This window comes from Phocoena phocoena, chromosome 7, assembly GCF_963924675.1.
Source record: "Phocoena phocoena chromosome 7, mPhoPho1.1, whole genome shotgun sequence".
NCBI classification, from domain to species: Eukaryota; Metazoa; Chordata; class Mammalia; order Artiodactyla; family Phocoenidae; genus Phocoena; species Phocoena phocoena.
The window spans coordinates 97,311,313-97,383,401 of record NC_089225.1 but is presented as its reverse complement, the minus strand read 5'-3'; positions in this window follow the sequence as shown (position 1 = coordinate 97,383,401).

Here is a 72,089-nt window from a genome sequence, read left to right as displayed (position 1 = left end):
AATTTATGAATGTGTAAAGTATGTTTTAAGATATGGTCTCATTCTCTAATGGAACATGAGGGAAAGCCTTTTTCCCTCAATAAGATGACAAGTTTCTCCTTTTCTAACAAGGACCCAATCTTCATTCCACAGCACCTAACAGAAGTGTCATTTGTTATTGACATTTTTTATTAATTCAGCTTTACAGAGCTATAATTTACATAAAACAAAATTCACCAATTTTAAGAGTACAATTAGATGATTTTAACAAATATTTACAATCATTGTTACAATCAAGACACAGAAAACTGCCATCATCCAAAAAGTTTTTTCCTGTTCCTTTGCTGTCAACTTTATCTCCCTACTCCCTGGTCCCAGGAAACCATTGTCTATCACTATTATTTTACCTTTTCTAGAATTTCATATAAGCTGAATCATACAGTAGGTAGTCTTTTGTGTCAGGCATCTTTCCCTCATCATAATGTATCTGAGATATATTCATGTTGTTGTGTATGAGAACTAAAATATTGCCTCCCATATCAGTAAACAAAGGATGTTGCAGCCATCAAGCCATCACTTTACGGCAGCCTGGATGGTAAGCCCTGAGGGAACTCAGGATGAGAAAACACAGGATACTAGCCCCAGATAGCCGAGGTGCACATCAAAGGAGTTATTTCAGTGAGCCCAGACTCTCGCATCTTCCCATGCATAGAAAAGCGCTAAATTCCTTAACTTGAGATATCTGGTTTTCGTTTTTTAACAGTAATCTTCTGATGTTCCTAATACCTGGTCTTTTGTTGCAAAAAGTCCTATATATCCTGCGCCCCCCTTGCATCTTTGAAACAGTTTCTCAGAATTATCTGAGATGCTGTCTGTGTCCCAGGCATAAGTCCTCAGTTTTGTCCTCCAAATAAAACTCTCAACTTTTAGGTTGTTCCGTTTTTTTCAGTCGATGTGTTTATCAACCATTCATTTATTTTTTAGTAGTATTCCATTGTGTGGATGTACCACAATTGATGGGTATTTGGATTATTTTCAGTGTTGAACAGTATGAATAAAATAGCTACGGATACACAAGCACCAGTCTTTGCATGGACATATGTTTTCTGTTCTCTCGGGTAAATTCTTAGGAGTGGAGTTGCTAGGTCATATGGTATAAGTGTATATTTGACATTATAATAAGTTGCCAAGCTTTTTTCCAAAGAGGCTGCAATATTTTGCATTCCCACCAGCAGCATATGAGAATTCCAGGTGTTCTACATCCTCATCAATACACGGTAGGGTCAGTCGTTTTAATTTTAGATGCTCTGGTGGGTGCAGAGCGGGATCTCACTTTGCAGTTTTCATTTGTATTTCTCTAGTGACTCATGTCATTGAACACCTCTTCATGTGCTTGACAGATCAATTCTGATTATCTAGGTTTCGTGTGGTATATTCCTAATAATAGAATCAGAAGGATCAAACATTTTCTCCCTGGACATAGCCACTTGTAAATCCAGAGCTAGGCAGATTCTGGAATGATTGTCTCAAGGTAAGTCCACACCTAGAAAAGATACACACCTCAAAAAAGTCCACTCTTGATAGAAAAATCTTTCACACCTAGAAAAGATACACACCTCAAAAAAGTCCACCCTTGATAGAAAAATCTTTCAAAACCAAAGTTGAAGAGAACAGCCAGATTAATTATCTGCCTTTCCTTCCTTAGGAGGAGAGGGGGAAAAAAAAAAAAAAAAGAAAATCACTCATCTCACAAATGGAAAGATCTGGAAATGATACAGCAGCTCCTTCTCCATCAGCCACCCCCACATGGTATATCACTAGCTGTCAGATGGCCATCTGAGATCTGAAGGCTTCAGAACATTCAATTTGCTTCTCAAAAATAACCAAATGTTAGGCTACGCCACACATGTCGTTAGTCTCTTACAGCATTCAATTTTCTCTTCATCTTATTATTTTTAGGTAGGATTCAAAACACCCACCAGGGATATATTTTTTTATGAGCAAGAACGTTGTTTTGGTAGAAAATGTGTTCAACTCCTAATCATTTGTCAAGGTTTTTTGTTTTTTTTTTTTTTTTCAGATGAGATGTAGCTTTCCATCTACTTAAAGTACAGTAAATTACTCATATTCAGGACATCAAAAAATGTCACCCCTTTACTTAGGAAATGAATAAAATCAGTCTACACAATTATCCTCTCCATCACTAACAGTTCTGAAATAAAAAAAGTCTTAGAAAACTTATCTCTATAACACTTCCAAATCCTCTACTAGAAACTGGCATAAACCCTGAGAGTGTCTCCTCCCAATTTTCCATCTTTGTTCCAACTGTATACTCAGACATCTGCTCTCCAGCCTTTAAGTTGGAGAATCAAGCTCAATAAATTGGATCTTCTTTTCAAAAGCCGAAAGTCTTTTGAATAACTTTTACAATAATCTACTTTTTTCATCAGAAAAGAAGAGCAAAAGAAAAAAAAGACATGAGGCAAAAATCTATTTATAGCTGAGATCCATTCATTTGCATCATTATTCTGTAACCTTAATCTGTACACGTATCAGGTTGGACATTAGGAATTTAGTTGGCCAGACTATATTTTGACTCTGCGGGTATATACGTATGACCGTGGATGAAATGAAAGAGCCTTTCTTTCAGGGACACTGGATGGATCCATCCTCTTTTGTAAACCATGGGTGATGGCAATTACATCTGCAAAAAACTAGATTTTAGTTTCCATCTTTAAGATAAGGAGAATATTCCATTTCCACAGATATTTAATATTTGACTTACTTCTTTAACAAGCATATTTTCCAGTGTAAGATGTGCCACATTAAATCCAGATATAAATTTAAATGCCTGAGATTTGGCCAAGAAACAGACTGGGTATCAAATGAGAACATCATGGTATTTCACACACTTAGTTGTTAATTACTCCAACTAGGATTGATTCCCCAAAGCATTTTGTTTGACATCAATCAATTAGTCCTTTAGTGGAAATCTAAGTCATCTAATCAGTTGCAAAATTCAGAAAGATTTATAAACACAATTACGGCTGCTCTATTTTCTCATGGAAGTCCTTTGCCATAATCCATCTCTATATCCAGCCCCAAGATCTTTTATCCCAAATAGCTGCCCTCACTGCTACCCCCAATATATTCCAAGACCCCAGCCCTATGCCAACCTTTACTCCCTTAATCTCTGCAGTCAGAGGATGAAGAAAAACATAGGCCAATCCATTTCTGCAGGTGGATCCCGTTGTGACTCAAAGCCTTGGTCTGCTCATAGGCAAATTCACAACGTGATGAGCAGCAGAGGGAATGAGGAAATCTGCAAACAGCACCCCTGCATCTCATAGGACCATCTTAACAAGAAGTACTGATTTTGCCTTTTTTAAAAAAAATCTACTACACATGATAATTATTTAAACCATGTCATACTAGTAATGTTTTCCCAATATCATTTTTTAAATAGGTCCACAGCATGGTTATTCCCCTTAACAGTAAGTCCACCTGTGGGTATACAATGGGGGGAGGTGGGAAGAACTCCCCTCCACCCCATCTCCATGCACTGAGGGCCACAGTCTGGGGCACTCCAAGGGTGGGCCAGAGCCTTGGAATTCTTCAGCCCACATGCACCAACAGCTGCCCTCCCCCTCACCACCTCCCCCAAGCAATAGAGCAGGGCTGTGTCCAGGCCACTTTGGGACAGCTCTTACATCAAGGTGCTGCCAATAAGCACTTGTTGATGGGCCCATTGACTGTACAGCAAAGCCCTCCAAATCCTGGAGGCCCATGAAGCTCAGGCCTTCTCCTGCTTAGCTAGACTTTGCTTGTCACGGAGCCCAGGGATATAGAATTCTGGGATCTCCCACCTCCACTCTCCCTGACTGCCAAGTGCAAATAGCAGGTAGAAATAATTTAAAGGAGAGAAAGGAAAACAGCTCAGAACATGACACTTCCAGCTCAGAACATGACACTTCCAAGAAGACTGCTCCACCGCGGTTCCCCCCAGCACTCACTGTTGACCATACACGAGTCCTTCCCTCCACCTGGGCTCCTTCTTAGTACTCATGGTTCCCACAAGCTTAGAAATAAAGTGAGAAGGCAGAGGGAAGCCAGGGAATGTGCAACACCAAGTCTCAGACTCTAAGAGCCAGAGTGACCTAAAAGGTCCTCTAATCCAACCATTTTATTTTACAGATGAAAACACTATGGCCAAGAAAGAGTAGGTGTGGCTTACCCAAGTTGAGTCTGGTGGCCTAAAATTGATTTAGTGCAACTTCCTTCCTTTATCTTCCAAAATAAATAGCTATAAGTTACCAAACCAGTAATAATACTAATAATAATGTAATATTTGTTGTATGCTTACTGTTGCCAGGCACAGTGCTGACTGCCTTTCATCGATTATCTATTTAAACCTCACAACAATCCTATGAGATGCGTACTCATTATTCCCAGGACAGAGACAAAGAAACTGCAGCACGTCTAAGCCACCGGCTGGAGGTCACACAGCAAGTGGATGGAAGAGCCCATGCCTTTGGCCGTACATTCTACATTCTACAAACACTGCCATTTGATACTCCTGTCATGACCCGAGGCACATCCTGAATCATCACTATATAAATTACTTTTAGGATCTCTGCAGATCTTATGTGGTTATAGAGAACCAGAATAACCCATTTCCCCAAAGTGTCAAAAAACAGATTGCAGCTGCCTTCCCATGAGTAGGGTCTGATAGACTAAGTGTTTCAGTCCTCCAAGCTCCAAGCAAGCTGGATTGTCTACAGAAAAGCCAAGTCCACATGACATAACCTTGAGAAAACAAACCCCTTGTTTGGCATTTAACGGACTTCTCAATATTTTCTGAGTGTATTTACATTGCCTCCAAAATGCTCTTTACCCTACCACCTACAGCAGGCATGAGCAACCAACGTTGCCTTTGAAAGCCTAACACCAACACAGTGACCCAGCTAACAGCATCCCCTAGCCGGTCCCCCACGCACCAGCAACCCCCGGGGTCCATGGGGGATCCAGAGTAGACCTTCCACTCACTTGCACATCAAGCCCACCCCGCACACCTAGAGAAAGAGGGCATACAGACTTTCTGTTGAAGGAGTCTGGTCTGGGATGCTCTGAAATGTATAATGTGGCAGCAGAGATGTCTGAGCCGAGTTCCCCATGCCAGCAATATTCCCCATCTGGGAGCACGGAAGTGGCTGGCCAGAAAGACATTCTTACAGAGGCAGTCTAGGGCAGTGGTTAAAGAGAATGGGCTCTACAGTCAGACCTCAGCTTAAATCTTTTCCAAGCTTAGAGATCTTGGGCAAGTTGTTAACCTCAGTGAGCTTCAGTTTCCCCATCTGTAAAAGGGAAAGTATTGGATATGTCAATAATAATCTCACAGCCTTGTTTTCCAAAGTTCATTTTATTTTGATCAGTTCAGTATATTGCACTAATTGTTTTAGGCATTTTCATTATATGAAATCTACCATGAGTCAGAGATGATTTAATCGATGAAATGTTGAACTGCTAGCAGAACTTGTACATTTACAGTAATTCAGAATTAGTAAGGAAAACAATTCACCACTGCTCAGTTTTATACTGAGGTGCTCAGGTTGGAATAACGTGGTACAAAAAGCAAAAAAATAAATAAATAAATAGAGAATAAGTAGCTGCCTCAGAGAACCAGCGTGACAATTAAAGGAGATAATACATTGTGTCTAACACAGCGCCTGGCACATAGCAATACAATTATCATTCTTTATGTTTTTGTTGAATTCACTCCACCTCTGTTCAGTGGAGAGAGAATTTCTCCTCACCTCATTCCAGAAAAGGAAAGAAGGGTAAGATGGGGGGAGGAGGATAAAAATCTAGGCAGAAAATTCTGATGTCAGTGGATCCCAAAACCAGGAAAGCCTAAGGGATGACTCTAAGTCTGGGCACAAAAAGAGAATCCAGACAATTATACCTACTTTCCAGTACTTCTCAAGTACATATTTATAGCATATGTTTAGGTGTTTATGCTGTATATATAATTAGCCATTTATCTTCAGTGTATCCAGTAATTACTTTATCAAATGAACATCTGTTTTAATTAGGCATGTACACACTCTAATATACTGTAAAATGTCAAACACACTGTAAAATATCTCAGAGTACATGAACACATAAAAACAAAAATTCATTTGACATATCACAAACAGCTGCAAGAAGCTCATAGACCCAACCAGCTGCTACTCGACAACTCCCAGCCAACTGCTGTTCCATCAGGTCCTTCGGAGATTGCTCCCAGGCTGGAGCTGCACTTTCTGCTCTCAGCTCTCGAACCCAGACAGGGCTTCACTGCCAACTAGTAGACTCCCTCATTAGGAAGATGGGGACACAGACCCAGAGAGAGAAGCTGAGTTAGTGAATGGACTGGGGTCATCACTGGGTCATTCAATGCCCAATCCAGTGCTCCTTCTACTACAGTAGTTCCTAAACCTGACTGTGTGTCAAAATCATCAGGAGCGCTGGCATAAAATACCAACTCCCAGGGCCCACCCTGACCAAGAATCTTTACAGGAGGCCTGAGGTTTGGCTCAGGAATATACATTTTAACGAATATTGCTGGTAATCCCAAAGCTACTTAGTATGAAGAGTATGTAAAGAACTCGTACAGGTGGGAATGTAAACTGATAGAGCCACTATGGAGCACAGTACGGAAGTTCCTTAAAAAAATAAAAATAGAGCTACCATATGATCCAGCAATCCCACTACTGGGCATATACCCTGAGAAAACCATAATTCAAAAAGAGACGTACCACAATGTTCATTGCAGCTCTATCTGCAATAGCGAGGACATGGAAGCAACCTAAGTGTCCACTGACAGGTGAATGGATAAAGAAGATGTAGCACATATATACAATGGAATATTACTCAGCCATAAAAAGAAACAAAATTGAGTTATTTGTAGTGAGGTGGATGGACCTCGAGTCTGTCATATAGAATGAAGTCAGAAAGAGAAAGACAAACACCGTATGCTAACACATATATATGGAATCTAAAATTTAAAAATGGTTCTGAAGAACCTAGGGGCAGGACAGGAATAAAGACACAGATGTAGAGAATGGACTTGAGGACACAGGGAGGGAGAAGGGTAAGCTGGGACAAAGTGAGAGAGTGGCATGGACATATATACACTACCAAATGTAAAACAGATGGCTAGTGGGAAGCAGCCGCATAGCACAGGGAGATCAGCTCGGTGCTTTGTGACCACCTAGAGGGTTGGGATGCGGAGGGTGGGAGGAAGACGCAAGATGGAGGGGACATGGGGATATATGTATACGTATAGCTGATTCACTTTGTTATACAGCAGAAACTAACACAACAATGTGAAGCAATTAGACTCCAATAAAGATGTTAAAAAAAAAATAGAACTCCTACAACTTAATAATAAAAAGGTATATAACCCGAGTCTCGAATAAACATTCTATAAAGAAACATAGAAAGATGGCCAATTAGCATATGAAGTGCTCAATTTCATTAATCCTCAGAGAAATGCAAATGAAAAACCACAGTGAGATATCATTTCACATCCACTCAAACAGCTGGAATTAAAAACACTAACACCACCGAATGTTGGCAAGGATATGGAGCAACTGGAACTTTCACCCGTTGCTGGTAGGAGTGGAACACAGAACAGCCATTCTGAAAAGCCATTTGGTAGTTTCTTATAAGGTGAAACATACATCTGCCCTGTGTCCCAGCAATGCCATCCCTAGCTATTTCCAAGGCAAATAAAGACACATGTCCAAGAATGTTCACAGCAGCTTTATTCCTATTCTCCAGTAACCAACTCAAACGGCCATCCATGGAATAACGGATAAGCAAATTGTAGTATATGCATACAAAAGAACGCTACCCTGCAATCAAAAGGAACTACTGATACATGTAAAATAATGGATGAATCTCACTGGCACGCTGAGTGAAAGGAGCTGGACACAAAAGAGTACATCCTTTATACTTTTCCATGTATATATGATTTCATTTATATGAAGCTGTAGAATGGGTGAGGCTAATCAATGGGTATAGTAGTCAGAACAATGACTGCCTATGGACAAGGACAGGTTTGATTGGGAAGGGATTTTCTGGGGTGATGGAAATGTTTTATGCTTTAATTGGGATGCAAGTTACACGGATGTATACATTTATAAAAATTTGTCAAACTGTGTATGTAAGATCTGTGGTTTTCGTTATGCATAATACCTCAGTTTAAAAGAGAGGAAGTAAGTAGGTAGATAGATGATAGAGAGCAAGTGCTACAGGAACCTATTTTTACTAAATTATTTCTGTCTTCCCTGCTCTGATTCATTTCTTTACTCCCTTACCAGTATTTCTGACACCTCCCAAATAGTCTACTTATATTCAAATCCTTGTCTCAGGCTCTGTTTCTGGAAAACTCAATCTAAGACAGTTACATTGCCAGTGAGTTATGGATCTGAGATTTGAAAACAGGTCTTTCTGACTCCAAATTCTTAATACATCATGCTGCCTTTGACACATACTTACAGTGTAAGACTTTATCACACCATTATCAATCTATGACAGATCAAGTAATCAAAAAACAAAAGAATTTTTTTTGAATTTACGAGGTTAAATTGGCATATATTGGAATATTTATATATATTCCTTACAGAGAACATGCCTTCTTTTTAATAAGCATTTTACTGAAAAATCCTTAATACATTCTAGAAACTAAAAATTATTTAGGCCACATTCTCTTAATACAGTACAATAAAAATAGAAGTTAATAACAAATGTTTAAATAAATACAACCGAAAAGAAACATTTCTAAACCCTTGGGAACTAAAAAGAAAACTGTCTTTCCTCAATAATGATAAGGTCAAGGTAGAAATAAAAAGTACAACAACAGATAATTATGTACATATACATCTACATTTACAGGATATGGCTAAAGCTGTACTCTTTTATAATATGCAGCCTCAAATACTTGGTACTACTTCAAAAGAAAGTAAGATAATAAAAGTTTTTTCAACTCAAGAAACTAAGGGAAAAAATGACAAAATGTAACTCAAGTAAGGAAAGACAATAATGAAGATAAATAAATATACAAATGAATTTAAAAATAGAAAAGCAAAATTGACAGATGATACCAAGAACTGGTTCTTTGAACAATCAATAAAACAAACAAATCTCTGGATAAGCTAATCAATAAAAACAGAAAGTAAAATCAAAACTAAATACATTTAGTAATGAAAGATGATAGAGGGATAGATACGGAAAAGATTTTAAAATTATAAGTGAAAAATTTACCAGATATGTAAATAGATTAGCAAATCTCAATGAAATGTACAGCTCTGGCTGGGGCAGGAATGGGTGAGGGATAACAAATTGACTCAAGAAGAAGTAAGTTAATTTTTAATTATCCCCCATAAAGATTCTGGAGCCATGTAATTTTATAGTAAGCTCTTATAAATCTTCAAAGAGCGGAAAATTCCATACCGTATAAGCCATTCCATTATACAAAACAAGAAAAAAAGGAATTGCCCAGTTTATTTCATAAAGTTATCCTAACTGTGATACCAAACTGACAAAACAGTACACGCACACACATACATATACCCACAAATATAGGTGTGTAGAGAAACATGAACACAGCAGGTCCAAGGCTGCTTTTAGAAAGGTCTACTTACAAAACTGGTCCTTCGTTGACCTCCGGAAACTTGGAATTCTGGAGGTTCCCACCCCGCTGATTGATAAAAGTGGCTGACCGTGCCTAAACTATTTATGCAAATAATAACGTTTGACGTTGAACACCAGCTTTCCCTCTGGCAGTCCGGAATTTTGGTACGTGCCTAGCAGAGGCTGCCTTCATGATCAGCCTCCAGTGAAAACCCTAGACACTGAATCTAATGAGTTTCCTTGTTGGACCTCATTTCACATGCACTGTGACACTCACTGCTGGAGTAATTAAGTGCATCCCACGTGACTCCATTGGGAGCTGACTCTTGAAAGCTTGTGCCTGGTTTTTCCCGGACTTCGCCCCATATGCTTTTCCCTTTGCTGATTTTACTCTGTATTCTTTCACTGTAATAAATCATAGCATGAGTGTGACTATACACATGCAGAGTCTTATGAGTCCTCCTCACCAATCAACAAACCTGAGGATGGTCAACGCAATAGGCAATAGCCCTTCTGTGCAGACGTTAACAATTCTAAGGTACCACTGAACGTTAAAATAATAATTTTCCAAAGCCAAGTTTTGATTTAGTAAAATGAGTATTAAAAACCTAGTAGTAGAAAGAAAAGAATCTAGTAATATAGTAGCTCATATCAATGCAGTTAAGTTTTCAAACATATGATGTTATCAGAAAAGACTTTCAATAAAATTTAACATTAAACCCAAAAAAATAGTTTAAACTAAAAATAAAAAGATATTTTATTGAGAGTTTCCTTTATCCTGAATATAATGAAGAATATCCTCAAACATTCATCATCAAAATAGAGAACAGTAAAATACAGTTCCTAAAGCCAACCGCATTTAAAAGTGAGACTGAAATAAGAATTCCCACCATAACCACTATAATTAACACTGTCTAGAAACTCTTCGTGATGCAATAAAATCTGAAATAAAAATAAGAAGTATTAGTATTTTTAAAAGGAGGAGAAACATACATACTTAGAAAATTCAGGAGTTTGGTAAATTATCTGAATTTCAGAAAAATATTTTAAGAAGTAACTAGCTTTGCTTTGCACCATCTGTCAGTAATTAAAAATACAGAACAATGAAATAGACCATGCACAAAAGCCACAAAAACTACACAATATCTAGAAATAACTTTTAAAAGCAACATGAGTGATCCATAAGAAGTAAATTCAAAATTCTCTTGAATATATGAAAAACTTGAGGCATTTCTTGGATGAGAATATTGAATAAGTATTAAGCTACCAATTCTTGAGTTAATTTATAGTTTTAATGTAACGAGAGACTGAATATACAAAATAGACAATGGCCAGACCCTGTGTAAAAGCAAACTCTGACTCAACCTACAGCAAACCTGCCTAGGAAACCCATATCCCTACCTACAAAAACAGCCCAGGAAGCCAGCCTGCTATAAGTCAGACTTGTAGGAAATCAGACTACTACCTCCAGTAATAATCCAAGTAGTTAAATAATAACTTCTGTAACAATCAGCCCAAAATGGCCAGGACTTGATTGATAACTGACAGCTTCCCTAATTGTTGTCCCCACTTACAACTTAGGACCAACCACAGAAAGCTAAATATGTACCCCTAACCAATCACACAGGATGCCCCACTTCTAGCTCATCCACCTCCAGCTTCTCCATGCCAACAGCCTCTAAACAGGGCACACCTGAAGCCTTTCTCTTTTTCCACTATGAAGCTTTCATACTCCTCTCCCTGTCTTTGGGTGTCTGCCAAAATGTAAGTGATGATGGCTGATTCACATGCTATAAAAAACTCTAAATAGATTTTGTTTGTTCTCATTTGGTTGATCTTTTTATTTCCACAATAATATCAAACAAATTCCAATAAAACATCTTTTTTTACCTTGGCAAAATAATTCTAAAGTTCATCTTTAAGGATGAACATCTGAGAATAATCAAGAACATTTTTTAAAAATGAAAGTCATGAAAGGATACTAGCTCTACCACGTTGTTGTTTTTTTTAACATCTTTATTGGAGTATAATTGCTTTACAATGGTGTGTTACTTTCTGCTTTATAACAAAGTGAATCAGTTATACATATACACATGTTCCCATATCTCTTCCCTCCTATGTCTCCCTCCCTCCCACCCTCCCTATCCCACCCCTCTAGGCAGTCACAAACCACCTAGCTGATCTCCCTGTGCCACGCGGCTGCTTCCCACTAGCTATCCACTTTATGCTTTCTACCATGTTTTAAAACAATTAATAAAACAACACACATATTTAGCTTTGAGCCAAACACTAATATATGTAAATTTTCAGTACCTATTAAAGAGTCATCACAAATCGGTAGAGAAATGAAGATCCATTAGGTCAATAAAGCTGTGAAAATCTCCCCATTTAGGGGAGAAAGTTCATTTAAAAACATTATCTCAGAAATATTTCATGGGACTTCCCTGGTGGTCCAGCGGCTAAGACGCTGCACTCCCAATGCAGTGGGCCGGGGTTCGATCCCTGGTCAGGGAACAAGATCCCACATGCCACAACTAAAAACAAAGATTCCCACATGCCGCAACTAAAGATTCTGCCTGCTGCAACGAAGATCCCACGTGCTGCAACTAAGACCCAGTGCAGCCCAATAAATAAGTATTTTTACAAAAAGAAATACTTCAAAGTAAATTCTAGATAAATTAAAAAGTTAAATATAAGTTAAATGATTAAAGCAAAACTATAAGAACATATAAGTGAACAGTATCTAATCTCTAAATGTCTAAAAGGAATGAAAAAAATAAAAGGAAACAATCAATAAATTTACAATTTATGAATTTAAAAATAAATAGGACAAAAGATAGGTACAGTAAATACCATGCAAAAATTATGAGACCGATATATAGATAGAGATATGCAGGGTACTGGTGAATAGATCAAGAGATAAATCGAAAAAGTACTTGGAAAAGTTACAAGCAAAAATAGAATGGCAAGCCAACAAGGAAAAATAGGCAACGATTCAAGTAATAAGCTGCAGCTTTTTAGCTCTAAAATTAGTCATTTTCTTAAAAATAGGATTACCCAGTGCTGATGAGGTAGAGTGAAAAGGAAACTGACTGCTGGGTGGATTGTAAGTGGTATAATCTTTTTGATAAGTGTTTTGGCAATGTGTATGAAGAGCTTGAAAAATATTCCTATCAGTCAAGCCATCCAGCCTAAAAACAAGAAAAAAAGAATCAGGCACAGAGATGCTGAATTCAGTACTATTTATAATAACAAAGAAGATGGAAACAACTGAAATGCTTCAGAATGGGAGACTGGATAAGTAAATTACAGTGCATTCAAAAGAAAATGTTGTTCACTTATTTTAAATGTTTATAAAGAGCTTTTGGTAATATGGGTAACTGCTTATGTCAAATACTAAGCAAAAAAGTATTCACATGTTCAGTTCCATATGACCTCAATTATGCAAACAATTTAACAAATATATATGTTATACATGCATATACACATATGTATGTATCATGTATGTATGTATGTATATATGCCAAAATGTAGCTTGATTGTCTCAGAATGGTAGAATTATGGGAGACTTTTTTATTCCTTCTACTCTTCATCACTTTTTTCAATTCTCTAATTGAAAAAAGGTCAGGAAGGAGACTTTGTTTAAAAAAATTGAAAAATAGTTTGCCCAGGTTTCTTGTACCAATATTAGAAGAGATTTTTTTCTTTTTTTTTTAAAGAAAAGGGACTTAGAAAATTATACAATATATGTTGACACCTGGGATAAAGTTTTAATCTGATTAAATACTGCTGAAGAGGAAGGTCTCCAGAGGTAGATGTAACCCTGCCCTCCGCACCCCATTCAGGCCAAGGTGACATAATTACCTTGGAAGAGTCCCCACAACCTTCCAGAAACTTCTAGTTCTTCCCATGTGCAGCCAAAGGTCAGCTATTAATCCTAGGAGCACTGAAATCTAAAACAGTTGTGAGAAGTTCTCAAGTTCTCTTTTTTTTCCGACTTTCTGAAACCAGTTGCATGGGGTTCCATCCCTGATTTGCAACTATAAAGACTTTTTAAACCCTCTGGTTTTGCCCACATGCTGTAGAAATCAGCATGAAAGTGATAGTCTGTAATATGACTTCATCAGGAAAAAACCGAAGCAATGCCACATAACTCAGAACAAGAGATGTTTCCAATCAATAACCTTGGCAACCTCCTAAATCTTTTTTATAGTTGTTCTTGTCTTGCCCTGGATGAATGTATTCGGTTCATCATCCATGGGAGGCATGCAACAAGTTTAATCATAATATAAATGATAGGAACTGCTCTACAAATATCAAGTGCAATTATCTGTTGTTTTTCTAATCAATCCCTCAATTCTCCACATTCCTTATTAGCAGGGGGTCTCTCTTTTGAGACTCCTCTCACCCTTTGATAATACAAACTGGCTGAGAACATTCCTCGAAGATGGCGACACCATGCCGATGAACACAGCTCTTCCCAGGAGCGTCACCCAGCTCCTCAGGGTTCAGCTCCTCTGAGGGAGCATCCGTGTTGGCATACAAGGTTTAGCTCTCGGTGCTTTGCTTCATTAACATGGCCACATCCTGCTAACACTTGGGCCCAGAAAGCAGAGTCCCAGGGCCCCTTTCCTCCCCTAGGATCCATGCCCGGAGGTCTGGGCTTGGCCTTCTGAACAGTAAAAATACAAAGAACCTAACTAGACCACATCTCCCCCAAGCAGAGAGGCTGCTCTTCTATCTCCTAAACTGGGCTCCCGAGACCTTCCTCCTAACTCTCTGAGACTTTCTAAGTGATTCCAGGTGCCCATGTACCACCTCTGCTTTCCTGAGGGCTCCCTTCATGGTTTTTTGGCAGAGGAGAAGATAAAATACATAAATGTACCTCTGCTCCAATAAAAGTTCTTCCATTTCCACAGGACTTTTCATATCTAGTCATAGCTGCCATCTTATTCCCATTCTGCAGGTTAGGAATTTGAAGCTCAAAGACTGGCCTGAGGTCACAGGGCTAAGCTTCCTTTTATAGTTTTCTCTCTTCCTGTCTAAGCCCTTGACCTCTTACTTCCTCTGTCTCTTCTCTCCCAGTCATCTTCCTCTTCTCTACCTTTTCATTCATCAGCAATATTCATTAAGAACAAATAATGATCCAGCATGGTACCGGGACGCAAATGGTAAAGGAATAAGACATTCATTCATGCTCTCAGAAAGTTTGTAATCTAGTTATAGAGAGAAAATTGGCAAAAGACATGAAACAATCAGATGCGAGTTTTATTTCTACTTCTCGTTTTTTCTCCACCCCAAGCCCAACACTTTTCCTTGTCTCTTCTGTTACAAAAAAAAAAAAATTACTTGACTCTTTTTTTTTATTTTTCATTATTACATACATCATAAAAAAAGGCTGAAAAATAACTTCAGTTTACAGAACAATAATAAAATAAACATCTACATACTTTCCATTCTACTTAAGCAATACAAACATTCCCAGTCAATGGTTGCCTCTTAGTAGGTGAGATAATTTATTTCTGTGCATGTTTCAGAATGGACAAACTTTGCAAAGCTGAGCATTCTTCCAATTAGAGAAGAGGTGAAAAAACTGAACAGTGCAGTCAAACATATGCTCTCTGTGGGCAGCCTTTCGGTTCAGAGATAAGAGTATGAGTGACAGCCGAGAGCTACAGGGCCTTGATTGTAACACACTGTAGAGGGTTTGAGCAATGAGGCCGATCAAGGAAAAAGATATAATCCTGAAAGGCAGTAACATGCAAGCTTCACTGGGAGGAACTTGGAAAAGGCTGCATGAGAAGGGACATCCCTCATAGCATGAGACTGTCCACAGGAGGCTGCTGCTCAGAAGGGGAAGGGGATAAGGGAATTTCTGGGAGACAGTGGACGGGAGAGGGGGCTTGTATGTCTCAGTGACATCTCGGTGTAGCAGGAGGTCAGGGAGTCTCTAAGTCAGAGAACTCCAGAAGGCCCTCACAGCTTGGGGTCCTATAACCCTAAGGCTCTATCAATGGCCGGGAGATGTGGTGGGACGTTTCTCATGGTACACAGAGCAGGCAGGCCCTAAGTGACTAAAATTATGCTCGTTTGGGCTATTATTTAAATAATTGGGTATACAGAAATTTGAGTTTGGCACAGGTAGGTTTGGAGCTAATTGGTCTCGGCCTGCAGTAAAGAAATAAACAACCTAGGGGCCAATACCCAGAGGTCATCTTTGGCCCATTTATATGACACATGCTTACCTACTCAGTACAGTGGTATCCATCATCTCCCTTGGAAGACACCCCCATCACCCACCCCGTGGTTGCTGCCTCCCTGCTAATGCCTTCCCCACTCCCCACTGCCAATCTGACTTTCAGCCACTAGGTGATGCTGGGGCAAGGGAGGAATGCCTACTGAAGAAGGCACTTGGGCAGCCCCTGAGCCTGAGAGCTGGCAACGGCAGCAGCTCTGCACATCAGCCCCAAGGACACCCCAGATATGCGAGGCAAAAGGGACAGGAATCTTTACCTCTCTCTGACCATCAGGGTTTGCTGAGCACAGGTATCTCTAAGAGTCAAATCTGGACTCATCCTCTCTATTTCTACACACACATGTGCACGCACGCGCGCACACACACACACACACACACCCATATCCGTAGGTAGACTCTCATCATAAAGTATAGACAAAAAAAGTAAGATAAGCATCTGAAAACTAACGTTTAACTGTGAGATGCTCCTCACCTTACTCAAGGTTGAAATATAGAAATGATGGTAAATTTTTCTGAAAATTTCTCTTGATATAGGACGTCTGATGTCATCTGATGCTAATCGGTTAAAAAAAATCATTCAGCCGTAAAATATTTAATGGAATGTTTAATAATCAACATATTTTTCAAAAGAATATTTCTTCTGGCAGAATCAGATGCAAGGATATTAAAAAAAAAAAAAAACTAACAAGTATCAAGTCAGCCAGTAGCCCCTAAGTTGCAAGATTATTCCTATAATGTATTTACAAGGACTTATTCATCAAATGGACTCTCCATGGCATACCTTGGAAGACAACTACATGGTTTTATAGGCAATATTCTCAAAAAGTATTCTGATGATAGCATGAAAAGAGCCAACCCCAAAGGAAGGCTGGACCTCTGGTGTTGAGACCATTCCCCTGCACAAATAAACTAGAGAATTGAGGCAATTATCTGAATAATTCCATCTCACCTTTCCCCCTTCATCTTATGTCAAGAAAAGCCTCAGAGAGTTCAGACAAAATGTTTTCTGTTTGTTTTTGCCTTTGTTTTTCACATTCGCCTAATTATCCAGATAAATACATTACCAACCCCTTTACTCTGGGAAAGGCAAAGGATCAAGTAACGTCTTCATATCTTTACCAGCTACTGAGGAAAAAATAATCCGCAGCCCTGCACCCAGGCAATGTGACACATTTTTGTCAGTTTTTTTCCCCAGTGGGTGAAATTTAACCAATACTTTGTTAGTGAACAGTCTAGTCGTTCCCCAGAGGAAACTACAGGAGAGAAGATATAACCCCTGCCATGCCACATGAGCTTAAAAGGATAGATTTGTAGGTCTAGCCACCGTTTTCAAATTAGGTTTTAAAAGGAATAGGTTTGTTGCTATGGATTTAAGGGGCATTAAGGGCCAACAATCACTTACGGTTCTCAAAAATAACAGCAAGCAAGAATATTTCCATCCTGTTACAGCTCTGAAGAAGGATTGAAAAAGAAACGCTCCCTGTTGGACAAAAGTGAAGTCAGGATGGCCACAAATACTAACAACATTAACTTTGCATTATTGAGATTCACACACTTCATTAGCAAAGCATCCTCCAGATTAAAACAGATGTAACTGGTAGCTTGAAACTAATAGTAAAGAGCTGCCTGGCCATCACTCTGTCAATTTCATCTCCCCACTATTTCCCCTGACAGCTTCTTCCGGTATATTTCAACCAGCTATAAAATCTGCCTTCTCCTTCTTTTCTCCCTTTAAAGGAAAAGTCTGCCAGAAGATTTTGGTGCATTAGGACAGACTTTATTAAACAACTTAATCCATCTCTGCCTGCCTAGTGGGGCCTGGGGAGTCCTAATTAATCAATAAGCATGTATTGAGTGTTCCAATGTGCATAATAGTCCTGAGTCAGGTGCTGTGGAGTCTTCAAGATCTAGTTAGGAAAATGGAGAACACTGCCTCCTAGAGGGTTTTCTGACAGTGTGAGTTAGTATGTAGGGAAAACGATGGAACATTTGTTGAAGGCCTCCTGGGTACAAATACTGTGTTAGATGCCCTATATACGTTATTACTTCATTTAATCAGTATTTATTTGCTAGGGCTGCCATAACTAAGTACCACGGACTAAGTGGCTTAAACAACAGAAATTTATTTCCTCACAGTTCTGGAGTCTAGAAATCCAAGATCAAGGTGTTAGCTGAGTTGGTTTTATTCTGAGGCCTCCCTCCTTGGCTTGTAGGTGGCCATCACCTCCCTCTGTTTTCACGTGGTCCTTCCTCTGTGCACACTCTTATCTGTGGTCAAATTTCCTCTTCTTATAAGGACACCAGTCCTATTGGATTAGGCCCCCTAAAGACCTCATTTTAACTTAATTACCTCTTTAAAGACTTTATCTCCAAGTATAGTCACATACTGGGGGGTTAGGGCTTCAACATGTGAATTGTGGGGCACAGGGCACAATATAGTCCATTTTATAACTCTACCATCGAGGTGAGAGAACATGTCAGATAATACTCTGTTTAAAAAAAAATGAACATGCAAAGAAAACAGGAAAATCTGACTCTGACTCAAACAATATGTTGGGATCAAGTTCAGTAGTGAATAACAAACAAACAAACAAAAACAGTGCCTTAAATATTAGAAACTTATTTCTCACTTTCAAAAAGATAAGAAATAGTCCAAAACTGCAGTGATGATCCATGGGGGCAGGAGCCCAGGCATCTTCTATAGTTTTCCTTCCCCAGGTCACCTCATGGTCCAAGATGGCTGCTGAAATTCCAACCATTAAGTCTGTATACCACTTTGTTGATTCTGTTCTCAGAAAGGCTCTCCCTTCACAGTTGTAAGATAGCTGCAGCACACTCAGGCCTTCCCTTCCCTATGCTTCAAATTCAATGGGAACGAGCAAGAGCCTCTTTTCTAGAAATACCAGTAAAGTTATACTTGTGACCCATTGACCTTGATTGGGTCACATGCATATTGTGGTGGCCAGGGGAATATGATGGACTGATCACCTTGGGTCTGAATACCTACCTATACCCCTGGGTTGAGAGTGTGGCTGGCATGAACTCCTGAGGGAAATTTCATTTGATGTTTCACTAGAAGGACAAATGGATTCTGCACAGGGCGAACCACAATGTCCAAAGAGTATTATCCACATTTTTCAGATAAGTACAGTGAGACTCCGAGAAGCTAAGTTAACTGTCCCAGTACCCACACGACTGGCAGAGCTAGGATTCAAACTCTCCTGTCTGACAGCAAAGTCCTTCCTCTTCTTACACTGTTGTCTTAATAGATTCAAAGCCAGGGACATCACTAGGGGATGAAGCAAGGTGGGAAGACTTCCTGAAAGAGGTGAGTTAATTAACAGTAGGAAAGACTATCATTGGATGCCAGGGAAACCAAAGTAAAAGCACCATAGGCAAGAAGACTTTCTTCATGTCAGTCGGTGCCTAAAGGCAACCTGCAGAACAGTTGTCCTGGCGCGACACCAGGACACACCCAGCCACCGCCACTGAGGGTCAGTTTGCAAACTCCTCAGATCATTAGCAAGTATTCTGTAGGGAAAATGGCTCTCGGAGCCAAAAGGTTTGGGAAAACCTGTTCCTATCCTATTGGTGAGTCACAGGAGACAAGAAATAAAAATGTTCTAAGAAGTCGTGAGTTTTCTCATTTGGCTTGACCAGAATTTCCCAGACAATGTTCATTTGTTCCTCAAAGTTTTTGTTTTTGTTGCTGGCTTGGTTTTGAACACCTATTAACATCTTTCATATTCAAGAAACCAAAGTTCTTTGAAATGTACTTCAGGAAACAGGAATTGCTGATTCAATCCAAAGCTTGATTTTTCCAGAAGAGGAAATCAAGGTTCAGGGAAGTTCAGAGATGTCACCAATGTTGTCTAACCGATGAGTGGCAGCTCCAAGACGAGGACCCAGCCATCCTTACTCCCAACTTCTTTGTACTAACTTGCATGTGGGTGGTAGTTTTCAAAGTACTTATATATGAAATTATCTTATGCCGAGCATGACGAAACTAAGCTTAACATTGTTCTCATTTAACATTTCAGTTTTCATCTAAGTAGATAATCAGTTTCCTCTTTCCAAGAACTGGTGTGAGTGTGTGTGTGTGTGTGTGTGAGTGTGTGTGTGTGTCCATCCACAGGATCCTGCATGTACCCCCACCAGAAGCTAAGGCACTCAAGAGTGAAATGACTTAACCTATGGTCATTTAGTCAGTATAGGGCTAGGAATTATTTCTGTGTCTTGCCTTTCCTCTGTAGGTTTTGAGTAGATACATTAATCAATCCATCAAGAAATGTTTATTAAGTGTTTACTATGCTCTCAGAACTGTTCTAGACCCTGTGGGGCACAAGAAACAACTATAAATCAATCCAGTGATTATATATTGAATATTTACTATGTGAGAAGCCCTGCACTAAATATTATGGGAGGTACAAAGTTAAACAAGCTGTTGACCCTTTCCCAAGAATTTTATTATCTAATGAAGGATATAAGATAAGGGCTCGAATAAATACAATGAAAGGCAATATAGGATCATAGAAGGAAATTTTGTTTGTTTGCTTCTTTATGGAGGGAGAGGCGTTTGAGCTGGAGTTAAAGCATCTGATCCAACTGCGTCGTCTCCTCTCTGCAGGTGAGAAAGGTGAAGTTATGAAAGCTGCTGGGCTCCTGAGTTTGCAGCTGAATGCAGGAAAGCCTCTAACAGAGATTCTTAACCCGGACTGCAAATTGGAATCACCCGGGGAGATTTTAAAACACAGATGTCTGAGGTTTCATCCCTGACTAACCAAATCAGAATCTTGGGGCTTAGGAAGTTAGGATTGTATTTTCGTTGTAAAGCTTCTCCAGGTGAGTCTGGTGTGGCCAGGGTCCAAAGCTGCTGACCTCCAGCTTTGCAGCAGGCCAGACTGGGGGTGGGGAAGGGGAAGGCAAGCTGGGGTCGACAGAAACAAGGAGGGATAGCCAGACCTGAGGACCACGGCGGAGGAAGAATTAGCAGTATTCTCCAGAAGATGTTCGGAGCTGACAAGTCATGAACAGGGAGCCCCAGAGGATTTGGAACAAGGAAACATGTACCATTTCGTTTTCACAAGTCTGAAGTTCAGAGAAGTTAAGAATCTTGCCCAAGCACCACTGGAAAAAGAGGTGAAGGTGGGATTTGAACCCAGGTTTATCTGAATCTGAAAATATGTGCTTTTACATCATAAGCCTATACTGCTCCCAATGTATCTAGGACTAATGTAGGACCCTGACCTGATGGGCAACTGTCGACGAACAGTCCCCCCTGATGTGCTTCTCTCCCCGCCCCCTCCACCGTCTCCCCTCCAGATGCATACTCCCAGCTCTGTCCTCTCCCACCTGCCGCATCCTATAGGGGGAACCCTGGCTCTGGCTCCAGCTGCAGAACACTCCCCTTTCTAAAAAGGCCAGTAAGTGGCTTCAGGTGGCAACTGGGACTAACAGCCTCTCCATGCCGGTGGAAAATGTGGTTGAGAACAAAAACCCAAGAGAATTCCTCAGCAGCACTGGCAGCCAGTCGGAGCACAGAAGGCATTTCATTTTTTTTTTTTTTTTTGTGGTACGCGGGCCTCTCACCATTGTGGCCTCACCTGTTGCGGAGCACAGGCTCCGGACGCACAAGCTCAGCAGCCATGGCTCACAGGCCTAGCCACTCTGCGGCATGTGGGATCCTCCCGGACCGGGGCACGAACTCGTGTCCCCTGCATCGGCAGGCGGACTCTCAACCACCGCGCCGCCTGGGAAGCCCAAGGCGTTTCATTTTGATGGAAAAGGATTACACTTGCGTTACATCCACACACCAAGGTGTAACTGACTAGTCTTGTTGTCCGGGGCAGAAAGCACGGAGGTCGGGCACCCTCCCGCCGCTCCATCATTCCCGGGTTCAGCTACACTCAGGCCAACTTGAGGCCAGCCAGGGATGTCCGGCCTGCCACCAGCTGCTCTGTCAAACCACCCGGCTGCCAGAAGAAGGGTTTGGCCAGAGCCCTCAAGAAGAGGAAAAATACCCATCTCATCTCACCAGTGCCCTAAAACAGATGCAGAGTTAGGCTATAAACAGAAACAAGTACAGGACCTCTCTGCCAAGACCTACAGTGGAGAGGGGTACCCAGGAAGTGACTGTCCCTGTATGCTAACAATGGCGTTTGCAAAACAGCTCACTGATCACACGACCATGGACTGTCAGCAAAACCATCTGGCCCCTTCTACTCAATGTGTGGGTCCCAGCGCAGCAGCTTCACCTGGGACCTAGTCAGAAATTCAGAATCTCAGCCCCCTCCCAGGACCTACTGAATCAGAATCTGCATTTTACCAAACTCCCCAGGTGAGTTTAATGTTATGCACATTAAACTTTAAGAAGTACTGATCTTGGGCTTCCCTGGTGGCGCAGTGGTTGAGGATCTGCCTACCAATGCAGGGGACGTGGGCTCGAGCCCTGGTTCTGGGAAGATCCCACATGCCGCAGAGCAACTAGGCCCATGAGCCACAACTACTGAGCCTGCGCGTCTGGAGCTTGTGCTCCGCAACAAGAGAAGCCGCGACAGTGAGGGGCCCGCGCACCGCAATGAAGAGCGGCCCCCGCTCGCCACAACTAGAGAAAGCCCTCGCACAGAAACGAAGACCCGACACAGCCAAAAATTAATTAATTAATTAAATTTAAAAAAAGAAGTACTGATCTAGAGCACCCCGCTTGTTTGACAGATGAGGAAACAGTTCAGAAGAGGTTGAGGAGCTTTCCTCAAGGTCCCACGGCTAAACAGTGGCAGACCTCAAATGGACAATAACTCACATGTGCGCTGCACTTTCCCTTATGTTCAATCACTTAATCCTCAAACAGCTGCATGAAGTGGGCAGGACAGAAGTATTATCCCCATTTTACTTATGGGAAACTGAGGAACAGAGACACTAGGTAACTCTCCCAAGGACACACAGGAATTGGCAGAGTCAGGATTCAAGCCAGGGATTCTACCTCATTTTGCTTAGTGTTCTGGGGGAGGGGTCCACAGACTTTTTCTATAAAGGGCCAGATAGCAAATGTTTTAAGCTTTGTGGACCATACAGTCTCCATTATGACTATTCAACTCTGCCACTGTAGCAGGAAAGCCATCATAGACAAGAAACAAATGGTTGTGACTGTGTTCTAATAAAACTTTATTTATAAAAAGAGGCAGTGGGCCAGATTTGGGCCCCCTGGGGCTGTAGTTTGGCAAACCTTGCATCATGTTTCCATGAGAAAATAATCTGTATGTCAGCCTTCCTATCCTATTCCAGAGTCACTGAAGAGAGGAAGGAGTGAATGGGCTTTGTCCCCCCCCCACCCCGGGAAAGCCCCTCCCAGCATCTCATATAGCACAGGGCACTTCTCTGGGCAGAGGGAGGCTTTTACCCTAGTCCAAAGGAGGGTTGATCAAAAGTAGGTAGACCTCACCTGGGATGCTGTGTATGGCTGTGCAGGATACACCCTGAGAGAGCTGCCTGAAGTCCCTCCTCTTCTCTGCTCACCAAGCTAAGACCCTGGCTTAGGGGGCACCAGCTGAAGAGAAGCGAGCCCTTTGCTAATTGCTCTGCCTCGAGGGAGCCATTTCTGCAAACTCCTTCCCAGAGCAGGTGCCTTCTCTCCTCCGCGTGAAGGAACTTCGGGCTCGCAGCAACCCTGGTACCTCCATGTCCCACCATAGGCTGAGCTCCACCCCCCAAAATATTCCCTCAGCGAAGGTCCACTGCAGTGCTGCAGAAAGGGCAGAGAGACAAAAGGAAGAAACCCCAGTGAGCAACGTCTGACTCAGCAAACAAAGCTGGGAACCATCCTTTAACGTGTGCATTCATTAATGTTCCCGTCCATTTTAAACACTGGGGTAAGAGTTTCCAGACTTTGCAGACCATTTAAAAGCTTAGAGGATTATCAAAGCAGTCATTTAAAATGACACTGTCACTGCGCAAATATTATTCCATCAAAGAGCACGCATGGCATAGGCTGAGATCAGCTTTGGGTACAGGGCCTTCCCCCACTGCAAATCCCACCGCTTCCTCATAAAGCTGTCAGGCCCCCGCTTCATGAAACGTATATAAACGCAATGATGTTAGCCATGTCACAGCAAACTAATTCATTTTGGCTTTTTCCCTGCTGCGCTGCCCTATTAAGGCTTTTATCAGTGTATCCTCTTAGGATCACCCCCAGCAGGTCTGCCATTGGCCCAAGGAGATGAAATCCAAGAAAGTGTTTAATTTCCAAACAGGCCAAACATCTTAAATAAATAAATAACCAACAGACCTGGTTTGAATGTAATGGTAACATGCACAAGGCCGACTGCTGGGGTTTTATCAGGAAAGAGATACTGTAAGATTAATAAACAAGCCTGTTCTCTTCCCAAGGTCCTTTGACCTGACATAGCTGCTGGCTTCAGCTCTTGAGGGCTGGGGAGGTTTTTCTTCTTTAATTACTAAATCACTAAAAGAAAACCTACTTGGCATGGGTAGGGCTTAGGAAAAACCTCCTTAAGCTCTGTTTCCAGTTGTTTTTCACCATGTGTATCCGTATGGCTTCTGCAGCTCTGCTGTTCCCAGCCTTGTTAGGGTTTGCCCAGGCAGTCTGAGGAATAGAGAAGTCTTTTGGTGTGGTTTCTTCTCCCAGTCCAGGGAGACAAAACTGATTTTGATGGAGAATGTGGAAGCCTTCACAGATCCCGAAACCTCCAGGGTTCAGACCCTTTTAGACAGCAATGCAAGAGGCCTGACAAAACGACCAACCCCCTGGGAATCCACAAAGCCAGGGAAGAATATTCACCCACTGTATCAGAGGTGCCTGGGCTGAAGCCATCCTGAAAGGTCCTGTGTCCTTTTTAAGGGTAAATAAGAGGACCTAACTTCTCAGGGAAACAACCACTTCCAGAGACATTCTTCTTGCCATACAACTACTCCCCTAAACACATGTCCCTGAGGAAAATTCACAAATTGGCCCAAATGCCTGAATGTCACTATCTTCAGCCACAGAAATCTGCTTACGTCAATAACAAGCTATAAATACCCAGCCACTGGGAGCAGCTTTTACAACAATTCCACTTAGGACTAGGCCTTGGCAGTTGAGGCCTAGGAAGAAAGAGTTCTTGAGGAAATCCGTAAGCCTGGGTGTTCCTATGGGGAGAGGACAGGTTCTCCTCAATTCTTTCACTTTCCTCTTTCTACTGTTCCCATTCCAACCACCAGCCCAGACACGCACACACGCGCGCACACACACACACACACACACACACACACACACACACACAATGCCACGTGCTGCATATGACACCTGACTCAGGCCTCCTCTCCAGGGACAGCCTGGCATCCTAGCAGGAATGCTGTGGACCACAGGGGAAATGCCAGCTCAACCTGTTTCTACTGGGGGCCACTCCTGCCCTTTAAGAGAAAGTAGTATTTCCCAGGATGCATCTGTGCAACAAAGGGTCAGATAATTTAGGGAGTAAAAACCCATCTCTTTTTAGGGGATTCAAGAAAAATTTGCATATTAAAGGCTCTGGAAAGTTCCATAGTAAAGATACTTGTTAAATTTTGTCTGACCTAGCACTTGGTAATCTTACTTGATGATGGTAAGTTTTTTTTTTTTTTTACTAGAGTATAATTGCTTTACAATGTTGTGTTAGTTTCTGCTGTACAACGAAGTGAATCAGCTATATGTATACCTATATCCCCTCCCTCTTGGACCTCCCTCCCACCTCCCCCCCATCCCACCCATCTAGGTCATCACAGAGCACCGAGCTGAGCTCCCTGTGCTATACCGCAGGTTAGCTATTTATTTTACATGTGATAGTGTATTTATATCAAACCTAATCTCCCAATTCATCCCACCCTCCCCTTCCCCCACTCCATGTCCATATGTCCGTTCTCTATGTCTACATCTCTATTCCTGACCTAGAACTAGGTTCATCTGTACCATTTTTCTAGATAACACACACATGCATTAATATACAATATTTGCTTTTCTCTTTCTGTAAGTTTTATTCAAGGAACATGCCTTATCAAGAAACACGGTCTTACAGCGAAAGAGAGATATCATATGATATTGCTTATATGCAGAATCTAAAAAAATGACACAAATGAACTTATTTACAAAACAGAAAAGACTCACAGACTTAGAGAACAAACTTATGGTTACCAGGGGGAAGGGTGGGAGGGAGGGATAGTTAGGGACTTTGGAATTGATATGTACACGCTGCTATATTTTAAATGGATAACCAACAAGGACCTACTGTATAGCACAGGGAACTCTGCTCAATATTATGTAACAAACTAAATGGGAAAAGAATTTGAAAAATAGATACATGTATATGTATAACTGAATCACTTTGCTGTACACCTGAAACTAACACAACATTGTTAACCAACTATACTCCAATATAAAATGAAAAGTTTAAAAAAAAAAAGAAACACAGTCTTAGAAACAATGATGAAACATTGATTAAACACAAACTACCACAAAGAAGCTCTGATGACATCAAGTCTGTAACCCTCAAATGGAATGTTTTCACGTCAGCATGAAAACTTCTAGCAAAGGAGGCAACATATTGTTTTCTAACAATTCTGATTTTTCAAAGCCCAACCACCTACCCTCCCTCACCGTACTATGAGCTAAAGCAAGTGCCACGTGGTATGTGCAGCTGTGGACAACTGACACAAGGCATTTGTGTCCAGACCTTCCAGGCCATCAAGGGGAGAGGGAAATTTGTTGCTGAGAAAGAACCTAAGTGCACAATGCCAAGACCAATCGTCTCCCTCCACAGCAGACTCGGTACCTGGGCCAAAAATCACTCTCGGTTCCCTTTTTAATTCTGCCCTCCTTTATCCACCAAGATGGGGGAAATTATTTTGATTGGAATTAGACAGCTACCTGCAGCTAGATCTTTAGCTGTTATCAGCTGTTAAAGCCCTTTCACAACAAGCTCACTGAAAAAGACAGTGGACTTTTATTTTGTTTGTTTGTTTTGCGGTACACGGGCCTCTCACCGTTGTGTCCTCTCCCGCTGCGGAGCACAAGATCCGGACGCGCAGGCTCAGTGGCCATGGCTCACGGGCCCAGCCGCTCTGCGGCATGTGGGATCCTCCCGGACCGGGGCATGAACCCGTGTCCCCTACATCGGCAGGCGGACTCTCAACCACTGCGCCACCAGGGAAGCCCGACAGTGGACTTTTGAAGTTGCCCAATACTATCTCTGGTGATTTTCTCAAGTTAACAACCTCAATACCCGCCAATTGTGCTGGCTGGGGAAGGTGATAATCTCCTCCCCACGGTCGCGGTCAGGAATGAAAGGGTCTGGGATAAATTACAGAAGGGATCTCTGCCATGAACTCTCTTCTCCTTGATCTCACCCCAGGCTTCCTCACTGTATTTTTATTTTAACACAATGTTCAGGTGCTTTTCTACCCTCCCCTTTCCTAAATTCCTCCAATAATTCAGGCCTTGATGTCTTTCCCAAGCATCACATCCACACAGAGTTGGTGTCATTGGTGCACAATTTGGAGCAATGGCTCTAAACATTGCTTACTTACAAATGATTTCTTACTAATATTTCTTTCTAATGGAGAACACAAACACTTCCCCTTCATTTTAAAATCCCTGACACTCCAACCTCCAACACCTACTACACTTGTAATAATAAGCCTTTATATTTGTTTATCCATTTACAGCTTCTAGGGAGGCTTCCTGTACAAATTCCCCATTTATGGTCACACAGTCCTGTGGCCATGACTTGGGAAGGAACCCTTCGGGTGTTTATTATCCAGCCACTGAACAGGGAGCGAACTTTGGTTCCATTTTTCTGGATCAGCAGCTGAAGGAATTTAACCAAGTGTGAGCTGGTCTCCATGATGAATGACAAAAAGAGAGAACTCAAATTTATCGCCAGTGGCCCAAGGCAGAGGCCACAGAGCCAAAGTCCTAAGACTCAGAAGAGCCCCTGAATTCCTTGTCATGCTTAGGATGAAACTCAGTGGGTGGCCACAAAGAACAGTCTTTGATCCCTCCAACTTTCTTCTCACTTTCTCTCCTGCCACAGCTGAGACAGCCATTCCACGAACATCCACGTTACGCTGCTTTTCTTAGGGGACACAGGAAGCGGTGGGTTTCTGTTTCTTTGGTTTTAATTTTTTTCTAATCAGTGGGTCCCCCCCGCAGTCCTCTACTGTTAACACTTTTCTTTCCACAGGTAAAACTGGAACTTAATATTAGAAGAATTAAATCAAAGGAAGAGCTCAAAGGAAAAACTCCTAATAAAAGAAGTAAATCCACCAGGATTCAAATCCTGGCTTCACCAATTATGAGCTGGGTTACCTTGGGCAAGTTTCTTAACTTCTCCAAGCCTTAATTTCTTTGTCTCTAAAATGGAAATAATAGTATCTCCTTCACAGAGTCCTCATGAGGACCAAAGCAGTGAATAGATGGTTTCTAGCACCTAATAAGCACTAGATGGTATTTTATTACTATTCTGTCTGAATTACTAGAAAAAAAATAAATAATAAATAAGCAATTTATTCTCCTTGTACAATGAGCACCCAGCAAGCTTCAGTAAGGGCTACTGACAAGCCCTCCTTTGTTATGAAAAGTCCCGTCCTTCTCCTACAGAAGCTCCAATTATTAGAAAGCCCCCAGAAAGTGAAGGCTACATTCTGAAAAATAGTAATGACACATTGGTAAGTTTAGGAGAGCTAAGAAGGAAATCTGGATTCACCTTGCTAAAACATTAAAGACAGGTGAACTCACATTTACTGCGTGTCTCTCAAGGGCGTCTCTGATCTTACCTACAACCACGTGAGGATGGCACTGCCACCCCCATCTTACAATGACACAGGCAGTTTCCGACCCAGATTCAATGGCCTACACGTGATGGAAAAGGGATGTGAACCCAAATCTCATTGACTCCAAAATCCATACCTTCCACCACACCCACACCAAACATATCAGAGAGAGGAAAACAGCCAATTAAAATTGATGCTCTTTTATCAACTGCTGAGAGAAAGCAACTATTTGGTAACCTCAGAGACAGATCTTTTGATATTGTTTTCATGCAAATTCACTGTTCCTAGCCCCAACATCATTAAATTGGAAATCCGGACAGCTAACAGGAATAAGGGAGGAGGGAAATCCAGCTGGAGTACAAGCTAGACAGACCGTGTCTGCTAAAACTGCACCCTATGATGTTAGAAGCTTCTAGAATACTGAAAGAGCCAGCCACTGGCTCTCAAAGAACCAGGACAGTGGCAGTAAATGAACCTGGAGCTGAGAAGCAGCCAGCATGGGGCCTGAGTTTAGTTTTGATTTTGGTTTTGTTTGTTGCTGTTGCTGTTAATTCTGCCACTTGCAGGGAAGCGAGGCTGCTTGCTCCACCTAGGAAGAGGCTTGGAAAACCTTCACTCGAATGATCGGCAGATGCCCCAAAGCACATGGTCATGGAATAGCGTGCTCCTCAGTGAAGGCTTCTGGAAACCTAACAGAGGCTCCTCGGGGGCCAGGACAAGGCCTGGGAGCTGGCCACTGAGAAGAAGTGAGCCAAGATCCCTCCGTCTGTCCTCACTCGTGCTGGCTTCTGTCCTGCCTCACACTGGCTGCTCACCAGTGAGCTGGAACAAAGACAGCCTGGACAAGCCAGCGGGAGGGTGGACCTGTAGCTGGTTTTCGGGGGTGTCACCTGCCAGCCTTACTCTGAGTCCCCACGGGGAGCAGACGCTGGAAGCTGCACACTCGGCCCCTCCTAGCTCAGGCCAGTGGGAGACCCCGGTCTCAGAACCAGCAGATCTGGCACTGGGTCTTGGCTCATGTGCATGTACTCCACTCCCCCTCAGTTTCTGCATCTGTGAAATGGGGTAGCAAGATCTACAACGGGGGCTGTCTTGAGAATTAGACGAGTTAAACTTCATTATGCCTGTCACAGTAGTGATAATGACAACTGACATTTATTGAGAACTTACAATAAGCCAGGCTACCACTACGAGCTTTATATGTATCATCTCATTTAATCCTTAGAACAGCCCCACGCGCTAGGTTCCATTATCTTCCCCATTTTTATGGATAAGGACATTGAGGAGAAAGGCAGCTAAGTAAGTGGCTCAAGGTCACAGAGATAGCAAGTGTCCAAGAGGGGGACAGAGCCAGGGAGTCTGTCCCCAGAGCCCGTGTTCTTAGTAACTAGGATACAGATATGGCTTCCGTTCTGCCCAGCTCTGCACCACTCTCACCACAGACATCCATCCTCCCCACTAACATTCCTCCACACCAAGTGTCTTCTCTATGCTAGGCACCATTTGTGGGACTCAGAGGGACACCAGGATGAATAAGACACGGTTTCTTCCCCAGCGGGAGTCGGAGCTTACCAAAGCAGAGTCAAGTAGGCAGGTGGGCTTGATGAAGCGTGACGTGTGCTCTACAGGAAAGCTAGCAAGAGATGCTGAAGACCCAGCCCAGGAGCCAAGCACCTTCCTGAAGAGAGATTAACATCTGTGTGCTTATGATGCATCAAGCACTGCTGGACACACCTCACTTCATTCCCACCACGACCCCCCGAGGAAGGCACCATAATTAAGTTTGTTTGACAGATCAGAAAACTGAGGCTCAGAGATTGCACTCACTTGCTGGAGTTACACGGTCAAGAGATGGTAGAACCGGGATTCCTGACTCCGTGGCCTGACCCGGTGCAGGTGAGGCGCTAGTCACCGTGCTATCTATCTCCTGTATGTGCAACACACCCTCCATTCCAAACACCTTCCTGTCTCCTGATCCTCATATCAACCATGAGAGGCTTGGAGGGTAGGAGCTATGACTTGACTTGGGCAGATAAGCCGCTGCGTCAAGCTCACTACCAGGCAGCAGGTTTGCCACGACTAGGGCTACAGCCTGCGTCTCCCCTGACAATGGTGCCTCGTGGCAGGAAGACAGGAGTGGAGCTGGCAGCCATGTCAGACACCCACTGACACACCTGGGCAACCACGGCTGACGCTCTCTCCAGGGAGCCCAGCCAGGCCCTTGTGAAGTCAGAGGCTTTGTGTTCCAGCCCTTCCACTCTCCTGCCAGAGGGCATGATGCACAGGAAGGATGCGCTTCCCCCTCTGTGCCTCGGCCCACTCTTCAGTGGTGGCCTCTCAGCCTTGAGAATGCACGGTCATTAGCCAAGGGCCAGGATAAGCAGCCGTGGAGGAAAGAGGTAGGGGACCCGTGATGTGGGCCTACTTCTCCTGCCTGGCTCTGCTTCAAGTCAGAGAGATGAGCAAGAACCTTCCTTCCAAGGGGCCCTCAGGGAATCTGCAGTCTCACCGAGGAAACCCTAAAACTCACAGGAAATAGCTGAAGACAGTTCAGCACTAAAAATAAGCATCGGGTGACCCCAAGAACATCAAAGTTCTGAGGCCAGAGGAAGCCCCACGGGTACGGCAGGGAAGAGACCATGAACTAGGTGCAGAGTGAACATCTTCTGACACTGCCCTGTGGGGGAGAAAAGCAGGCCAGGCCCATGAACCCAGACAACTCCCAGCATCGCTCCGCTTCCTGCCGCCCTAGGAACCAGTATCTGGTGGGAACTTACAGTCCAGGCACCCGCCATAATCAGACGGACTGGGCCTTGCCACTCAAGGGCCTGGCACTGTTTTAGTCCTGTTTCAAATTAACATAAGAATTTTTCAAGACACACCTTGTATGAAACTGAAAAATAAAATCAAAAGGTATCCACCTTATAGCCAATAAAATATGAGACTCTCTCTTCCAAATTCAGCCTTTTTCTGCACCCGATCTTATTGGGTAATGGACACGGCTTCGTAACAGGGCAGACAAAAGGGATGCTGCCGGCTTCCCCATGAAGTTCTGAGCATAACAAGGGCGAGAAGAAAGGCATATAACTGTTTCCCCCTTCAGAGCCAGGCAACCTCACTTAGAGCACTGCTGTTCTCTGGCGGCTGGAATGTGAGCTTGACTTCAAGCCGGGAAAACCCAAGCCCAACTCCTAACATCAGCTCAGCCCCCCGCAGCTCCTGTCCCTTTTTTCACCTGGCAAAGATGCTGGATGCAGAGCCCTGGGGTCCTGCTGCAAGTCTCATCTACAGTGGTTTGCAGGAGGAACAGAAAGTGAGTGCAGTCCCTGAAGAGCTGAAGGTCACGGTACAGGAGACGAGATTTATAGACTGTTTCCAACAGCTCCATTGGCTCCCATGCAGGAAAGAATGCCTGCGTCCCAGTGGCAAATTCTAGTCGTTTTTCCTTCTGAAAAGGATCGGGAAGAACATGTAATTCCTGCTTCTATTGCCTACAGTTTCTTAGACTTTAACTGTTCATCGTCCTGTTAAAAAAGAGACAACAGGCCCAAAAGAGGGTCACTTGCGCTAAGCCCAAGTCACCAAACCAAGACTTAATACCTAACTTAATTACAGTTTCAACCTCTCCCAGGAGTAGAATCTTCCAGCCAATCTGGAATTCCCTGGTCAGCACTAGCGAGGGAATCTGCCTGATTAGACCCTTGCTGTCCCCTAAAGGAAGGTGATCTTGACACAAACAATCCACTCTGCTAATAACTTCCTTGCCCCGCCCCCTTCTGCCTAGAAAAGTCTTTCAATTTGTATAGCTCCTCGGAGCCCCTTTCTATCTGCTGGATGGGATGCTGTCCAATTCATGGACAGTTGAAGACAGCCAACAAGATCTTAAAATTTACTCAGTTGTATTTTTTTAACAGGCTTACATTTTATTTTTTTTTAAATCAACTTGCTTTTGTTTTTGTTTGTTTGTTTGGGGAGGGGGTTTTTGTTTTTGTTTGCCACGCCATGCGGCTTGCGGGATCTTACTTCCCTGACCAAGGATCGAACCCGTGAACCCTATAATGGACGCTCGGAGTCCTAACCACTGGACCATCAGGGAATTCCCTTAAATTTTATATTTATGCTCATGACACTCCAACCCTAACAAGGTAATTTGGTGGAGAATCATATTTTAAGGAATCTATCTCAGTGCTCCCTGGGTTTCCACATATTTCTGAAACACTTTTATCACTGGTAGATGGGACCAGCATGAGAGCAAATCATCCTTATTCATTAGCAACCTGAAATTCAGACAAGTTGAACAGAACAAATTAAGTGGAAATAGTTGCTATAAAACAAAACCATGTGTTTCATTCCACAGCCCCAGGCTGATCTTTGAGAAGGGGAAGCACCTGAATCCAGGTACCCAACAATCTCCTTTCTCACACTCACCAAAGAGATCCCCACCTCTGGGGCCTGTATCTTGGAAAGCTGGCTTAATGGGAAGAGCTCTAGATTTGGAGTGACAAGATCCATGGCTGTGACCTTGGGCACATCATTGTATACATTCAGACATGAATTTGACCAAATTAAAAGCAACTAAAAATAGAAGAATCCATCAGAGGTCTGCCAAGTTACACATCACTAATTTGTCCACCTTCTTGGTTTCTATATGGAAGACTATGTGAAAATCTTAGAAGAGATGGGAGCCAGAAAACCATGTCTTCTTCTCTCAAAGGCCAGCATAAAGTCTAAAACACAGGCAAAGAAAAGTCTGCCAGCCAAGAAAAGCCTGGGCTACTTCTGTCAGGTCAGAAAGCTATTGACTGAGATGTGGGGAGAAGGCACTTGCATTTCCTAAGGGTCTCCTGAGCCCCAGGCACCTCATACACAGCTTGTCACCAGAAACCCTATAAAGTTGGTGTCGCTATCACCCCTCCTTCTTCTGCAAATGAGAAAACAGGTTTAGCTGTGCTGAGCAATTGTGTAGATCTCTCACCTAGAGGTGGAAGGGTCTAAGGCCTGCCTGATCCTCAAGTAGATGCTGCCTCAGATTGTAACACCAAGCAAAGTGCCAATCACACATTAAGGGGCTTTGTCAACTGAGAAATGCAAGGCAAATGTAAGGGATGTGGCCTGAGAGGGTTTTTTTGTGTGTTTTTGGTTTGTTTTTTTTTTTTAATAGTAGCTACTATTTCCGTCGTACAGCTGACTTAATGTCAGAGCTTCCCTTCTGATGACACTCTCTCTATTTAACGTCAAGTGTGGCTGAAAGTAGACACTGGCTAAACTACACAAGAAGTCAGGCTTGACTTCAGTAGCAGCTCCATGTTTACAAACTGAAAAAAAGTGGCCCAACAGCATTGCCCAGTAGACCCTTGATCTCATGGTGAGTTTGGTTTGGTGGAAGGAGGACACACAACCTGGATTCTAGTCTCAACCTCAAGTTGCACCAGCAGACTGTGAACTTCTTGAGGGCAGGGGCTCTACCTAAATATCCACATGTCTCCATGCCCAACAGAGTACCTGGCAGACAGTGGACCCTCAATGCATATGTGCTTGTTGAATGAATGAATGAACAAATGAACAGAGATTCTGATGATATGGGAGGCATTTATGTGGAATGGAAAACACTGGACTAGTGATCTGAAGACCTGTGATCAAGTTCTGGTTCTGACATGAACCAGCTGAGTAGCGTCTCCACAAGTCAATGAACTTTCTCTCAGTCTATGTCCTCATCTCTCCAAATGGGGTAAAAACATCTTTGTTGTACCCATCTTACGGGGATGCTATATCAAATGAAGCAATATTTACAGATGAACTTAGTTTAAATCTATTCAAATACAAGTTATACCACTGTATTATATAGAGCCAAGGAACTACAGTGTGTCACAGCCAAAGTCATTGCTTTACAGACGGGAAAACTGCAGCCCAAAGAGAAGGATAAGAACCCAGGCCTCTGGCTCACTGCTCCACCTTGCTGATGACGTTGGCTAAGTTCACGGTGGCCCTGCCAGAGCTGGCAGACCTTCTTCAGGCTAAATCCACAGCACCCACTTCACTGGGTGGACCATAAGCTTTTCTCAAATGGGATACACTCCAGAGGCAGATTTGGGTGTAAGATCGCTCCTATAGGCCTATCTGTGTCTTCTGAACCTATCTGGGGATGCTAAGCAAAGGATTCCTTAATATGGGAAATATGGTCCAAGCCCGGCCATCAGTTCTTCTGTAATCCTTGGGCAGTTCCACAACCTGGCCCCAGATTCTCTCTCCAGTCTCAACCTCCATCACTCCCCAGGGGACTCCTCTGTTCCTTCCAGGCTGGTCTCCTCATCATCCTCTGATACGCTTCACACATGCCAACCTCTGTGACTCCAGCCACGTCACTCTTCCCTATCTCTCCTCCACCCACCTTGGAGCCCAGCCCTCCACTTCTCCATCCAGATACCATGCATCCTTGAGAAAAAGCACAAGTCCCACCATTGCCAAGATGTCATCCCTGACTGTCCCAACCCACAGTCTTTCTCTCCTTCCTCCAGCCAACCCACACACTGTATCTGCTGTGGGATGAATCATGTCTCCTAGAAAGATATGCCGGAGTCCTAATCCCCGGTAGCAGTGATTGTGACCTTATTTGGGAATAAGGTCTCTGCAGATATAATCAAATTCAGATGAGGTCATGCTAGATTAGGATGGGCCTTAAATTCGATGACGGGTGTCCTCATATGCAGAGAGATTTGAAGACACAGAGGAGATGCAGAAAAGAAGGCCGTGTGAGGACAGAGGCAAAGATTGGAGTTGTGCTGTCACAAGCCAAGGAACACCAAGGACAGCCAGCGACTACCAGAGCTAGAAAAGGCGAGGAAGGACTCCTTATCTCTAGAGCCTTCAGCAGGAGCATGGCCCTGCAGACACCTTGACTTTGGACTTCTAGTCTCCAGAACTGTGAAAGAATAAATTTGTTGTTTTAAGCCACCCAGTTTGTGGTACTTTGAACCCTAGGAAACCAATGTAACATCTCGGGCCATTCCCTGGGCTTGTGCATACCTGCTCACCATGTACTACTGGTCACCTTCTCGTGAGCATGTCATAGGCCTGTGAACTGCCTGAGGATAGGAACTGCCTCTCCAATGCTTTTGTTGTCCCCCCAATGCCTCGTGCCTAGCGGCTTGACGGAGGTAACCTCAAGCACGGTGACTCTCAACATTCCATCAGGAACAGGGGCTGCATTAGGAAAGACACATGCTTTCTACTCAGATTCAACAAGTTCTAGCTACGTGGCAAAAGGGAATTTGGGTGACTGTTTGAATCAGAGAATACAGCCCTGCTTTCCAGCTGCAATTCCATAGCTCCAACTGTTACCCAAATCCTTTCCTTCCACCTACTCTCACCAAACCCGACACCAAATGCAGCCCAAACTCCTGCCCCCGGCTCTCTCTGTCCCTGCCAGCCTGGCCCAACCCTACCCTTACCTTCCATCACCGCAAGCACACACACACACACACACACACACACACACACACACACACTCACCTATGGTATAATTAAATTGGATTTGACGCTGTGTTTTGCTCCCTCTCAATCTTCAGAGTCAAATCCTATGTGGAGTTAACCTTTGAAATTCAATGGCCCAGTCCCAGCATAGCCAGACAGAGAGATTACCACAAGTTCAACAGCGCTGGCCACACTGCCAGCCATCCCACTGTGTGTACTTGGACGTGAGCTTGGAAAGGAGAACCTGCACTCCCCTCAGCAGGTCTTAACTTGAACGGGCCTCTGATGCTTCAAGCACCTCACCACACTGAACGTGCATCTAGTGTTTAAAGATCAGCATGTTTCAGGCTTCCCTGGTGGCGCAGTGGTTGAGAGTTCGCCTGCCGATGCAGGGGACACGGGTTCGTGCCCCGGTCCGGGAAGATCCCACATGCCGCCGAGCGGCTGGGCCCGTGAGCCACGGCCGCTGAGCCTGCGCGTCCGGAGCCTGTGCTCCACAACGGGAGAGGCCACAACAGTGAGAGGCCCACGTACCGCAAAAAAAAAAAAAAAAAAAAAAGATCAGCATGTTTCCTGCAATCTGGGCCTTCAGCAAGCCACCTCCCACCACTTGTGCTAGACTCAAGAAGCAATAGTAAGGAGGAAATTTGCTTATAAGTGACTTTTGCCTAACCCCTAAGTAGTGTGTGACTCAAAGACATCGTTTCCCTCTTCTCTCCCCTACTTGTCCTCATCCTCACCTGGATCCTCCCCTGGCCTACCTATCTATGAATCCAAATCTCCCCATCCCTCAATGTTCGATTCAAATTTCGTCTCCTCCAATAAACTTTCTTTCATTTCAAGTAATCACACAGGCTCCTAGCTCCCACTGAAACCTCTCTTTTGGCAGATGATTATAATTACCTTATTTCATGGGTATTTGGATATATTTTTTATCTCCTAGTTAACCCCAAACTTGAAGGTACTTGAGGGCAAAGATCACGTCTTGTAATTTCTCCCTTTCAGTTTTGGGAATTAAATGAGAAAATGTAATTAAAGGGCCTACATGATGCCTGGCACATTGTATGTGCTCAATAAATGCCATTTCCTTTCCTCCTTATACATCTTCGTATCCCTCAGAGCCAGAGCACCTTGCAACTCCCCTGAATCTTGCAGCTGCCTAATAAACGTTTGCTGAACACGTGAATCAATGCATATAAATGGTGGCCTTTCAACTAAGATCACTGAGTACAATTTGAATATCTTTGTTTTCCTCCCTCATCTCCTAAATTTGTGGGCCCACAGAGATTATTTCTGATATACATCTCGTGGGCTGAAAGCAATATTGAGATGCTGGAGGCACGTGGTGGAAGGCTGACGTCACCCAGTAGTCAGTCCAGAAGTAATTGTCTAAGATCTCCGCAATAACCTAAGACCCCAAGAGCAGGCTGGACAAAATCACGCAGCATCCCAACCAACCTTTAAATCAGTTCACTAATGCAGTCTTTGTAAAGAAATACTATGCAATCCATCCTTATTTTTGCACTCATCTCACACCTTTGATATTCTTTTGTTAATTTCTAATGTCTTCATGTTCATATAACAGATATCATACGTATTTGATATACAACACGTACCTATCACCACTTTCCTTAGCAAGTTTAAATCCTCAGAGGTTGAACCCAATGGGCATTATCAGGAAGTGTGCACAGAGCTGGCATCTCTCAGTGCTATAAGTTAGTAGAAGCTGAATGAATTCTAGATGGTTCTGAGAGGAAGTAGCAGAGGACAGATACAAGAAGACTCCTCCTTCATCCCTACTGCAGACACCAGGGGACCTACTTCCTTTCTCTTGAAAGGGAGTGTGAAGAGTCCCAAAACTCCACAGGCGGCAGTCATCCTTTCAGCTAAACCTTTGGATGGAGCAGGCTGGCCCTCAGCATTGGGTTACCCCTGTTTAAATTAACAGAAAGAAAAGCCAGCCCAGAGCTCAGGACCCCCCTGGCAGAGCCCTGATTTCACACACATTTTCCCCAGATTCCTATTGGCTTGGCTGGAAACCACATATTAAAACCCACCAATCTTTCCACTTGAGCCTGATGAAAGCTTCAACAGAAACAGCTGCACTTCACATGTGGTTTCAGTTAATATCTCATCCCGACAGTTTAACTCTAGCTGGCTGGGCTGCTTTTTTAATATTCACAATCCTCTTCTGTTTCCCATTAAGAATATGTCTTTCATGACTCGCCAGAGTAGAGGAACACAGTGAGGCTGGTAGCACTTCATTTCTGGAATGTCTGAAATAACTGTTTGTATTCTGTGTTACTTGAGGAACATTCCACGTTTGGTATCTCAGAAGCATGTGAAAGTGTTAAACAACTGTAACGCGAACACTGCTCGACCTGTGTGGAACGTTTTCCTATTAAAAAAGTAAAACCACAAACTAATGGCTCAGATTCAGTGTCTAAATCCCAGCACTCATGGAGTCAAGCAACATGGTAAGTTCATTGTTCAGTTTCCCCCAATGGCTCTCAACACCACCCCATCCCTTCAGCATATACTAAGGTTTAACCGGTATGTGGCTAACTTCACACACAGGCGCACCACACACGTGTGCATACACATGCTTCACGTCCATACTGGGTACAGTTAACTTTCAAGTTCATAGAAATCATGCAACTCTGGTTTCCCGGGCAAAACGCACAGCAAGCTCTGAGATTTTGCCATAGTGGCTTCTCCTTGCAGGATATGATGTAATCGAGAGGGCTTCTCTACTGCTTGATGTCACTCATGATGCAGCGGTGAGCTCGGGGTACTGGGAATATCCTGCAGGTTCCTCTTTGTCCTAGTGGTTGTCTAAAAATGGTCAAAACCGGAAAGATTTCAACAAGCCTTTTTTTGTACCCACTAGGCATTAAAGATATTGCTACATTTTTTGACAGCTCTTGAATTTTCCCCACGTTTTAGTTCTGTGCATCATCCCTGATTTTGAATAAGAAGAAGAATGAATAAGCAGAAGACGAGGAAGAAAAAGAATTGCTAGCCATTAACGGGCATTTTAATATGTGCCCGGCATTGTTCTACACGCAGTCTTACTTAAGCCTCACAACCACCCTAGGAGTGAGTTACTATTATTATTCCTGTTTTATAAGAACCTTCAACAAGCCAGATGGTTAGGAAGTTACTATGGCAGAGACCACTAGTTAACCCCAATATCTTTTTCTCATTCTTCTTCGGTCATAAAACTACAGAAATCAGAATTGCATTGATTATACCCACACTGCTATGGGAACGTGAAATAAACTTCCATCTTGCTTGTCAAAGGCTCTGTTATTTTGTGTCCGTGTTACAGAAACTGGAGCGATACCCTACCTAACAGTGGCAGAGCTTAAACTGAATCCAAGCCTCTGACCCCAGAACCCATTCTCTTAGCCCCCTGCACTACCCTGCCTCCCTGGCAATATATATGAGTAGAACTGGAATCGACACTGTTAGAGTTAGGTGGGATTGTACTGGTTTTACAACTAGCTGTTTTGAGGGTTTTGAACGTTTCGACCCATGAGTCAAAATGGTTAAGCAGACAGGGCAGAGGCACTCAAGTCACCTTGGGTGATGGGGATTTATTCCAAGGCTACACAGGAAAATGGGATGTCACAGGAAGATGTCTCATTGACTTTGCATCCCAGTTCTGAGACATACAGCAGCCTCCTGGGGGCTCAGGTCCAGCTCAACATCTTTGTTTTTTTTCTTCAGTTTACCATACTTTTATTTTTTAATTTAATTTTTATTTTATATCGCAGTATAGTTGACTTACAATGCTGTGTTAGTTTTAAGTGTACAGCTAAGTGATTCAGTTATATATATGCATATATCCATTCCTTTTCTGTTTCTTTTCCCATATAAGTTATTACAGAATATTGAGTAGAGTACCCTGTGCTATACAGTAGGTCCTTGTTGATTATCTATTTTATATATAGTGGTGAGTATATGTTAATCCCAAACTCCTAATTTATCCCTCCCCTAACATTTCCCCTTTGTTAACCATAAGTTTGTGTTCGAAGTCTGTGAGTCTGTTTCTGTTTTGTAAATTCATTCATATCATCTTTTTCTTTAGATTCCATACGTAAGTGATATCATATAATATTTGTCTTTCTCTGTCTGGCTGACTTCATTTAGTTTGATAATCTCTAGGTCCATCCATGTTGCTGCAAATGGCATTATTTCCTTCTTTTTTATGGCTGAGTAGGATTCCGTTGTATATGTACCACATCTTTAACCATTTATCTGTCGATGAACATTTAGGTTGCTTCCATGTCTTGGCTACTGTAAACAGTGCTGCAGTGAACACAGGGGTATATGTATCTTTTCGAATTATGGTTTTCTCCAGATATATGCCCAGGAGTGGGATTGCTGGATCATATGGTAGTTCTATTTTTAGTTTTTTAAGGAACCGCCATACTGTTTTCCACAGTGGCTGCACCAATTTACATTCCCACCAACAGTGTAGGAGGGTTCCCTGTTCTCCACACCCTCTCCAGCATTTATTGTCTGTAGACTTTTGATGATGGCCATTCTGCAACTCAACATCTTTGGGTGGTACGAAACTCGAGTGACCTGCAGGTTTCTTAGCATTCCCTCTGAAGAGAGACAACTTGATTTGGCCAGATTTCCACGAGGCAACTAAGCACTCTGATTAAGCAGACTCTCCACCAGGCACCTCAGAGTCCTTCAACATCCATTGTGTCAAATGAAGACATGGCGGCCTGCGGCTTCAGTAAATACATCTGTCCATCCAATCAGCTGTAGCCAGAATAAAAGTTGTTTCCCTCAGACCCATGACCTAAGCCATATGTGAGATGCAGGAAAGAAGTGGTCTGAGGGATGTTAATCTGATGGAGGTAATGTGTGCTCACATCAGCCACTCCAGTACTAAGACCTGACTGTTCTCCATTCCAGGGAGGAAGACCCCGGGAAAGGGAAGAGACTTGCCTAAATAAAGCAGCCAGTTACTTTCCCACTAACCAGGACTGAGGCTGGTCTGCATCCGCCCACCCAGGCAGTGCCTGTGGTCATGCTTTTCCACGTCTAGAAGCCATCCCTTAGGTTGCCTGAATTTCAACCTTATGGTATCTCCAGCACATAACCTTGTCTTCTGCTTATCCATGACAGCCATCTTCAGATTCTCGTCACTTCTGCAGAACATTTCAGAACTCAATGGACATACTCCATCGTACAAAATGAAGAACTGCAGCAATTATCTGGTTCTTAAAAGCCATTTCTGACTTGAATGGCTAAATAACTCACCAAGTCTCTGTTTAACATGTGTTCTTTTGATGTAAATTTGACCCTGGTATATTTACTTTCCAATGAAGTCTGACATTCAAAACAACCCAATAGAGAAACCCTTCCTGCTATTTCACAGCCTCAGTAATGAAGCTCCTCATAGGATCTAACAAATTCTCTCTGGGAGCCTCAGTCCTCTGTGCCATCCTCTAGAAATACAGAACAGCCAATGTGTGTGTCTGTGTGTGTGTGCTCACGCGTGCACTGTGAAGGGGGGGCGGGGCGCATAGGGTCGGGGGGAGTCTTACAGTGAACTAGGTACACAGATCTTGATATTAAGGTTTTCTGTTTCTCCAGACTATCCAGGTGCTTGCATTTCAATATCACACGTGGCTTACATCCTTATTCTTGTACTTTAAGAAAACAATTAAATAAAAACATAAAGGAAAACCAGCAGCATTTTAAGAGATTTCACTTCTTTTTGATGCCTGTATCCATTTGCTGGGGGCCAGGAGGAGGTCTTAGATTATACAGGGACTCTGGAAACACTTACAGTTCAGGAAGACCTGCCACCTCAATCCAAGCTTTTAGAGCAGTGAGGGTTTAGAAGCAAAATGCTGACCTGATTTTCTTCCACATCACATTGGGGTAAATGGTTTGTCTCCTCCAGGCCCAGCCTCCCTCAGCTTCTGTGCCTGGGAGGCCGACCCACCTGCCTGGCATCAAGAGGTTCCCACGCCCTCTGGTTTCTCACTGACACTGACCACTGGGCAGTGCAGTGGTTAATTTTATGCATCAACTTGGCTGGCCACGGTACCTAGATATTTGGTCAAATAGTATTCTAGATTTCTTTTTTAAAGGTGGTTTGCTTTTTGGTTTTGGTTTTGGTTTTGTTTTGGATGAGATTAACATTTAAATCAGTGGACTTTGAGTAAAGCAGCTTTCCCTACCTATTATGGGTGGGCCTCATCCAATCAGTTGAAGGCAGACTGCCTTTGGACTTGAACTGCAATTCTTCCCCGGGTCTCCAGCCTGCTGGCCTACCTCGTCAGATTTTAGACTTGCTAAGTCCCTACAATCATGTGAGCCATTTCCTTAAAATAATCAATGAATCAACTAAGTGTGTGTGTGTGTGTGTGTGTGTGTGTGTGTGTGTGTGTGTACATCCTGTTGGTTTCATTTCTCCGGAGAGTCCTAGCCAAAACAGGCAGCAATGGTAAGAAATCAGAGCGAGGAAGAGAAGCAAGTATTTATTGCCATCTCCTCCTGTGGGATCACCACAAAGGTCTTCACTCTGGACAGGCACTGTCAGGACACAGCCCTGGCCAGCTCTGGGTAAGGTGACCATACCTTCCCCTTGCAATGTCAGGCCCGCAGGTGACAACCAAGCCCTCTCTTACTAGGCCAGGGGGACTGCACTAAACCTTAATGGTTTCTCTACACTCTGCTCCCCACTTCACAAATAATCCTTTTATTAAACTCTCCTTAATTAATCCTCACATGAGCATGCTGGGACCCTGACTGACACAAACATCACCAGAACATGGGCACTGCTGCAAAGTTGGTATGGCACTCCGAGCCTTCCTATGTCTGACCCCAACCCCCTCTCCAGTGCCATTTTCCCCATCAATTCACTCCAAGACATGCAAGGCCCCATAACAAAACACCCAGCACTTGCACCACACCAGCCGTGGGCCGGGCCTTCACACCTTCACACCAACGCCTCTGTTACTCTCTCTGGATGCCAGCAACCCACACTGCCCCATGCACATGACTTCACAAGAAGGGAAGACCAACTTGAAAACTCATAAAGGCTGGGAGCCGTGGCCCATGATGGCTCTGCCTTATTTCATCATATTTCATCGTATCCCCAACTTCTATTCTAGAATCATCTATCTTCCATCTCCTCAACCAGTCAAGTGGTTTCAGTTTCTTTATTGTTGTTGTTTTCTAATCCAAGACTCCCAAGTCTCCTCCCTCCCAACAGTCCTATTTGTAGCCAGGCAGTTACAGTACCTAGGAAGGGGTGGAGATCCACTGGAGTGACTGCCTCACTTTGTTTTCCCACCCTCTGCTTGAGCATCTTTGGGCAGGTGTGGTGTTTTTGTTGTGTTTTGTTATGTTTTGTCTCTAGATCTGTTAAGACTCTCCAAAGGCTTTGTGTTTTTAAAAAACAAATAAGTACCACAGGGAAAGCAAAGAACCTGCATCAGTAAAAATGATGCTCACTCCTTCTCTTCCTCTGGATTTTCCTAGACTGTGTTAAAAACGGGAATACACGTCTTTTCAGCCTGCCACTGTGTCTGTCACAGAAATAATGAAAAGCAATGAAAAATGCAAATGAGCAACATGACAAAATCAGTCCTCCTGAGGGTTCAGCTGAAGAGAGCAAAATGGAACAAACAGAACCAAGGCTGGAGCAGTCCCTACAATTAGCAGAGTCAACAACAATGAGATGTCAGATTAGTAGAATTAATGAGTCCAGGTCAGTCACCCAGGCAGTGGCCACATAGTCCAAGTATATAGGAAGGGACTCGCAAAGGGGAGCCTGTGGTCAGATGATGGATTCTGAAATTCTGAAGACAGAGAGAAGGTAATGAGCAAACCCAAAAGGCAAAGGGCACGTGTATGTATTCAAATAGTTAATACCAGGTAACGGGGCTTTTGAAAACTAATACATGTTCCTAGTCTGGACCAGCCCAAAGAAAGCCAGTGACACTGACCACAGGTGACCAAAAAAAAGGAAGCAGGGGTTTCCCTGGTGGCGCAGTGGTTGAGAGTCTGCCTGCCGATGTAGGGGCACAGGATCGTGCCCCGGTCTAAGAAGATCCCACGTGCCGCGGAGCGGCTGGGCCCGTGAGCCATGGCCGCTGAGCCTGCGCGTCCGGAGCCTGTGCTCCGCAACAGGAGAGGCCACAGCAGTGAGAGGCCCGCGTACCACAAAAAAAAAAAAAAGGAGGCAGAATTATTGTCTCACCTCCTGCCACTCAGGCCACTCCCAGCCTGACGTCCCCACCACCACCACGGTCTGTGGAAGGTTCCACATAAAGCCCTGCTCTCAGCAGAGGACTAATTTAAAATGTAATCGCTCATAATGACATAAGCCTATTAATGTTTACCCCTCACAGAGGAGGCTGATTCCGGCCTACTGAGTTCTTCAAAGACGGATCTTAAGCACTCACACATACTTTGTGTGCCCTCGCATACTACCTGTGGGTGAATTTTCATATGAAAAGGATACTGTGCACTTCTTACCAGGTAAATGGCAATCTTTCCTGAGACAGGTTCTGTGCATTATGTGTATCCCCTGGACTTCTTCATCCTTGTTGATACCACCACACATGGCGATGGAGAGGCACAGATTTTAAATGTCAACCCTTTCAAAGGTAGTTGTATTTCAGTAGAAGTTTCTTGAAGCTGGAAAAACTGAGTCAAAGGAATGTATCTCTAATGGTAGAAAGACCATCAACTGGGATAATACTTTTGGAGAGATTTCCCCCATCCATTCCCCTCTACCTCCCACAATGATGTGGCCCCTGGGGCAACGCTGGTCCTAGACTATCTTCCTAAACCTGAGTATCTATTTCCTTCCTTCAAACTCAGGAGAGGTAAGCGTTGAGTTGCCCTTCTTCATGCATGAGAAGTGAGAAGCCCTCCACTAGACCCTCTTCCGACCTTCTCTGAGCCTCTCTGTGGCCTGGTACCAAGACAGAAGCTGGCACAGACTGCCCCAAGATCATCTCCTCACAACATGAACACCAGCAACCATCTCCTCTATTTTGGTTTGAGGCTGTCAGCCTCATGCCTCAAAATGACCAAAATGTTTGGAGTTGGCATGCTCACAGCCCCACAGTACCTGGCTGGCGGTAGGTGACCAGTAAACATCCCGGGATGCAACATCTCTCGGATGGCAATCAAGTCCTCATTCTTTCTGAGCTCAGGTACCAACTAGCAAGTTCTTTATTAACTCACTCTAACACTCTCAATCCTAAAAGATCATTCTTCTCCTTAGTGAAGAGCTGCTTTCACTCACCCCCATCCTCATCCCCTAATCAGTACATACCACTGACATTCTCCCACCTGCCCATGTGATGGTCTTCTCCACTGACTTTGCAAAGATATTATGGCAAAATGGCAATTTTTCAATTGTGCCAGAGGATGAAAAACATAAAAAGCTCACACAGCACAATATAACCCACACTTAAGTATTGAACACCTTCCAGATACAAGGTAAATTCAAAGACTATCCTTTATACCTAAAGAAGAGGAACTGCCTACAAATCCACAAATCGTTGTCAATTTACCAACTGTGACAGCTTGTCTTCAAAGATGGCCATCATCAATTTCTTCCCTCCTCCAATCAGGAAGTGAAGTCTAAACCTCTACTCCCCTCAGTCTGGGCAGCTCTGATCAACTGAATAAGGTAGACGTGACACCATATCGGTTCTGGGCATAGCTTTTAAAAGTTTCTGCTTCTCCCTCTTGGAACCCTGAGCCCCCGTGTGAGAAGACCAGCTCATGATGCTGGAGAGAGAGGCCATGTGGGAGCATCATTAATGTACCAGGTACATGAGTCAATAATAACGTCCCAGCTCCCATCCATTCAAGTCATCCCATCTGAGCCTCAAACATCCTGGAGCAGAGGTAAGCTGCTCCCCTGAGCCCTGTCCCAATTTCTGCCCCTCAGATTCACACATGAAAAATAATAAAACGACTGCTGTTGTAAGTCATAAGTTTGTTATGCAGCAAAAGTTAACCAGACACCAAGAAGGGATCCTTGTCTATGAAGGATTTCAATTTCTGAGTTAGGAACTGCATTAGTATGCAAATAACACAGACGAGGAAACACTGGTCTAAACACATTAGGGTTTTATTTTCTCTCATGTAACAAGAAGGTAAGGCCTCCCAGCAAGGCTCTGCAAATCTCTTGGTCTTTCCCTCACGCAACCAGGATGTCTGTTCCAGCCCCAGCTACCAGCATTCCATAGGCATCAGAAAGGAAGAAGAGACATGCCTTTATCAGAAAAGCAGAGCTTTACTAGCACTTCCCAGCAGGGATCTCTGTTTATATCTCATCACGTAGCACCAGGTTGCACGGCGAGCCCACACAAGGGAGACTGAGAAGGTTAGGTTTTTAACTAGCAACGGCCACCCTGAACAAAACCAGGCTTTGGTTAGTAAAGGAAAGGATGATATTGAAGAGGCAACTAGATGTTTCTGCCACAGAAACACGGAAATCAATCACACGAGCCAAAGTCCAGAAGCAGAGCAAGCTTCTGGGTCAATCCCGTGATGTCATCAAAGACCCAGAAATTTCCACTCTACTATTCATAGCACTGGCTTCAGCCTAAGGCCAGCTCTCCTCCACTTTGTGGGACGGCTGCCAATACAATCAGGCTACATGCCTCTTAGTTCCTATCCAGCAAGAGATTCTGGCTTCCTGTCTGTCTCTCATAGGAGCAAAGAAGCAAGGGGCCACTTTTAAGCATAGACACTAAACTACGCTGGATCCACACTGAATACCTTTCCCTATTCCAGAGCCAACAGGAATCTCATTGCCAACAAGGGCTTTCATATACAAGTTCTAGGCTAGGCTAAGAGTGGGGGCTTTGCAGTCAGTCTGCCTGGTTTTATATCCATCCTCCCACTTTTCCAGCTGTGTATCCTTGAGCAAGTTACTTAGCCTCTCTGAGCCTCAGTTTCCTTGTGTGTAGAAATGGGTAAACTACTGGCACCGGTACTGTTTAATGTAAGAAGTACATAAGAAAATACATGCAAAGGACTTAACATGGTGCCTAGATATTAGCAAGCATTAAATAGATGTTGGTAATGACGATTATGCAGAACAGTCTCACACAGGCCCTGTGTGAGTTTTGCAAACACAGAAATAAATGTGGTGCACAGACCCCTCCCTTCTCCTTTCTTTGCAGTTTTAATGATATCAACTTCCATGCCCCGGAAGACCCAAAATATTAGCTTTTACAAGTTCTTCTTCAGAAAAGACCTGTTCCAGCCCTCAGGCTGCTGCAGGTAAACTTGAAGTTCAAGCCATTCATCTAACATGTGAACTCATCTGAAAAGATATCTGCAAATCTACTACTAAACAAACTATTGAAGGACCCCGTAATTAATCCAATTCAGTCATTATCACATCTATACTAAACATATCATTAAACAGCTGAAACAGTGCTTTCAAGGTTTTTTTCACAATTTATTTCAAGAATAATCTAAACACCTAATAACCAAATCAGATTATCTAAGCAGTAATCCCATCAACTGTACCATAGTCAGAACTTAGTTATCCCACAAAGTAAATCTACAGTATCTTTGTTTGACTGAATATAGACAGAATATAAAACATATTCGATAATAAAAACCATCTGCTGAACATCAGTAACAATAACAGTTGGTGTTGCTTAATTTACTAGCTCCAGGCACCATGCTAAATGCTAACATTTTAGAGAGTTACTATTATTAGCCCCATTTTACAGATGAGGAAACTGAGGACCAAAGAAGTTAAGTGACTTAGTTATGATCAGAGTTCCTAAGTAGCAGAACCAGGATTCAAAAAGCCAGGTCTGTTCCGACTCCAGAGCACAAGCCCTCTGACAGCAAGCCCACTGGTACCTGATGCCACCTCTTCTGAGAAATTTTTGGCAGATCCTAAAATTTTATATCTGGCTAGAAAGCATAATAGTTGCAGAAATCATAGGTTTTGGAGTCAAACTTGAATCTGGATTGACTCTGCCATTTAGTCTTTGTTAGCTGCATGACCTTGATCGACTTAGGTAAACTTTCTGAGGCTCGGTTTCCCCCTCTCAAAGGCTAAGGTGAGGTCAGAGCAAGTGCAAAGGCGCCAGAATGCTCTGACACCCACCACAACAATATCAGTCCTCAAGAAGCCCTTTCCCCGTTCCCTTTTCTCTTCCTGTCTAATCCTTACACTCTCCTTCAAGGAAAATCAGTAATTAAAGCAAGAGTTACTATGGTTCAAGCCTTTGTCACCTTCTAAAAATACACAGTGCTCAAAACGTTGTTGAATTAATGAATGTTGATAAGTAGTACGTGTTTGTACAAATCAATGCATTTCTTCTTCAAAAAGTGCCTTATTAAGAACTCTCACTTTAATTATTCGATAATTAAATCCAGCATCAGACTTCAATCCTGTCCAGTATCTGTGGTGCCTCCCCTCAGGGCTACACTGGTCACAAAGCCAGGCTCAGTGCCCTCCTAGCCAGGCACCCATGAGAACGAAACCAGGAAGGAGCTCTCCTAGGAGGTCAACAGCCCCAGGAGTGCCTGGGAATAAGAATGGGAGATGTAATCACCCAACTCAGGAACAAGCCAATCAGAGTGAACATTCTGTCACTCTTTCAACCATCCAGCACCTCTGAACACCTCTTTCGTATCTGAGGAATTCCCCACCTTATGAATTCCCATCTCCCACTGTGGAAGTCAGATACTTCCTGAGTCAGATTGTTAGCAAAAGAACACAATAATCCTCTCATTCCTGGTTGCCCTGCCCTTTGTTTTGCAATGTGATTCTGCTGCTCTTCTCATCAGGAATTGGAATCTATTTCCTGACGCCCTGAGTCTGGGCAGAAGTGGTGTTTTGGTGCTTTGGAGCCTATGCCCCAAAAGGCACTGCAACTTTCACGATCACCCTCTTGGAACTCCTGCTGCCCAAAGAGGAACCCTAGGCTGGTCTCCTTGAGGATGAAAGATCAGGTAGAAGAAAGAGACGCCCAGCCAAGAAGACCAACCAACAGTCACATGCGTAAGGCCACAGCAGACTGTCCAGGCTGAGCAGCTCAGCTGACGAGCTGACGGTACAGTCACATGAGTGACGGCAGGCGAGAACAAGTTCTAAAAACTGTCCGGCTCAGCCCAGCCCAATCTGCTAGTTTTACAATCATGAGCAAAGAAAACAGTTGTTTTAAGCCACTAAGTGCTCGAGATAGTTTCTTACACAGCAATAAATAACTGAAAATTTTACTTTCCAACATTCCTTACAGCGAAAATGAAAACATGGGCTCTAGGGTCCACCCACGAGACACACACAATCACTCCAGGCTTTGATCAAAAGTTAGTGGCTTGAACACTCTGTAAAGAGTAGAGCCAACTATGTCTGGTTTCCTAGGGGCAGTGGCAGAGCATCTAACAGTGATGCCCAGTGCCCAGGATCAGCACTGATGTATCTGTGGTCCAGCAGAGGCAGCAGTGTTGTTGGCAATGAACCAGCTCTGTGGAGGACTTAGAACACCATTTCTGGCTATGTGGCCTCCCAGCCTGATTTTCTGACCCTCCTAGGGACTCTCTGAGCTACGTGTTCGTTTGAGTTCCCTCAAAAGCAGAGCCTAACGCAACAATATGGGTGCAAGTAGTTTATGGGGAGATGATCCCAGGAATAAGGAGTGAAGGAGAGGAGAGAGAAAGACAGGGGAGGAAAAGTCAGTAAGTATGAGTAACGGGCTCAGTCCTACAGGGGACCTGCTGAGGAATCATGCAGAATGCAATGCAGAATTACCTCTCTCTCCAAAGGATGAGTATCCGAGGCTTCCATCCTCTGGTTTTTAGCCCCCATTTGTTGAGGTTTGCATCTGGAAGCATTGATTCCCCCAGGCTATCCTGTGTAAGAGCTGGGCAAACGTTGTGGCTTCAGGAGAAGCCCTGAATCATAAAAGAGAACAGAAGCAGAGGACACTGGAGGTGGGATGCAATCTGTGTGCAGTGGAACCAACCACTATAGCCCCAGCTGGAATCAAAGGTGGTCCATGAAGGTGAGACATGAGCACAGAAAAGCATTTGCTATGCTACCTAACATCTCCAGCCAGGTGCTGGTAAGTATTTAACAACTGGCTCCCCAGGGGAAAGATGGAGCAGGGGCTCTGAACTGTATTGTCTGCCAACTTTCGTGGTGTAAATACTCCAACCATGTCTGATTTCAAGCTACTAATGTGACATCGGCCAGCTCACAAAGTTACTGAAAATTTAACAACCGGCTCTCAAGAACCGGTATGAGCTGACTCCAGCTCACCCTTTCTTAAGATCGTTTAAGAAAGTCCTTTTCTGCTCAAACTCACTTAATGTTTTCAACTAAAAACCTAAGCAACTAAAATCAATGGCAAGAGGGAAGATTATACAGGTTGGGAATCAGGAATTGGGCAAAGACCAAAGTCTGGCGTCAGAGATATGACTTCTGGCCTCTTTTACTGACCAAAATGACACTAAGATTTGCCCCATCTCTCCGATCCCCATCTTCATTCTTGGGAATGAAGGTCATCCAGGGATGTCACTGCAGTCCAGACAAGAAATTTGAGGGGAAGGGCTGGGCAGACATTAACAGAAACTCCTCCAATAATAAACTGTGTTCAATGTCAGGAAATTCTTCTTTCCCTGAATATCAAATCCCCCATGCAGCAGTTTAAATGTTTTTCCACCAGTTTTACTCTTAGTGGAGACATAGTAATTATCTGCAACCTTCCGTAGAGTAATCTTTCACATACTTGAAGGCTTTTCTTCTCCAGAGGAAACAGTCCAAGTTAGGTTGGCCTTTTGTCAGAAATTCAATTTTCTGATGCTTTAACCTTCTCTGGGGCTTTCTTTCTAAACTTGTCCAAGTTCTACATGTCCTTATTAGCTATAGAACCCAGACCTGGGTCCAGTTTTCTTGCTGAGTTTTTTGTTTGTTTGTTTGTGGTACACGGGCCCCTCACTGCTGTGGCCTCTCCCGTTGCAGAGCACAGGCTCCCGACGCGCAGGCTCAGCGGCCATGGCTTACAGGCCCAGCCGCTCCGCGGCATGTGGGATCTTCCCGGACCGGGGCATGAACCCATGTCCCCTGCATCAGCAGGCGGACTCTCAACCACTGCGCCACTAGCGAAGCCCTCTTGCTGAGTTTTGACTGCAGAGAAAACAGGGAAGAAAAGGGGTCTCTTGAGATCTGTGCATCCCATGGGTATTTATAGATTCACCATTATAGGCTCTCTTTCCAATCCAGCCAATAGCCAATACAGGGCAAGGAGCCAATTGTAGGAACAGAAGCAGTGACCTTTCTGTGTGTGAGCATCTCCCCTTTACAGATGGAGCAGAAGGCCTCCTGACCATCAGTGACAGCCTGGTCATTTCTTGTACCTCCCCAATAGAAGTCCTTGCTTTCACAGACTGCCCTACTACCACAAGGGCACACCCCAAATCCTAACAGCATCAAACACCAGGACACTGGAGCAAAAAGTCATACCCAAGTGAGGGGATTCAGTAAATCTTAGAAGGGATACTACTACACTCAAGAACAGGTCACCAAAATCAAAGGCATTTTTACCCATCACCCTCTCACTAATTCATGGATGTCCAAATTCAGACCCAAACGAGGGCCTAAAATAGCACTGTCTGATAGAAATATAATACAAGCCACAAACATGAGTCCAGATGTTTTCTAAACATAAATTTTATGTTTTTTAGTAGTCATAGTTTTAAAAAAGGGGAAAGTGGTGAAATTAACTTTGATAATAATTTTATTTAACCCAATATATGCAAAATACTATCATTTTGACATGTAATCAATACTTTAAAATTACTAATGAGACATAGTACATTATTCATACTATGTCTTGAAAATCTAGTGTGTATTTACACATAAAACACATCTCGGTTCAGACGAGCACAGTTCAGGCACCAGTGGCCACCGAATTAAATAGCTCAGGTTTACCTCTTGATTCCCAAAGTGTGGTCCCCAGACCAGGAGCATCACCATCTACCGGAAACTTGTTTGAAATGCAAATTTTCAGGCCCCGCCCCGCCCAGGCAGAAATGCAGGATGCAGCCCAGTAATTTGTTTTCTAAAAGACCCTCAAGGTGAGTCTGATGCGCGCTTGAACTTGAGAACCATTGGCCTACATACTGCTAAATCAGAAATGCTTAATCTGCTTTTAATTCATACGATCACCAATGTCTAATGGGGGATATGAATCTTTAGAAAACGAACTCTCCCTGTTTTCCTGCTGCTAGGGAGCCAAAAACAGCAACTTTGGTTCCCATGAGATAAGTTTTTTGTTTTTATTTTTGTGCCAATTAAACGACTTTTCCATTGGCATGCTCCTTTTTCAAATGATCCATTTTATCCTTCTTTCCCCCTCGTCTTTGGATTTGAATCCTTCATCTTCTTGGGTTTTTTTACAGTAACCACAACTGCCCTTACCTCTTCACAGATATCTAGGGTTGCCCGATTTAACAAATAAAAATACAGGATGCCCAGTTAAATTCAAATTTCAGATAAATGAAATACTCCCCAGAAATTGCAAGGGACATATTTATACTAGGAAGTATTTGTTGTTTTTTTGGAATTCAAATTTAACTGGGTCTCTCTTGTACTTTATCTGGCAAATCTATTCATATCCCCCTGCATCCTTCTGACTCCAAATTCCTCCAGAGACTAGACTGTACAGTCTCCTGGGGGTCAGCTAGAGTGGGCACTGCCAAGAAGCAGCGCCAACGCAGAACTGCAGGCCTGTACGTTCACTCCTCAGCAAGAAATAATTCTGGATAAAACCAGCTGCCTCGATGTATTCTTTGGCTTTTCAAAGATGGGTCCTCTGGCTTCCAGTGAATGCCAGCTGCCTCTCAGGATCAAGCTCTCCTTTAAAAAAAAAAATCAAGTCAAACAAAGAGTGTACTGTCAGTCAATCAGAGCTGCACAAATGTCCCCACTTAGCTCACAGCTCAAATGCGGCCTCCAGATTTATGCTGTTGAAAAGGAAATTGGCCTCACTTGCTTTGAAACAACCCCAAAGTGGGGAAATTAATGCAGAAAACGCCAAGTCATAATGAAATCTGGCAACAGTAGTGGGCTGTGTGGCATCATCCAATTACAGCAAACACAGACACTGCCCAGGGAGAGAAGCCAGTCTGGACACCAAGCAAAATTAGGACCCTACACAGTAATTACCAGCAGAGAGAGGAAATTTGTTAGGATGTTACAAAAATTGGAGAGTTGGATGAATGCAGACACCCTAACAAATGCCCAGGATCACTCCTCCATGTGCCTCCAAAATAAATGTTCTCAGTACATCTCAGACTCTGAGCTCCTCCCGTGACAAAGCCCTTAGAAAGCCAGATCTTGGCTTTCCTACCACCTCTTCCGTGAGCCCACTGCAACCCATCTAGAAACCCTCAAGGTTCATGGAGGTATGCATGCCTGGAGGGAGGAGGTTCTCCATACCTTTCACTGACTTGGTTCTTTCCCCTCCTCAATCCAGTAGACTCTAGGAGCCACAGCCACCAGGATGGAGCCAGAAACAATATCCCAAAGACCTTAACCTTGCTTGGCAAACCAGGATGACACCAAGACCCTGGGGTGGGAGAGAACTTGAAGGTGGGCCTGAGGGAAACAGGGAGGAAAGGCAGGGAGACGAGAGAGAGAAGACAGTCCAGATGCTCACCCAAGATAAATCCATATGAACCAAAAATCCAATTGATGGTGAAAGTAAAGAGAGGTTGTACCCTATGTTCTGCACCCCGTGTGGGTTCATAATCAGATAACACTGTTCTATTTCCCCCTGCAATCTCTTCCACACTTGGGAGACATAATATAGGGCTGCAAATGAATAAAAAGGGCTATGAAACTTGATTGTTTCAGTTCATAGTTTCATCTTGGAGTTATCTTTAAGGTGAATGGTGTGGATTTCAACCTAATATTAAGAGAAAAGTGATTTTATATACTTATCTTGTTAAAGGTAGAAGAGTTCATTGGATTTTTAAAAGAAAAACACAATAATGCACAGACAGGGTTAAACACCAATTGAATAAAAAGGAGTTTATACCATCAAGTCACCTAATTTCCAGAGGGCCAAAAGAAAAGAAAATAAAAATATAGCATGGATATGGATTTCATACAGATGATGTAACAGGAAAGAAAAAAACTGGCATTTTTAAAAGCAGAGTGCATTTTGAGCCAGTAAACTGAGGAGGAAGACAGGATTTCTCTTGGAGAGAAAACTTTTCTTTTGGTTAGAAAAGCATATTAAAATATTTGATTACGGAAGAGGGGACCCCTGGAAAGGTTTAGACAAAGAGAAGATAAATCGTTTTGGCTGGGTAAGTAACAGGAATTGGGCGGGCGGGCTTTATCAGTGGCTGCTTACTGGTAACTAAAGGAAGAGACCTGGGGAACATGAAAAGGAGAAAAAGGTTAAGGAGAGTGGGCATTGAATGAGGGAGTCTGGAGACCTAAGAAGGAAGGTTAGAAAGAAATCCCCATGATGGAAAGGGCCAAGACATTTTGGGAAGGGGGTGTGTAACCTTCAATAAAACATCTAGTTCTGCAATGTGATCCCAGAACAGGGGCTTCATGCTATGTTCAAGATGATAGAGAGCAGAAAAAAAGAGATTCAGGAAGCAAGACAAGCAGGTGAGCAAGAATTTTGGCAGGAACAGGAAATCAGAGTGAGAGGCAACCACAGGAACATAAGCCCTTTGGGACTTTGCAAAAAAAAAAATCCTGGACATAGCTCCAGACTTCCAGCAAGTCCTGGGATGAAGGCTTGAAACAATGGTTTGTTTGTTTCTAATTAGATCAAGCTAACCACCAAACCTAGAGATATCTTATACCTCCGGAATTGAAACGACTAAATATTAGAAGTAAGGAAAGAAGAAAGAGAGAAAAAGAGGGGGAAAAATAACAAAAGAAAAAAGAAAGAGAAGTCTGATAACTAAAAATTTCGTCTGGCGTCAGCTTAGTCCTGAAGGATATACGTAATTTAGATACCATGGATAGGACAAGCAATACTGATACTGATAAAGAGGAAAAGTAAAACGTAAAGTAAAGCAGGTGAAATAAATACAAACAGACATTGTTCATTACAGTGTACAGAGGCAGTATGTTTAATTTAAACAGGTTAAGAAGGGGCTCTCAAGTCAGATTACCCAGGTTTGATCCCCAGCCCCACCATTTCTTAATCAAGTGATCTCAGCACTTTACCAAACACTCTCTGAGCAATGTCCTCTCCTGGAAAAAGATTAATAATAATACAGGAAGTCCCACTTTTTGAAAGTTCACTTTACAGCACTTTGCTTCTACGAAAGACCTACGTTAATACCTGTTTTCACTAACCGAAAGAAATCCAAAGAGGATTTTCATTTTTACGAATAAAGACAAAAAGGGAAAACCGAGTTCACTGTTTGTTTTGCAGTGAGCCCGTACAGAGGCAATGCACACCCTGAGCAGCGAGAGGGGCACCACCAAGCTCCCTCCTTGGGAACTACACCCAGCGTCTCAGCATCAAGCCGCTAGATCTTTGAACTGAGTCTGTCAGCATCCGTGCTCTATCTTTTCTTTTTTTTTAACATCTTTATTGGGGTATAATTGCTTTACAATGGTGTGTTAGTTTCTGCTTTATAACAAAGTGAATCAGCTATACACATACACATGCTCCCATGTGTCTTCCCTCTTGCGTCTCCCTCCCTCCCACTCTCCCCATCCCACCCCTCCAGGCTGTCCCAAAGCCCCGAGCTAATATCCCTGTGCCTTGCAGCTGCTTCCCCCTAGCTATCTACCTTACTACGTTTGTTAGTGTGTATATGTCCATGACTCTCTCTCGCCCTGTCAAAACTCACCCTTCCCCCTCCCCATATCCTCAAGTCCGTTCTCCAGTAGTTCTGCGCCTCTATTCCTGTCTTATCCCTAGGTTCTTCATGACATTTTTTTTCCTTAAATTCCATATATATGTGTTAGCATACGGTATTTGTCTTTTTCTTTCTGACTTACTTCACTCTGTATGACAGACTCTAGGTCTATCCATCTCATTACAAATAACTCAATTTCATTTCTTTTTAAGGCTGAGTAATATTCCATTGTGTATATGTGCCATATCTTCTTTATCCATTCGTCCGATGATGGGCGCTTAGGTTCTTTCCATCTCCGGGCTATTGTAAATAGAGCTGCAGTGAACATTTTGGTACATGACTCTTTTTGAATTTTGGTTTTCTCAGGGTATATGCCCAGTAGTGGGATTGCTGGGTCATATGGTAATTATATTTGTAGTTTTTTAAGGAACCTCCATACTGTTCTCCATAGTGGCTGTACCAATTCACATTCCCACCAGCAGTGCAAGAGTGTTCCCTTTTCTCCACACCCTCTCCAGCATTTATTGTTTCTAGATTTTTTGATGATGGCCATTCTGACTGGTGTGAGATGATATCTCATTGTAGTTTTGATTTGCATTTCTCTAATGATTAATGATGTTGAGCATTCTTTCATGTGTTTATTGGCATTCTGTATATCTTCTTTGGAGAAATGTCTGTTTAGGTCTTCTGCCCATTTTTGGATGGGGTTGTTTGTTTTTTTGTTATTGAGCTGCATGAGCTGCTTGTAAATTTTGGAGATTAATCCTTTGTCAGTTGCTTCATTTGCAAATGTTTTCTCCCATTCTGAGGGTTGTCTTTTGGTCTTGATTATGGTTTCCTTTGCTGTGCAAAAGCTTTGAAGTTTCATTAGGTCCCATTTGTTTATTTTTGTTTTTATTTCCATTACTCTAGGAGGTGGGTCAGAAAGGATCTTGCTGTGATTTATGTCATAGAGTGTTCTTCCTATGTTTTCCTCTAAGAGTTTGATAGTTTCTGGCCTTACATTTAGGTCTTTAATCCATTTTGAGCTTATTTTTGTGTATGGTGTTACGGAGTGATCTAATCTCATACTTTTACATGTACCTGTCCAGTTTTCCCAGCACCATTTATTGAAGAGGCTGTCCTTTCTCCACTGTACATTCCTGCCACCTTTATCAAAGATAAGGTGTCCATATGTGCGTGGGTTTATCTCTGGGCTTTCTATCCTGTTCCACTGATCTTTCTGTTTTTGTGCCAGTACCATACTGTCTTGATTACTGTTGCTTTGTAGTATAGTCAAAAGTCAGGGAGCCTGATTCCTCCAGCTCCTTTTTTCGTTCTCAAGATTGCTTTGGCTATTCGGGGTCTTTTGTGTTTCCATACAAATTGTAAAATTTTTTGTTCTAGTTCTGTGAAAAATGCCAGTGGTAGTTTGATAGGGATTGCATTGAATCTGCAGATTGCTTTGGGTAGTAGAGTCATTTTCACAATGTTGATTCTTCCAATCCAAGAACATGGTATATCTCTCCATCTATTTGTATCATCTTTAATTTCTTTCATCAGTGTCTTATAATTTTCTGCATACAGGTCTTTTGTCTCCTTAGGTAGGTTTATTCCTAGATATTTTATTCTTTTTGTTGCAATGGTAAATGGAAGTGTTTTCTTGATTTCACTTTCAGATTTTTCATCATTAGTATATAGGAATGCCAGAGATTTCTGTGCATTAATTTTGTATCCTGCAACTTTACCAAATCCATTGATTAGCTCTAGTAGTTTTCTGGTAGCATCTTTAGGATTCTCTATGTATAGTATCATGTCATCTGCAAACAGTGACAGCTTTACTTCTTCTTTTCCGATTTGGATTCCTTTTATTTCCTTTTCTTCTCTGATTGCTGTGGCTAAAACTTCCAAAACTATGTTGAATAAGAGTGATGAGAGTGGGCAACCTTGTCTTGTTCCTGATCTTAGTGGAAATGCTTTCAGTTTTTCACCATTGAGGATGATGTTGGCTGTGGGCTTATCATATATGGCCTTTATTATGTTGAGGAAAGTTCCCTCTATGCCTACTTTCTGCAGGGTTTTTATCATAAATGGGTGTTGAATTTTGTCGAAAGCTTTCTCTGCATCTATTGAGATGATCATATGGTTTTTCTCCTTCAGTTTTTTAATATGGTGTATCATGTTGATTCATTTGCGGATATTGAAGAATCCTTGCATTCCTGGAATAAACCCCACTTGATCATGGTGTATGATCCTTTTAATGTGCTGTTGGATTCTGTTTGCTAGTATTTTGTTGAGGATTTTTGCATCTATGTTCATCAGTGATATCGGCCTGTAGTTTTCTTTCTTTGTGACATCCTTGTCTGGTTTTGGTATCAAGGTGATGGTGGCCTCGTAGAAGGAATTTGGGAGTGTTCCTCCCTCTGCCATATTTTGGAAGAGTTCGAGAAGGATAGGTGTTAGCTCTTCTCTAAACGTTTGATAGAATTCACCTGTGAAGCCATCTGGTCCTGGGCTTTTGTTTGTTGGAAGATTTTTAATCACAGTTTCAATTTCAGTGCTTGTGATTGGTCTGTTCATATTTTCTATTTCTTCCTGATTCAGTCTTGGCAGGTTGTGCATTTCTAAGAATTTGTCCATTTCTTCGATTGTCCACTTTATTGGCATAGAGTTGCTTGTAGTAATCGCTCATGATCTTTTGTATTTCTGCAGTGTCAGGTGTTACTGCTCCTTTTTCATTTCTAATTCTATTGATTTGAGTCTTCTCCCTTTTTTTCTTGATGAGTCTGGCTAGTGGTTTATCTATTTTGTTTATCTTTTCAAAGAACCAGCTTTTAGTTTTATTGATCTTTGCTATCGTTTCCTTCATTTCTTTTTCATTTATTTCTGATCTGATTTTTATGATTTCTTTCCTTCTGCTAGCTTTGGGGCTTTTTTGTTCTTCTTTCTCTAATTGCTTGAGGTGCAAGGTTAGGTTGTTTATTCGAGATGTTTCCTGCTTCTTAAGGTGGGCTTGTATTGCTATAAACTTCCCCCTTAGAACTGCTTTTGCTGCATCCCATAGGTTTTGGGTCGTTGTGTCTCCATTGTCATTTGTTTCTAGGTATTTTTTTATTTCCTCTTTGATTTCTTCAGTGATCACTTCATTATTAAGTAGTGTATTGTTTAGCCTCCATGTGTTTGTATTTTTTACAGATCTTTTCCTGTAATTGATATCTCGTCTCATGGCGTTGTGGTCGGAAAAGATACCTGATACAATTTCAGTTTTCTTAAATTTACCAAGGCTTGATTTGTGACCCAAGATATGATCTATCCTGGAGAATGTTCCATGAGCACTTGAGAAAAATGTGTATTCTGTTGTTTTTGGATGGAGTGTCCTATAAATATCAATTAAGTCCATCTTGTTTAATGTATCATTTAAAGCTTGTGTTTCCTTATTTATTTTCATTTTGGATGATCTGTCCATGGGTGAAAGTGGGGTGTTAAAGTCCCCTACTATGAATGTGTTACTGTCAATTTCCCCTTTTATGGCTGTTAGTATTTGCCTTATGTATTGAGGTGCTCCTACGTTGGGTGCATAAATATTTACAATTGTTATATCTTCTTCGTGGATTGATCCCTTGATCATTATGTAGTGTCCTTCTTTATCCCTTTTAATAGTCCTTATTTTAATGTATATTTTGTCTGATATGAGAATTGCTACTCCAGCTTTCTTTTGGTTTCCATTTGCATGGAATATCTTTTTCCATCCCCTTACTTTCAGTCTGTATGTGTCTCTAGGTCTGAGGTGGGTCTCTTGTAGACAGCATATATAAGGGTCTTGTTTTTGTATCCATTCAGCCAATCTGTGTCTTTTGGTGGGAGCATTTAGTCCATTTACATTTAAGGTAATTATCGATATGTATGTTCCTATTCCCATTTTCTATATTGTTTTGGGTTCGTTATTATAGGCCGTTTCCTTCTCTTGCATTTCTTATCTAGAGAAGTTCCTTTAGCATTTGTTGTAAAGCTGGTTTGGTGGTGCTGAACTCTCTCAGCTTTTGCTTGTCTGTAAAGGTTTTAATTTCTCCATCAAATCTGAATGAGATCCTTGCTGGGTAGAGTAGTCTTGGTTGCAGGTTTTTCTCCTTCATCACTTTCAGTATGTCCTGCCACTCCCTTCTGGCTTGTAGGGTTTCTGCTGAGAGATCAGCTGTTAACCTTATGGGGATTCCCTTGTGTGTTATTTGTTGTTTTTCCCTTGCTGCTTTTAATATGCTTTCTTTGTATTTAATTTTTGACAGTTTGATTAATATGTGTCTTGGCGTATTTCTCCTTGTATTTATCCTGTATGGGACTCTCTGTGCTTCCTGGACTTGATTAACTATTTCCTTTCCCATATTAGGGAAGTTTTCAACTATAATCTCTTCAAATATTTTCTCAGTCCCTTTCTTTTTTTCTTCTTCTTCTGGAACCCCTATAATTCGAATGTTGGTGCGTTTAATGTTGTCCCAGAGGTCTCTGAGACTGTCCTCAGTTCTTTTAATTCTTTTTTCTTTATTCTGCTCTGCAGTAGTTATTTCCACTACTTTATCTTCCAGGTCACTTATCCGTTCTTCTGCCTCAGTTATTCTGCTATTGATCCTATCTAGAGTACTTTTAATTTCATTTATTGCGTTGTTCATCGTTGCTTGTTTCATCTTTAGTTCTTGTAGGTCCCTGTTAACTGTTTCTTGCATTTTGTCCATTCTACTTCCAAGATTTCGGATCATTCTTACTATCATTATTCTGAATTCTTTTTCAGGTAGATTGCCTATTTCCTCTTCATTTGTTAGGTCTGGTGGGTTTTTATCTTGCTCCTTTAACTGCTGTGTGTTTTTCTGTCTTCTCATTTTGCTTATCTTACTGTGTTTGGGGTCTCCTTTTTGCAGGCTGCACGTTCGTAGTTCCCGTTGTTTTTGATGTCTGTCTCCAGTGGCTAAGGTTGTTTCAGTGGGTTGTGTAGGCTTCCTGGTGGAGGGGACTAGTGCCTGTGTTGTGCTGGATGAGGCTGGATCTTGTCTCTCTAGTGGGCAGGTTCACGTCTGGTGGTGTGTTTTGGGGTGTCTGTGGCCTTATTATGATTTTAGGCAGCCTCTCTGCTAATGGGTGGAGTTGTGTTCCTGTTTTGCTAGTTGTTTGGCATAGGCTGTCCAGCACTGTGGCTTGCTGGTCGTTGAGTGAAGCTGGGTGCTGGTGTTAAGATGGAGGTCTCTGGGAGATTTCCACCGTTTAATATTATGTGGAGCTGGGAGGTCTCTTGTTGACCAGTGTCCTGAAGTTGGCTCTCCTACCTCAGAGGCAGAGCCCTGCCTCCTGGGCTGGAGCACCAAGAGCCTTTCATCCACACGGCTCAGAATAAAAGGGAGAAAATGTAGAGAGAATTATTAGAAGTATGAGGAAAGAAAGAAGGAAAGGAGGAAAGGAAGGAAGGAAGAAAGAAGCAAAGAAGGAAAGAAAGGAGGGAGGGAGGGAGGGAGGAAGGAAGGAAGGAAGGAAGGAGGGAAAGAAGGAGAAAATGTAGAGAGAATTAGTAGAAGTATGAGGAAAGAAAGAGGGAAAGGAGGAAAGGAAGGAAGAAAGAAGCAAAGAAGGAAAGAAAGGAGGGAGGGAGGGAGGAAGGAAGGAAGGAAGGAGGGATAGAGGGAGAAAATGTAGAGAGAATTAGTAGAAGTATGGGGAAAGAAAGAGGGAAAGGAGGAAAGGAAGGAAGGAAGAAAGAAGCAAAGAAGGAAAGAAAGGAGGGAGGGAGGGAGGGAGGAAGGAAGGAAGGAAGGAGGGAAAGGAGAAAATGTAGAGAGAATTAGTAGAAGTATGAGGAAAGAAAGAAGGAAAGGAGGAAAGGAAGGAAGGAAGAAAGAAGCAAAGAAGGAAAGAAAGGAGGGAGGGAGGGAGGAAGGAAGGAAGGAGGGAAAGAAGGAGGAAATGTAGAGAGAATTAGTAGAAGTATGAGGAAAGAAAGAAGGAAAGGAGGAAAGGAAGGAAGGAAGAAAGAAGCAAAGAAGGAAAGAAAGGAGGGAGGGAGGGAGGGAGGAAGGAAGGAAGGAAGGAGGGAAAGAAGGAGAAAATGTAGAGAGAATTAGTAGAAGTATGAGGAAAGAAAGAAGGAAAGGAGGAAAGGAAGGAAGGAAGAAAGAAGCAAAGAAGGAAAGAAAGGAGGGAGGGAGGGAGGGAGGAAGGAAGGAAGGAAGGAGGGAAAGAAGGAAAAAAGAAAGAAAGAAGATACAGTAAAAATAAAATAAAGTATAATATAGTTATTGTACTAAAAAATATTTAGAAAAAAAAAAAGGGGGACAGATAGAACCCTAGGACAAATGTTGGAAGCAAAGCTATACAGAGAAAATCTTACACAGAAGCATACACATACACGTTCACAAAGAGAGGCAAAGGGGGAAAAATCATAAATCCTGCTCCCAGAGACCACCTCCTCAACCTGGGTGATTTGCTGTCTAAAGGAGGGAAGGAAAGAAAGAAAGAAAGAACGAAGGTAAAGTACAATAAAGTTATTACAATTAAAATTAATTATTAAGAAAAAAAAATTTTTTTTTAAAAAAACCATGGACGGATAGAGCCCTAGGACAAATGTTGGAAGCAAAGCTATACAGAGAAAATCTTACACAGAAGCATACACATACACGTTCACAAAGAGAGGCAAAGGGGGAAAACGTGCTCTATCTTGATTTATTGTGTGCATCCGTTAGCAAGATGTTGCTAAGGTAAACATCAATACTTCTTTGCTTTACATCATTTCTGCTTACAAAAGGTTTCATAGGAATGCTCTCCTTTTGGACAACAGAAAAACCTGTACTACTTTCCTTATAGTTTTGGGAAACAGCTGAGATAATCACACATGCCTATGAGAGTTCCATTTCTGACAATGACAAACTGGATTGCTTCAGACCCACATTCCCCAGAGATTAATCAGAAAAACAGAACAATTCCTTTTACAGCAGGAGAAAGACCCCATGGATCTTTGGGGTCTCCTCCCGGCCCCAGACCCAGGTCTCCTCTTCCCCAACACTTCCCTGAGTTCAGCCAGCAGAAAAGGGAGAAAAATTAAATCAGTTTCCTCCCACCTGCCCCTCTACAAAAGTCAGGCACTGCCCAGTGCACAGCTTTAATCTCTAAAAAAACATTCCACTGGAGGAGAAATATGTGTGCAGTTTGTTTCTAAATGTCATGATTGTTTTCACTTTTTTTTCCTTTTTACAAGAACTCTATTCAATTTGAAATCTGTTTACTTATACCAGAGAGTACTTTTTAGTAATAAAGAGCCTGGCAAGTATCACTTGTTTAATGCATAACATAACGGTGTTTTACTGGGAAAAAAAAGTCAAGGTCAAGGAAGGAAAAGGATAAAAATAGGTGGAGTGTTGGGAGAGGTGGAGGGAGAAAGATGAAATGGAAAAAAAAAAGAAGAGGCAAGACTTAAGAAAGAGTAAAATAAGGGGAAAGAGAGCAAAAGAAGGAGAAAGGGAGCAAAGAAAGAAAATGAACCCATTAGGGAAGCAGCCTGGGAGCTGGTACCAACCACCCCCGCAGGAGGAGAGGAAAGGACGCAGCCCATCCAAGGACAAGGTACGTAAGACACCAGGTTTATCAACATGACTTTGTTCCCTGGCCTGAATTCTTCACCCAGATCCTCAGACAAACCCATATTTATGTGCAAATATAAGAAATGCACATGGAGTATTTAGCATTAACAATGCCACTCAAAAAGAAAACCCGCGATTTTCTCGAACCTGTTTTTGCATTCAGCATTTTATTTTTTACCAAGGATATAAAAACCGAAGTTCTGACAGATTTTGTTCATCCTCACAATGACCCTGGAAGAGATATGAAACTCTTACAGTTTTTCACATTTTCTGCTCTCATGCTGGAACACGTACGGAAAATAAGAAGCCTTGCCCAATAAACATGACCCCAAATGTAGAGTGTATCGCATTAACCACAAGATAACCCTGTTAACCACCGTGCAGTTAGAAGGAAAATTTAGGTGTGTCTGTGTGTTTAAAACACTAGTGGTGGACTTCCCTGGTGGCACAGTGGATAAGAATCCACCTGCCAATGCAGGGGACACAGGTTCGAGCCCTGGTCCGGGAAGATCCCACATGCCACGGAGCAACTAAGCCTGTGCACCACAACTACTGAGCCTGCGCTCTAGAGCCCCCAAGCCACAACTACTGAAGCCCGCACACCTAGAGCCCCTGCTCCAAAACAAGAGAGGTCACCACAAAGAGAAGCCCGCACACCACAGCAAAAAGTAGCCCCTGCTCACCGCAACTAGAGAAAGCGTGTGCGCAGCAACAAAGATCCAACACAGCCAAAAAATTAATTAATTTTTTTAAAAAAACACACTAATGGTTAAGACTCTGCGCTTCCACTGCAGGGGGCATGCGTTCAATCCCTGGTCAGGGAACTAAGGTCCCGCATGCCGCACGACATGGCCAATAAATAAATAAATACAGAAAACTACAGAAAAAAAAATACAAGAGTATTTTTTAAATACAATAAAAATTTTAAAAAGTAAAACACTGACCAATTTTACATTAACCTTCTCATCTGCTCCTTAACAGTTCTCCAGAGCGCTAAGCACACAGCAGAGTTACTGTACAGGTGACTTCCCAGTCTTTACACCTAAAGTCATCCGGTCTAGTCTAGGGAAAAGTAGGAATTCTGCCATGACAGTGCTCAAACCCTGAAATCTGGGGACCCAGAGCTAAGAATGTGGCTTCAGTGGGTGAAGTCAAGGTAAAGTGGTGAAGAGGTGAGCAGTGGTTCTCTCAAGGTGAAGTTCAGGTGAAGAGGTGTAGAGCATGCTAAGTCCTATTCCCAGTGTCACTCTTCTCAACAAGCAGGATCTAATTAAGGAGACTTTCCACCTCTTCATCTGTTTTTCCAAGACTTTTGTGCCTACTGCTATTAACTTCTGCTGAAATCTGTGGGCTAACATTGGACTTTATTGTTCTTCATTAAAATAGAGTTTGCAAGATAGAAAACAAGAGTATGAGCACAAAGCGGGGCACCTCGCTAGGGTATAAGCTCCTCATGGGAAGAACCATAGTCCATGGTCTAGGTGACCACTTAGGAGTGCTTAATGATGGGTTGTGTTCCTGCTTCTTAATCTGTGGAGAGAACATGATAAGTATTTGTTGTGAAGCACTATTCTGGACATCTTGGGAGGCTATAAAACATGAGACAGTTTCCCTCCTCAAGGACCTTGAAGTCAAGTTGAGAAGATGAGAAATAAAGATGTGAGCGGTGGAATAGGGAGGGTGGGAGGGAAGGAGGGAGACGCAAGAGGGAAGAGATATGGGAACATATGTATATGTATAACTGATTCACTTTGTTATAAAGCAGAAACTAACACACCATGGTAAAGCAATTATAGTCCAATAAAGATGTAAAAAAAGAAATAAAGATGTGAAGAGTTAATTAAATAACCACACAGATTAATTAATAAGACAACAACAAAGGACAAGTCATGAAATGATGCATTTTTCATTTCCATATGAATCGCATAGCTAATAAATACCTCAGAAGTACACAGAGATTACTTCAAGCTGTGGTGGAAATGAAAACTTTCATACAGCGGGACTCAAGCTAGGCCTTAAAAATTTGCATCAGATTTGGATGGTAATCAAAGCTCACTATGTGCAACACGCTATGTGATTCAAATACAGTATCTCATTTAATAGTCCTAAAAGCCATGATAGGATTGATATTATGGTCTCCCTTTTGCAGAAGTGGAAACTAAGGCTCATTAAGGTTATGTAACAGTTGCCCAGGGTCAGAATTCAAAACCAAATCTAGCTCTAGAACCCACACCCCCATGGCTACTTGATACTTTGTAAAGGTTTAAGCAAAACTCAGAGATGGCAATGTATGGTGGCCAAGGTGCACTGAATATACTGGTCCAGTACAGGTGAGAGGTCAGTTGAAGCCCTCAAGATCCAAATTTTTGGAAAACAGAGTGGTACAGCTGAACAGGTAAATGCAGAGAGATTTACCTATATTCACCAAACTGTAAACTAGCATTATTATCACAGAAACAAATTATGGCGGACTTAACTAACTCAAAATATTTCTACTACTCGTCCTCCACGTGATACAGCAGGACTGAATTCCTATTTATGAAAAATGCCAGACCTCCAGAACTCCTCATTCTGAATCCAGGATAATCTACATATGACTTTGCATAAGTTTGCAAATCAGGTTCAAGAACACCTCCTCCCCTTGGCTGTATGATGTTAATTAATTGACTCTTCTGACCTCCAGCAGTTTCCCCCTCCCTGGCCGCCTCTGCTCGCTGCCCACCAAGGTGCCAGTGTTTCACTCTGGGGAGAATCCCCGGCCATTCTGGCAGAAAGCAGTTGGTGTGGCCACTTATCGGCTCCAGCTCTGAGGCTTCGGAGGAGAAAACGTGCTCCACCTTGTCTGGAAGAATAACAGTGAGCACTTGCTCCCGTGACCCCCGCCCTCCAAGCAGCTCAGAGGCAGAGAGGAGCGGTCCAGAAGCCCTTGGACTTTGAATAACAACTTGGGAGAGGAAGAGGTTGGGGAAGAAAAGCCAGCCTCGCTTTACCTATAGAGAAGGAAGAAGAGCTAAAGATTAAAAAGAGAAGCCACCACAATGAGAAGCCCACGCACCGCAACGAAGAGTAGTCCCCGCTCGCCGCAACTAGAGAAAGCCCGCGTGCAGCAACAAAGACCCAACGCAGCCAAAAAACTAAATAAATAAAATAAAAAGTGAGAAAGTCATAGCCAGACTGGGCTTTGGCTATGGCTTTCAACTGTTTGTCGTTCTCTTCTGCCTTCAGGCAGTGGGAAATGATGGGACTCAAAGCCCCACAATATCATGGTAAATGTAGAACACCTCCTACCTGGAAAGGGACTACAAGCTCCCCTTCCTTCAAGGAAAAGAGCAGTCACCAAGGCCTGCAAGACACCCACAGATGTGGGGTGCCTTGGGAGAAGTCTCTCTCACAAACTATAGAAAACATCACTCGAATTCTCTCCTCTTACCTGTCCACCAGCTTGATCTGATCACCTATACAACCCAATTTATAAGGTGTCAACCCAATGTCAGGTCCTGTACAACCCAATGTCAGGTCCTTTCATGCCTATTTTCTAAAACCATCAAAAGCCTGGATTTCAGGTTCCTAGAAAGCCAGACATGAATGTCCCTCTAAACCCTCTTAGCACCTAAAACACCTCCCCACTCAGCTTTTCCTTGGAGATGTGCGAATGACTTCAAAGTGTTTCCTCTCCTTGAGCTAAGAAAACAGAATGCTCAGAAGAGTGAAATCATTTTAGCAAACAGTGAATTTTAGCAAATAGGGGGTGGCGATGCAGAGGACAAGAGGGCCTTTTTTTGTCCCCCAAATCACATCACTTTTGTGGGTCACCATAAGGCTGATCTTGAAGGCAAATCAGCTTTAATTATTTTAAGGTATTTGAGAAGGAAAAAAATTTGCTCAAGAATCTACAGCCTTGAGGCATGAAGGATCAGTAGAGAAATTACTGGAACCAATATTCCTCTGGAACTAATATTTCTGAGGAATCAGACTGAAGTATTGGTCTCTTGACAAGTCTGTCTCAGATGAGAATTAAATTATATCCATGGTGTCAGATAAAGAGTTGAGGGCTTCCCTGGTGGCACAGTGGTTAGGAACCCGTCTGCCAATGTGGGGGACACAGGTTCGGGCCCTGTTCCAGGAGGATCCCACGTACCGCAGAGCAACTAAGCCCATGCGCCACAACTACTGAGCCCGCGCACCACAACTGCTGAAGCCCACGTGCTGCAACTACTGAAGCCCGCGTGCCTAGAGCCCCTGCTCCGCAACAAGAGAAGCCACCGCAATGAGAAGCCCACGCACCACAACGAAGAGTAGTCCCTGTTCGCCACAACTAGATAAAGCCCACGAGCAGCAACAAAGACCCAAGGCAGCCAAAAATAAATAAATTTTTTTTAAAATACAACTGCTTCTACTATTTAAAAAAAAAGGTAGTCGACAGGATAGCCATTATTTTTATTTAAAAACACTGAAGAACACACAAATCCAGAGGAGAACAATAAAAACACAGTTTCTTCCTTAAAAATAAATAAGTGCCATCATCTGCATAAGCCATTACCATTTATTGCCTAATTAATATACAAAACAATAATCATGCATATTGCCAGATGAACTTTCAACATTTATTACAACCCTGAAATGTTTACGTAAATGTATTCTTAGTCTTTCTCTTCCCACTACCACAAAAGCATGTTCTAACTTCCCTCAGTTTCTTCCCTCAGTTTCATATTCTAACTTCCCTCCCTTTGAGGCAGGCTCTGCCATTGCCAAGTTTGTTCTATGGTGCTTTTGTGAAGCACAACTGGGGAGGCAGGGGTTGGGGTGGAAGAGCAATGGACAAGAGGAACAAAGACACCAAGGCTAGACCTCAAGGGAGTGATTTTAGAGGACAGTCACTCTGGATAGTCAATTAATCAAATAAAGAAGGCAAATTTTTAGAAGTATTGCTGTGGACTTTGTATCCAATTCATGACGTTTTAAAGATCGTAAGAACCAGAGATACTGTAAAATTGCCTTTTGGCTTCTGGGCTAATTCTTTGACTACAACTTTGAGACTGGACCACAGGTGGCCATGGCTTCAATAGGGTCGCATGTGCTAATCCTTCTTAGCTTGTACTTAAAACTTTAAAAACAACTGGAAAAGAAATTCTCTATAGCTGCAAACTCTACCCTTTACCCCCACCTCTGTCAACCAAGAGCCTTGCAATGTATGTTCTTCCCCATATAGACACTGGGTTGAGTATTGTGCTTGCATATACAACTAGTTGAGTCATTTCAAGTACATAAACTATAAGTTAATGGCAATAAATCAATGCTCCCGGGGTAATATGGGTTTTCAGCTTCCCTCCCAAAGTGGTTATGAAGATTAAGTGAAATAATGCAAAGTGCTTATAAACTGTAAAGAACTATGTGTGACATCTCTGGCCACTGATCTGGGGTGGCAAACTCTGCAAAAACATGCAGAGGTCTGAAGCAACAACCATTAATTGCTGAACTGATCATTCAGACTTCTAACAACACCTGCAAGAAAATGGAAACAAATACATTCTGTCTAGGTAAACCTCTGGGGTCCCATTTCCTTTAAATCTGGGAGGAAACCTGACTTAAACCCCATCCCATGTACTGAAAGATCAAGGGTTGATTCCCAGGGGCCTTATGTGGTCACCCCTCCCTCATATTTCCTGTTTCTGGTGGTCTCTCAAATTGTCACATCTCCCCTTCTGCGGTCACTCTCTTCCTTCTGTCTTATGCCCCGCTCACTGTGAGCTGCCTCCCTTTTCCTGTTAAATCTCCAAAGCACCACCCACACTAAAGCCGCTGCATATTGCAAACAGGCTTTTTAATTAAAGGTTGGGGAATTATATCATAGAATCACAAGCAACTTAAAAAGAGAGCTCCTGGGCCACTTCCACCCCAGGGTCTCCCGCATTGGACAACTGTCTTCCTCAGCATCTCACTCCCTCACCAGTTGGCCTCATTCCCCCTCTTTCACTTTCCTGTGTTCTCTCATCTTTATTATGCAGAATATTTCTGATCTCCCTTTGTCTCACCCTATTTCCAAATCATCCTTTGGGGGAGGTTGGATGGGGGGGCTTCATTTTTCACACCAAAGATGCCATTAGGGTAGTTTTCTAAACCAAGAGCCATCTCTCCTGATGTGAACATGCCACTGGCCTCGTCTGTTGGACCAGCTGCAGTCAGTCCTGGTTTTCAGCACAGATTTTCCTTCCTCCTGCCCTCTATGTGCTAAGGAAGGAGAGGGAGGGGATTGAGAAGATTTTCTTGAATTATCCAGACTATTCTTTCCACTTAGTGCCTGATTTTACATGGCAGAAGAAAGTCTGGGTGTGCTTCAGCTTTCCTGCTGTTTTCCACATCTGTGTAATGTGGGGACAGTTGATCCCTATAAACCGAAGCTATTACACTGGCCCAAATTAGGCCAATGGCCATTGAAATAGCTCTGTGGAGACATCGGCCATAGATGTTAGGATCTGTCAGCTGAGAAAACAACTGGGAGAGAAAAAATGTGCATCAGCAGCGAGGATCCAGCTGAACCTGCTTTTTAACTGCAAGAGTTAGGACAGACGGTCTTCAGTTTGGATTTTTAAGTGATTACACAGAATCAGATCTGAGTTCAAATCCACCCAATGCCTCTTATTAGCACTGAGACTTTGGATACTTCATCTGGAAACTACCTTAAATCGTTTCTGGAGCAAGATAAAAGATGGATGGACAGATGGATGGACATTCATCTGTAAAAGGGAGATAATAATGCCCACCCAACCTATTTTCACTGGTTACTGAATATCTAAAAGGGCTTGAGATTGTTGCAGATTGTTTGTTTTCCTTCTACAGCCAGAAGAGACACTGATGTTAAATTTTTCTGGAAATGCTCATATCAGCGCATTTCTAAAGGGCCCCTAGCAAAGGAAGTTCTGTAGTTGCAGTGACACCTCTTCAGAACAAGACAGAGAACAGCAAACAAGATCCTTCCCCACTTCCCCTGTCCTTTTCTACCCTAAAGCAGTACTTGTTAAGGGTTGTGTGACCACTCCAGCTATTTCCTTTGAGGGTGATAACACTGCAGCGGAAGCTTCATTATTATGCTAATAGAGCTTGGTCTGAGCTGCTTTCATAACTGCCACATTAAAGCTCCCAGGAAGGAGAGGCCTCCAGAGCCATCTGCATGGCACTAGGTTGAATATTAATGAAGGATGAGTCCAGAGGAGTGGTTTTTGAACCCCCAGCCACCAGGTAAAGGGGCCCAGCTTTCACTGCCACAAGTAAGTAAACCACCAAACAAACAGGCAGATTATAAAACAGAAATGTGAGAGAGCAAAGCTGCAGAGGAAGGAATCAGGAGGGAGATTCTTGCACAGCACAAATGTAGCATGTGTTGCTCTTTCAAGGCAGGCGTAATTATCCCAATTTTAGAGATGGAGAAACACGCCTCACAATTGTCAGAAGAGTTATTCACGGCCTTACCCCTCCTTGGTGACGAGGCTTTGCCCGCCTTCTGCACGCAGGCCAGCCAGTGACAAAGCTGGGCAGCAAGTTAGGTAAGAAACTAGAAGGTAATGGACCTGAGACTTTTGAGTCAAGGTGGATGCCTTCAAGATTTGACCCCCAGGAAGAGAGGAAGTGCACAGCTGTCTTATATCCTGATGAAAAGACATTATCAACAACCCCCTGCTCACCTTGGCTACTTTTCAGTGATGTCTTATGGAAAAGTGAAAGAGGAAGAACCCATAGGTCCCAGAGGTATTTCTGGACAACTTGGAAGGAATGGGAGAGGAAAGACCCCTGTACTGGCAACGTCGGGGTGTGGGAGTTCAATCTTCCTTCCTTCCTGACTGCAATCACGGGGCTGGGTGACTGGAGGAGGTCTGTGCCGCCACCGGTCTCTACATGGCAGCGTCCCACAGGGCAGGGGGAGTTCTCATGAACGGCCATCTCAATACCTCTCAGGTGGCCTAAAGGATTCCCACTCTTCCCTGCTCCTGACCCCAGAAGAAGAAACCCTGAAGGCAGCATTGCTGGTTGCTGCTCCCATGAGGTATCCATGACAAGTCACTGGGAAGCCTGTGGCCCCTAAATCTTGCTAATCAAACATGGACACTCCTCATTTATATTAAGTACGTAGTTAATTCTTCCAACTAGAGAAATAAAGACACTCATATGTGGTGGGCTACCCGAGTGTCTTCCCAACCTCTTCTCTCGTTGCTGGAAGATGTCTACATGTTCTCCAGACGTTTGGAGCAACCCCTGCTCCCTCCCTGTGTCTTCAGCCAAAGACACGTCCCTCCCATCAGGGATCAATATTAAATGATGATCAGTTTAAGCCAGTCGTGTTGATCCTGTTCATATGCCAGTGATAGATGCAGGTCCAGGCATTGGATGTAACCTGGCTTATAAGACGTAAGGACAAGACTGCTATGGGTCATTGGAAA